Below are 53,700 nucleotides of genomic sequence, written 5' to 3'. Positions count from 1 at the left end.
CATGGGGTCGAACAGCCATTCCTCCACCGATTCCAAATATAACTCGACGCGATACGCTTCATTCGAGTATCGGTACGGACGAATCGAACATCACCGCCGCAAGTTTTTTTTTTTTCGGGTATGTGCGGACCGAATCGACACCTAATGTCTCGACACCGATATCGAGATATCATCGGGATACAGGGGAATACATACACATAGATCACAATTTCTGAGAACTGGGGCCAATTTTGGAGTTGCTACCGTGTGCTTACCCTTTCATCTCGCATTAAGGTCGCTTTCATTATCCTTTGCTAATAATAAAGAAGCGATAAGGGAATGCATAGGTGGCCACTTCTTAAATGAGCTCACAGCAAATATTTTGGATGAGCCACTAATCATGGGTCGCTTTGCTCCTACTGCAAGTAGTCTTTCTCTTCCTTCATAGGCAAAGCTTTGCTTTAATTAAACAGTCCCCATTTGGTACTTTTTTTTTTCAATCAAAGAGGACATTACTATCCCAATCTCACATCTCCTTTTTTGTTTTTTTTATTTTGAGTGTGGAGAGAGAATACAATAAGGATCTCTTTCCCATATTTTTTCACCTTTTTCTTTTTGGGTTTTCCGTTTAAAAGCCGAAATTGTTAGAAAATGAAACCTTTTGGAGAATTTGTCTATAGTAAATTGCTCGAAAAAGGGCAAAAACTCCCTTCCTGAATTTCGTATCCAATGTCTACTTACTTGGGCTTGCTTCTTCGAATGTAAGATTGATTCCTTTGGTAATTTCTCTGTCTTTTCTCCTAAAGAAGCTTGGGGGAAAGGAATCGAATGAAAGATGACCACGGAAGGAAAGGAATCAAAGCAAGCGCCGAGAACACGTCGGGATAGACTTTTGCTTCAATTTTTTTTTTTTTTGCTCAGTTTCAATTTTGCGACGTACACGCTTTGACTTTTCTTATCACGTAACACCCGAAACTTTCTCAATACACAAATTTCGACAAATAGATTTGCACATAATAGTTTTACAAATCTTTTGGGATTTCCGATAATATTTTAAGTTCTAAAATGGAAGTTTCACTTTGCGCTAAACGGGTGTGGATGGTCATTAAAAATTTCATCAACAGACCTAATAAACCACGGAAGATGAAACCGAGAGAGAGAGAGGGAGAGGACAAGTAACCCATTTGACACGTAACTTCAGTGACAAGTTACAAACTTCAGAACAATTAATGCCCTCAGACATCTTAAGTATTTACAGTTTAAGGCAAATCCACCATCGATACATGCTCGTGAGCAACTAACGGCTTCCTCCTGCAGACAATTTGAAAAGAAAAGTTTGTACGGACGGCATGGAAGAAGGAATTTCCTTTTGGACAAATTACAAGAATCATTTTTTAATTTTACTTTTTTGTGTTGAAGTACTACTACCCTCACAATTCAAAAACCTACGAGTATCGTCCTCACTTTTATCATGAATTTCAAATTGTATTTTCTATCCCACATAATTTGTCCAATACCATTATATTTGCCAAACTACCCCACCCGCAAAAACCTTTACACCCTCCCACGCTCTCTCCTCGTGTCGAAGAGGCTTGCTTGGTCCGACCCGCCATCGTCACAACTCCCCCCTCTTCAAGGACAAAAAGGTCGAATTGCGGCCACGGCAGAGCTCCGCTATAGAGCTTGCCCGGCTTGTGACCGCGTCGCTCGTGGTGGGCCTGTGCTCGAGCCAAGCTCGCACGGCCTTGCTATGGCAAGACGCAAATAACCTCGCCGCAAATGGGATTCGGGTGTTGCACGAGTGCAAATGAGGATTTTAGGTTGGGGAGGAGCAAGTTTTAGGTTGTGAAATGCGAGAAGGGCATTTGATGTGGAGGATAAAGTTGAGAATGGCTTTTCCAATTATCCCTTTCTTTATACAAAGAAAGAGAGAGCTATGTGTAAGTAGGTAAAATTCGAAGCCCACGAAGAAAAAGAGCACCGCACGCTGTTAGAACCATTTCAAGAAACCAAGCCGAAAGAATGCACGACCATAACATGGCAAGATGTTTGCCGGATTGTGAGATTAAAGCGATGCCGCATCCCCCAAGAAAAAGTGGCATTCTAGGGAGATGGGAATCCTCTCTCGACAATCACTCGATAGCATCGGTTAAGTGATCCGAGAGGCTCCGACGACAACCGCGTTCGATGGGTCTTGAGCAACGCGATTGTTTTCAAGACCAAGGTCCGGCGACCGGCGCCTGAGGGCTAGCCCGACCCCGACGACCACTGCCTAGGGGTCGCGCGACCCGGCTGACGCCTAGGGGTCGCGCGACCCGGCGACCGCGCCTAGGGTCGCCGGGACCTCGGGCGTCGCCGGGTCGCGCGACCCGGGCAACGCTTGGGCCGGGTCGCGCGACCCCGGCCGCCCGAGGTCCGGTGACCCCAGGCGGCGGTCGCCAGACCTCGGGCGTCACCCAAATCTGGCCGTCAATGGTGGCCGGCGACCAAAATTGACCGGTGGTTAAGCTCCACCAGAGTTTTTTTTTTTTTTTTAAATATTAGCAAAAGTCCTTTAGCCCAAATTGATTTTAAAAAAACACTTACCAAACACTACTTGTATTTCGGAAAATTCCTTTAGCCCAAAGGTATTTGCATTCTCCCAAAGTCGAACCAAACGGGCCCTAAATCTCTCTCTCTCTCTCTCGTTTGATTTATGAAAACTGAGATTTTCGTCAACGCTCGAGATGCATCGAGACACTAGAGCGGGGGGGGGGGGGGGGGGGGGATCGTACGGCTTGAGCAACGTTTTGGTATCATGCCATGGGCCCACTTTAAAGGCCGTTGGGCTTAATTGGGCAACTCGGCCCACCCATTTCTTTCCAGATGTTCAATTCGGCCCAGATTAGGTTTTGGGCCATGTCCAAATCCAGGCTTACTCAATCCGATTTTCGCCCGGCAAAAGCGAATCGTTCCATCCCGGCCCAAAGTGATTTTCCCTTTTTTTCGGGTCTCGGGGCGAATTCGGAGCCCCGAACCCGTTTTTCGCCTTCCTTAAATTTTCCGTTTATTTTTATGTTTCGGCACGGCGTAGGACTTTCGTTAATTTCCATTGCTTAGCACGGTCAGATCTTTAATTACTGTCCCTCTTTCATCCGTTTTCGGGTAAGCTGATTTGAGATCTACTGCTACTAGAGATTGACCCACACCACATCAGACAGTTTCTGACATCCTCTAAAGCGCGATAAAGACAGACCAAATCTAATTTTTTTTCTTGGTTAAATTTTATTTTTGAAGGCGAGAAAAGGGGAGATCTCGAATGCAATTGGCCCTCTTTTTGAGCTCCATGGACAACAGTAAAAGCCCCGTAAAATCCCTGGAAAACAAAGAGAGAGAGAGAGTGTGTGACTGTGGGAGGTCATCAGAAAGTAAAGTAAGTCTCGAAGCCAAAAAGAGATGGGAGCCATCGTCTTGCTGAGCAATTATGACGTAGAAAGTTGGGGAGATATAAAGAAAAAGAGAGAAAGTTGATTAATTGCTCAAAAAAAAAGAACAAAGAAAGAAAAGAAAGAGGGCCTGATCTCTCTTCTTTCTTCTTGTCGATGACGATTTTGCCTTTTCACCTAAAAAACGGGTTCAAGTGGGTCTTTGTTGGTCAATTAAATCATCATGTGTAACACTCCACTCTCCAGCACATGAGGAATTAGAATTTAAATCCACACAAACATATATATGTATGTGCATACATAAATTGATAAACTAGAAGTGGGTATTCTTTAAATAATTGGAACACGTTCAAATAGTCAATAAAAACATGCTATATATATGTCATATGTATCTGTTACGATATTATTTTGAGGACCGATATTCGTATCTTTAGCATCATTTCGTTGCAATCACGACTCCATGTATATTTGCCTCGTTCTTTATATGCTTTGCACCCGATATCATCTCATAACGCTATACTCACGAGCTCATACAATTAGTTGCAACGCATTCACGATGAGTCCTCGGATCCCATGACTAAGAGTATGGACATTGATAGCTTCAACTTCCCCAAAATGGTATTAGTAAATCAATTTGATACGATCATGTTGACTCTTTCTCAGACACTTCAAACCAGAGAAGGTATATGTATGGCTAGTCCATCATTTATGCCTCTGGTACAATGCATAGATGGCCAAAAACATTAGCAATTAATGTGCCCTTAACGAGAGTATTATATGCTGACATTGAACAAACACACAAACCCTAATCAGGCTTATCCTTTAAGCTATAGTGTTAACTATGATGATATTATATGTGCATGAATAACAAGACTTGTAATGAATATGAAGTTGGGACGGTGCATGCACGGTTTTTACCTCTCTCGTTATCTTGTGAAAGAAAAGGGCTTGAGCGAAACGTTTGTCTGGGAAGAGAATCTGTAAAGAGAAAAAAAGCGATCCATCAAGAGGAGAAAAAGAAGGAGAGAAGATCAAAGAGAAGGGATTTTGAATCCTTTTTATAAGTACCATGATGATGGTTGTGGTGAGAGAGAAAAGAGAACAGAGAAAGAGAGAGAGAATAAGCTGAGGTGAATGTTTTGAAGGAGAAGCCGAAAACAGAGAGAGAAACGAATGGCGCCGATAGGTTTACCGCCCGGTTTTAGGTTTCACCCGACCGACGAGGAGCTCGTTAACTACTATCTCAAGAGGAAGATCAATGGCCTAGAGATCGAGCTTGACATCATTCCTGAGGTTGATCTCTACAAATGTGAACCGTGGGAATTAGCAGGTCTCTCTCTCTTTCTCTCTAACAAAATTAATGGGGATTTCAAATGTTAGAGTGCCATTCGATATTGCTTGAAGTTGAAGACGCCATCTCTGTCAACATACACACCAGCAGACACTCTCATATCTGTACATTTTAAGCATATGTCTTGATAATTCGCCAAGCTCACAATCTAACGACAGCTTTTGTTATTGTAGAGAAATCGTTTCTTCCGAGTAGAGACCCTGAGTGGTACTTCTTCGGGCCGCGGGATCGGAAATACCCAAACGGGTTCAGGACCAACCGAGCGACGCGGGCCGGGTACTGGAAGTCGACCGGGAAAGATCGGAGGGTGATGTGCCAGAACCGAGCGATCGGGATGAAGAAGACTTTGGTTTACTACCGAGGGCGAGCTCCTCAGGGAATTCGGACTCACTGGGTGATGCACGAGTACCGGCTCGACGACAAGGAATGCGAGGATACGTCCGGAATGCAGGTACCCTGAAATCAAAAACCCCTTTACCAATAAGCTTCTGCATGCAAACTGCATTGTGTTTAAAATCGAGAACGATGGCGAATAAACATAAGCATATATCAAAACAAGTTTTTTTTTTCACAATTTATATATCGATATGAAACTTTCAAAGTTTCAAATCAACAAATTGGTCTGACCACAGTGCATCATGGTCAAGTCTTCCGATCTATCGATGTGTTTTTAAGTTGAAAGTGTCAGTTGTCTCGCTTTTGTATTCCCATGTAACTCTTTTAGCACTTTTTTCTTTATTTGCAAAACTCATTTAGCTTTAAGGAGAGGGAAAAAGAAGAAGGGTAAAATTGGGTGAATTTCCTTAATTGTTATTATCATGCGATAATCAACTTCATCATTTTGAGAAAACTTAGAATGCTTCTCTCATTTTATTTTTATTGCATTTCGAGCAATTTTCAGTTATTCAAAGAATGACAAACTATTTATTCGGCGTTTGCTTTTAAGAGAAGAATTTATATGGTGGTAAAAAAGAGAAAAATGCCAAGTGCATTATTTTCTGCCCAAGTAAAATTAATGAATTTAATTTATCATTAGTTTATTATGTGGCATGTGTAACGAAAACGGTTTCTCACATGCGTAGGGCGTGCACGAAAACTAGCTATCTATATTGCGGATACGGTACATACACCATACATTCTACTTTCTATTTAGTGAGATTTCACTTGCTAAAAGAAGAAAATCACATGTTTCTCCGAATACGAAAGAATTCCTCCACTTGGACTTTGTTCTTGATAACTCAAGAGTACAGACGTAGGTCCGGCCAGACCATTGCACCATTCGGATTAAACTTAGTGAAACCACACATCCGCAGAACTTGAACTGTGCAAAGTGCAGTCAGACGCTTCTGCTGTTATGTGCATAAACCCGATCATTCGGTGTCGCGCATCTTGAATCGCATTGTTACGTTTATGCAAAACATGACATTCTTCCAGCGATAAGTCATGCTCTTCTGTATAGTTAACAGATGGCAGAATGAACATTTCTGCGCAGTCCCGGACACTCGGACTAGGTTGGTGTACCAAACAACACGTTTGGCACGACAAACACTACGTATATCTGAATTTTGAACCCAAGAGATCATCTTCCCAATGTTGTGGATGGCCCCAATCAGAGACCCTTATCTTTTTCCTTAATTTTCTCCTGGACCATGGACTGCGCTTCACGCCTAATCTAGAAAAACAAAAGGAGGTGTTGTCACTTTTGATTAGTTCTCTTTTTCCATCAAGAACAGCGACCCAAAACAAAGCTAAAGTTGCATTTAGGGCTTGCCATTGGCGCGACGTTAGGTAACGTGGGAAGTGCATGAGATTATGCATGCCAAAGGCCCTTAGCTTAGGGTTATTAGGGCTTTTGCCATGTTTTTTCTGTCTTTGAACTAAAGATGTTAGTCACTTTATTGCCGCGTCTGTGCTTTCGATCATATTCCTTCCTTGCATTTGTCAGCATCTCTCTCAAGTGACGAAGTCTACCCCTCACTTTTGTCTTCTCCAGCAAGTGAGACAAAAGTAGGATCCTTGATATGGCCCAATCTCTTTGAGACTGGGAATTTTAATAATTCGGTCCTTTCGTCTTTTCTTACATTCTTTGATCTCAATTGTGGATTTCTTTGTCTCTATGTCTCTATATTTTTCTTTTTTTTATCATCTCTCTTTTCCCCTATGGTTAAAGTGCATGTTCACATCGCTTTTCTTGACGTAACTAGGTGTCGGTTGCTTTACACTTTATTCTTCATGGACCAAAAACAAGACTCCGCAACAGTAGATTATCATGTCATGATACATGTGTGTTAGCCATAAGATCTAGGAGCAACATACGAGAAATGAGTTGATTTCCTGCACATACTTATGGACGTGGATGAACAAAGCTACAAACCAATTTGATACGCTTGAATTTCTAAATTAGATTAGATGGTACTAGAAAACTTAGGACAGAAGTACTTCCTCAGAGCATCCGAAGATGTTGTATGGCAAGGCTTCTTAATTTTTGGACGTTTCTCTTTAACTTTTCGCTTCTCCCCATGTATATATTTCACATCTTTCTGTCCAAAAAAAACCTAACTTTTGACCTTTCATTTGTATTTTTACTAGTACTTTTTTATGAAATATTTCTGTCTTTCATATAAAAGAAACCACCCCCTTTCTTTTGACCTTTAATTTGAATTTTGGCTTGTAACTTCCATTGTGAAATGTTACTGGGTTTTTGGATGGCGTCAGGTCTTTCCTTCTCCACATTTTCTAACATTTCAATCGAATAGATCGTAAACCTGGGAACAAAGAGTTCAATAATACCCTCAGCCGATGTATGGGAGATATTTCTATTTAGTATTTAATCCTCGAGGAAAGAACAGTGTTAATGCCTTAGCGGGCACATAAAATTATTAGACGCACTTGATACATGTAAGCCAAGCTCATGTGCATTGTTAGATGAGATGGGCATGCCTACTCTTAAACTTAGTAATCTCCTTTTGTTCATGCAGGATTCTTACGCATTGTGTCGCGTGTTCAAGAAAAACGGGATGTGTGCTGAAGGGGAAGAGCCAGCCGGGCAATCCAGCTCGGCCTCGATAGAGACCTCGCGGGGGTTGATGAACGACTATGAGACGATGTCGCCCGACACGCTCCTCGGGCAGTCCTCGTGCATCGACGAGGAGGAAAAGGACGACTCGTGGATGCAGTTCATCACGGACGACGCATGGTACTCATCGAGCACTGCTCCAAAGGATGGATCAGAGGAAGTCTCTACGCTCTAACGGGAAGGCATTCACAAGTTTGAAGGCCGAGCTATCGATATCGGTACATGGTTGGCGGTGAATAACGCGATGAGCATTACTTCACTTATACATAATAAGCCACGGGATTTGTAAATCTTTCTTCTACCTTAGCTTATTACTTTTTGGGGAGTACAAGTTGTTGCTACACACTCGCTAATTGCCATTCAGTTTCGAATTCGTTTTCCCCGTAGCGAGGTCATGAGAGACTCGCACTTTGATGGCGATTGGAATTGGATAAGGCCTGACGTACTGGTCTGCCAACAATGGTTTCTTTGGGCACGCAACCACACAAATGGCCCATCTCTTACTGGGCACTATGATGAATAGGACTAATACTCGGGGAAATTCGACGCAAAGAAGGAAGAAAGAAGAGAACTACGAAGAGGCTAGGACCCTAGACAAGTGATCCCGAAACAACGTAGTCGACTCAGAGCATCGGCAAGTCATAGGTTTTGGGATGAAATCTTGCCTGAGGCTTGTAATCTACGATGAACCCAATAATCTAAATCTAACTGGTCTCACCCAATGCATGTGAAGTGGCTAAGACTTACTCGTTCTACGTCGTACCGCGTCTAGCCAATACGGATATCTCTGCTTTTGCGCCATCTCACAAGAGCTACTTAAGGTTTCAATTTCAAAATGCACGTATGTCATACCAGTTTCTTATTTGGAATAAAAGATAACAAATGGAGATCCCAAGTCACTTTGATCAAACATCTAGGGGATGGTGAAAACATGAAGCATGAAATGCCCCAGCTAAAAGCACAAAAGAACCTATAACTATTGGAACCAGCAGCCAACGACATCAGATCCAGAATTGTATAGAGAATTATAGTCAAAATAGAGTCTCCACAATCTTGAGCTGAAGCATAGCACATGACGGTTTCGAATAAACGGAGTCTTATTCCGTCAAAAAATGATAAAAGAAAATTCAGTCCAAGATTACAAAATCGCAGCGATCGTTTCTAAAACCCAAAAGAGGAGATGCTTTTTAGCAGCAAAGGTTACAATTACTTAAGCATCAATGGAAAAGGTCAGAAGACGATGGTGAGGCTCCGGTTGATACTGACGGCCAATCATTCTTTCGAAATGATCAGACATGCTTAACTTAGAAGTTAAAACAATTATGTGAACTTCGTCGCCGACCCCCTCGTACGCAGAGGAATATTACACAATTGTGGAGCAGAGGGAGCTCAAGGATCATGCTGATCAGTTATAAACAGGTTCTACGCTACCAGATAAGATTGTGTCTTACCTGAGTAGGCAGTGCTATGAACACACCTTGGTTCGTTGTGCCTGGCGTTCTTCACAAACAATTACTGGAGACTTGACATCTCTCTCAGCTAAGCATCTTTTGTAAGGCACAAAACCTTTCTTGCAGTCGCCAGGGTGAGTTCTCTGCTCCAAGTGTTTTTGGCACTTGGGAAAAACACCATCTGCATTGTTATCTACATTATTATCGCCATGTCCTTCTATGTTGTCTGCTACCGTGTTTGATTCGCTGGATCTTTCTTTGAAGATTTCCTCTACTTCCATCTTTTGATCCTTGTGAGAATCTGAAGGTCCTTGAATCAAGGTTGAGTCAAAAGGCGTGAAATAGATGAATGGTGGACCTTGGTACAGAGGCCACCACTGCAAGAAACAATCAGAAGTGAGCTGTGAAGGTTCACCATCCTCTTTCTGAAGTTTCACGGCAGGAGCAACATGGGCAGCAAAGCGCAAGGATCCATTGTTACCACAAGCTAGTCCAAGAAATAACTGCGTGTCAAATTCTTTTGAAGATAGAGATTTACCAACTCCCTCATCCTCAGTAACCGAATCTTCTTCACCAGTCTTCTGTGCAGGTGATTTTTTAATGCCCGCATCTGGATGGTCTGTTTTTTGGATTTCAGTGACCAAAACAGTCCTTCCAAAGAGCTTGATGAAGGGTGCTTCAGTTCCTCCATTTCCCTCAGGAGATGAAGTGTTTTTGGAACTTAAATCACAATTCTGGAAAAATTACGATCAAGATCACAAAAAACAAAGTCATAATCCCGCGGTCATCTAAAAAGGAAGTAAACTAGTTGAAAGCTGAGATTTTACTGTACCATTGTAGGTAAATTTCCCAAGGTCAAACCACCGGGCATCTGAGCTGAGGAGAGACAACCTTTATCTTCTTCTTTGAATGAGTCAGGTTGCTTCTCAATAGCAACTAGACCGATAGAGGGTACATCAGTGGTACATGAAGTCGGCGAAGAGCATCTGTTTTGTTGATGCAAAGCTGCAGATCCTAGCATGTCTGAACCATGAGCAGACAAAACTGAAGTAGGAGATCCAGTGTTCTCCTCTGCTACCGAAGATGTTGGAGATGGAGACCTCTCTTGTTGATAGGACAGTTTCACTTCCTTAGAATCAACAGATTTACGTGGATATGGATGCATTGGCTTCCGCTTTGGCCGTGGAGGAGGTATTTCAATTGGTTTAATTGCACCCTCGCTGCTGCTACTTACCCCGCGAGCAACCTGGAAGAAAGGAAACCAGCATAACAAAAATGTTTAAGCAACAATTACCTATTCCAAGGGAGAAAAAGAAAAAACACATACATGTATTCTCAACATAGAGTTTTCTGATTGCCAAAGCTTAAAACCTTTGCATGCACTTGCATAAACAAATTACAAACTGAAACATGAGCTTTCCACCTTAGAGAAGAACTTTTGGGCATGGCTTCGTATCTGAACCGCAGTTTTGGTTCCTACATGCTCTGCGTACATGCTATAGTAAATACACTGGAAAACTGATCTACAAAATTGCAGGTTCAGAAGATAAAAGAGGCATATAGAAATATTACCTTCTATCTGTCGCCAACCGCGGCCATACAGTTTTAAAGCTTCGAGGAACCTCTCATGCTCTTCGTCTGTCCATTTCTCTCTTTGCTTGGTGATGGTGTAAGGCTTCCTCACCTAACAGAAACAGAAAGAAACTCGGTCAAAACCAATGAACATGTCGTTCCTGGAAACACATTTTCGATATTACAACGAATGTAACTTCTGAATGGAACTACCTTAGTAGTCTGGTCATTTTCCAGGGCTTGCAGCTCTTTCAGATTATCCACAGCTTCCAATTGTGACCCAACATTGGAAGAACGATTGGGAATCGTTAACGAGGCACTTGACGCTGCACCCTCATTCTGTGCCTATATCCACTTTGAACAAATTAGGATGAAGATTCCTGATTGACGAACTGATTTATATTAGGATGCAAAGGAACAGAGAATCACAGATAAAAACACAAAGATAGAAAAGGAAATAGGGAGGGTTTCCAATTCCAACAATCTCGCTACTCAGGTCACAAAAGTGAACTTCAGGCTAACACCTACCGAAAAAGAGAACCATATAAGCTAGCCAGACTAATCGAAATCACTAACTGAAAAATTTTCACAAAAAATAAAGAGCTCGTCTCATCAATCAACTCAAGTCAACTCTTTCAAACGTCCATTCTATAATCCAACTTGCGGGCAAACAGGGTTAAAGATGCCGCAAAACCGTGAATTAAAATCGACATGACCAATAGTTCAAGGTGGGCTCTAAATTCGGAACATGCGATCGGAAATACACCATCGAATCACAACAGGGTCGCCCGAGTGAAAAATCTGATAAGCATAACCTCTACTCTCCAGAAATTAAGCTAATTTCTACTTCATTCTCTGCTTTCTGGGGGGGATAAGCAACCAACTCTTTCCCCCTAAAAGCCAAAACCAGTTTCGCCTCAAACATACAACAGAGACAAGAATGTTTCAGATTTCGACTCGTGCGCGTTGCTTACCTCGCCAGCCATTGCAGCCAAAGTCCAGAACCGTGCCCTGAGGAGAGAGAGAAGACAAAAAACAAACAAACAACACCGCACCCAGTTCAGAGCAAATTCCAGAACACCGCGCGAAATCATCAAACGGCGGGAACCAACGGAAATTCTCCGCAGATCTATCGAACTCTCTCGCGGCCACGCAATTCGAGATTCCAATCCCCGCTTATCAAAACGAAATCATCTCGCTCGCCGCATTGAGAAGAACCGAATCAGAGCCGAAGCACGCACTTACCGACCGCAGAAGGGCCCCCCGCCCCCCTCCGAATCGATCTTTCCCGAGGAAAGGAACGGAAGCCGCGTCGGCGAGCGACGGAAAGCTCCCCGCAGAACCAGATTTCGCTCCGAATCCCACGGGAACACAGAGACCGAGCCCCGCCTCTCCGCCTCCGCCTCTCTCTCTCTCTCTCGCCGAGACCGGCGGAAGTTCGCCGGAGAGTCGAAAGGGAAGAGCGCCGGGGACGAAACCCGAAGCGAGACCAATCGCGGCGCCGCGAGCGAGAGCGAGAGAAGAGGGGAGAGAAATCAGAAGAAGCTCCGCGAGGAAGAAGAAGGAGAAGGAGAAGGAGAAAATGGAGGACGAGTTCGATTTTGGAGGGACGATGTACAGAAAAGCGGAGGCGACACGTCGGATTTGGGGTTGGTTTGATTTTTTTTTCTTTCTTTCTTTTTTTTTTTTTCCCGGGGGGAAAAAAGATTTTAGGTGCCGGATGGAAAATTCCAGAAGGAGGCAGGGACCTTGTGGCTGAGAATGCACGGCCGGGGGGGACACGTGGCGACCCGTGGGGCTCTCCCACCTCCCGTCCCACCTATTTCTGCACACTTGGCCCTCGGGGGTTCCCTTTTTCTGTTTATTTCCGAAAAAGAAAATTATCCGTACTCCACCGTGAGATTAACTTTAGATAAAAATAAATAAATAATAAATTATCATGACCCTCGCACTGTTATGCTAATAAAGTTATTTTAGATGATATAATCTAAAACGAAGATAGGGCGCCAAAAATGTAAATTTATTTTTATTTTCTTTTTGGTGTTTTGTTGTTATTTTTTTTGGGGGGTTGTGGAAGATACGAGAGATATGATGAGAAGACAGTTAGGCGAGGAATGAGGATTTTGTGGGGGCGAAACAAACGCGTGGACAGGATTCGTGGCGGAGCTTTGTCGGCTTCCACGCGCGAGTAGGGGGAATCGTTTGCGTACTCGCCGTGCTGGCCACCCGCTACCGGCTGGAGCGGCGCGCGCTGGTGCTGCCGCGATGGGTGGCTCGCGTGTGAGCCGTGACCCGGAATTTCTCGGGTCCACCTAAACTTCGAAAAGCGAGAGAGGGGAGTCATCGGTTTTTTAAGGTTCGTGTCTTCGACGGTACAAAACGGAGGATGTGATGCGCCGGTACGGCCAGGAGGAAGGGCAACGGGAAGTCGGGTTCATGACTTAATCAAGGCCCTTACATGGAAGGGCATATCTTGTTAGGATCGATTCTCGATTTTTTTGAATCGGTAATCGAACCGGTACGATTTGGAATCGACTAACTTTCTTCTTCTTTTTCGCCCTTTTATTTCATTGCCCCGCCATATGCAGCGTTATTTTTGCAAAAGCTCTCACATTAGGACATCGTAATAGCTTTTGGAAAGCTCGACACTGTTTTCTTTTTAAGCAGAAGTTCTCGATTGTGAGACTTGTAGGATTTGGTTTTGAAACGGGCTCAAAACGTAACTAACCCAAGAACCGGCCTTTTAGCCAGTTTGAAACTAAGGCAAGTTCCCAGGTAGAATGGATCAGTTCAAGGTCGGAAATCGAACTAGTCCTCATGTGAATCAGCTTTGAATCGACCGGGTAAGGCCAACTTGATTCGATTTCGAGGTCGAATCGGTTTAGTCGCTCATCCCCTAACTTCGACTTTTCCTTGATTTGAAATAGGTGAGATTTTCGCAATATACATAATTTGAAATCAATCGTTCGACTGATTACGTTCACATAAGAATTGAAACTACAAGATAAATGGATTTCTCTTCCTCATGAAAGGGAATCTAGGAACCATTTTAGGATCAAAGGCCCACATGAGCGCGTGGAGTGTGCTCTCTCAAAGGGAGGGACGGTGCAATATTTAGTGCCTTACTCGAATGCCATCAAGTTATCTTACTGGTGTCGAACCTCATCAACTTTCACTCAAAATAATATCGAGATAAAGGATCTTCCATTGCAAGTGGGAGAAAGCATTTTATGCGCTTTTTGGGCGTAACATACTTAATCGATCATACCGTTGACGTGGCGTGCATCTCAATTAGTTTTATACAGTGAAAAATCCCATCTCTAACCAGTTCAACCGTTTCACGAATTGCTGCAATGAGATGTATCTGTCGGACAAAATCTATTCTCGAGTCATGGCTTTTGGTGACCCATATATTAAAGTTACACGGGCTTGAAGATTGGACAGGATAAATTTCCAAAAGTGATGGTGCTCCGCCTAAAAGAAGTTTGTCGAAAACCTAAGAAAATCCACGACACACTCTTTTACAGATGTAAGAATGCTTTGTACGGAGTTTTTGAGTGCTCACCTTGGCATGAATAGACAATTATCTCTACCCGAAACTGAGCAGCTCGACTAACGAACAGGAAGTCCGACCAATCCTCATTTGAAAAAAACACCGGCTGTAGATGTAATTGAAAAGCCGTACGTATTTGGTAGGTTAAGCGGTCAGGTCGTCGTTGATTAACGTGTTTAAATTATCTCCGGGAGATAGATCGTGCGGTCAGATGCATGATCCAAAGTAAATCTCGTTTGAATCAGCAACGTGTCTCGTCCAAAGTGTCGATGTCGAATGGTCATATGATCTCACCATAAAAAATAAAACAAAATAAAATAAAAAAGAAGAAGAAGGAAGCGGGGCAAAATATCGGAGTGGTGGATTGTTCGTTTGTGTGCGACTCCCATCGCAGCAGCGGGCGGCGGTACCCTCCTACGCTTTTTCGCCACCTCACGATCTGCCGCCGCGCCGCTTCAGCGCAGCTCGCGGCCTTTGTTTACATGCCGTATCTTCTTCTTCAAAGGTTTGGGTGGATAAAAACGCAAGTTTTATCCGTAATACGCCCGAAGAAGATCCACCTATAGATATCGACATTGATTTTTTTTTTCTTTCTAATCTATGTCTTGGACATGCATCACCATGCCAATCGGATAAATTCAATTTATCCATTCTTTTTCCCCTTTTTTTCCACATTTTATCTTTTCTGGTCCCGAGCGACGAAACAATCGAATAGGAACCGATCCATAGGACGCGGCCCTAAGGAATTCCGGGAAAAACCCATCGTTCCGCGAAATCAATTCGGGGTCAAAACTCATGGCAAACCCATCGTTCAGGTGATTCCATCGCGTCGTTCGAGGGCACGGGCGCGGAAGCCCGGCTATCGAGGCCCGCGCGGATGATATGTATACGAAGGGGCGTCCTTTGTGATGGTTACAACATCCATTACGGCGGAGGGCGAGGTCCAACCAAAATGCCAATGAAGAAGTACACACAAAAAGTCACCAGTGACTTTAAATTCGCGATCCTTCTTCTTCTTCTTCTTTTGTTTTTTTCACTTTTTTTTTTTTTCCTTCTTTAGGGGCGGTCAATGCTCAATCATAACCGTGGAGGCCACTTTTTCGAGGAGGGGGGGCGAAGGATTTTTCTGGAGGAGACAAAACTCCAGTTGCTCCGCACCACGAAAATTCGATAACGCCGACCCCCAGACACGAGAAATTCCCGAGAAAAGAAAAAATAATAAAGGGAATTTAAAAATAAGAAAATAGGAAATTTCGGCTGGGGAAAAAATGGAGGCCACAAGAAGCGACGCCCTTCTGGGTCGCTGCCACGTGTCCTCCCCCACCCGGGGGCAAGCCAGAAGGGTCATATGGAAACGTGAGGCGGAGAGGATCTTTCTCGAGATATTCGCGTTGGGAATCCGTGACCCCACGCTCGCCCCCCCCCTCCTCATCCTCTCTTGCTTCTCCTTTCATATTACTTTCATTTATAGAAAAAAAAAAAGAGATAAGGGAAGAAGCATTTTTATCGCGGGTGGTTTTTTAATGAATAACCCCATTCGAAAAATAAATATTTCGATATGTGAATTATCGATTATACATGGCACGACAATTACAGCGACGTATTGAACTTTGTAGGCTCCCTTTGTTCCGGCACTTTGAACTGGGAAAATGATACAGATGATTCACGAGCTTTCGCTCAACGTAAAATATGATCCGTAAATTTTGACTTAATGTTCAATGTGACATTGAACATCTTTCATATAGGCTAGGGACTAAACTGATCACGTACAAAAAATTTAGGGATCACGCTGAACAATTTAAAAGTTCATAGACGATATCGAACATTTAAAGTAAAGTTCAAGAATCACGTTACATATTAAGCCTATTTTATGTCATCATTCTCCATTGAATTCTCCATTGAATTCTTGTTCACAGGAGACAAAGATGGATCCATGAGAAGATTTGGTATGATGATTCGCTAGCGCTGCGCATTTTTTTTCTTTATAATTTTTGCGAAAATAAATTCTGGTTATTTACCATGTTGGCGAGTCCCAAATTTACAGGTCAGATTGCGGATTCGCGCTTTTTTGAGGGGTGGGGGGCTGATTTTTTTTTTATTTTTTGTTGGGTGAGTGCGGACTTGTCGTGTCAGGAGAGGTGCGTGAATTGGCGTGCGCCGGCTGACAATGATTTTTATGGCCAAAATGGTCAAAAAGTAAAACAAAAAAACATCAGTAAATCAAAGGGATAACGAGATAAATAGATTTCGACGTAACGCGTAAAGTAATTCATGAACTTTTAATTTATTCAATATAATTTCTGAACTTTAACTTAATATTCAATATGATAACAAAATTTTTGATTTGTTCAATATGGTCTCTGGACTTTTGGTACATGTTCAATATAATCCATGAACTATATTTAATATAGTTCTTTAATTAATTCAGAGACCACATTGAACATTTTTCATATAATTGAAGGACTTAGTTAAACATGTATCAAAAAAATTACAAATTGGGTTAAAATTCGGGGATACATCATGTCAAAATTTATGGGACTATTTACGTCATTTTTGCTAAATCAAAATGAAAATGATAAATGAAAAAGAAGGGCATAATAAATATTTTTCGTGGCTGAGAGAAATAGAGAGAGAAACGATGAAATCCCAAGAAAGTTGTAAGCCAAGAGATTTTTTTTTTTTTTTGGTCAAAAGCCAAGTGATTGATACGGGGCAAGAATCACATGCCAATCCAGCCCAATGAGCCCATCACCTCCGCGCCTCTCGTGCAACCCTCTTTCTTTGCACTATTCTATGCCCCTCCATTTCCAACATTCACACGTAACTCTACACTAGTGCTCTTGCGTTGGGTCCACAACTTCGGTACCGTTTGATTCAATTTTACAAATGAGCCTTGAGGAAATATAAATACCTTTAGATTTTCGTATCTATATCCATGATTTTCTAGGTCGATTTAATGTGCATGATAATGACAATGATGATAGCTCGAAAGGTGGGTGGATTCCACTAATTGGGAAGGTTTCGAATTCGTGGCCACTCGATTTTCGATCGAATTGAACATGCAAACGAATGCACATCGGAAGAGGGTGGTCCCGAGTCATATGATCCATAATGGCATTGAAGACATATCGGCCTGCTTTCCCACTACAAAAAACCATGTTTTTTGCGACTTATTTTGCGACGAAAAAATCGCAAAAATCCGTCGCAAATCGTTTTTGCGACGAATTTAGCGACGGAAAAAATTCCGTCGCTACTAGGTCGTCGCAAATTTTTGCGACGGAAAAAAAATTCGTCGCAAACTAGCCACGAACACTATCCGTCACAAAGTTCGTCGCAAATTTCGTCACAAAATTTGTCGCAAAATTCGTGGCAAAATTCTTGGCAAAATTCGTCGCAAAATTCGTTGCAAATTTCGTGGCAAAATTCGTGGCAAAATTCGTCGCAAAATCCGTCGCAAATAATTCGTCACAAATTAGTCACGAACTTTATTCGTCGCAAAATTCGTCGCGAAATCCGTAGCAAAATCCGTCGCAAAATTCGTCTCAAAATGTATTGGACGGAAATTAGGCACGAACTTGATTCGTCGCTATTTAGTCGTCGCAAATTAGCCACGAACTGTAATGGTCGCAAAATTCGTATATAAATATTCGTCGCAAATTTTACAGCATTTCGGCCATCAAATCTTGTCCATATCAATTTCTACGCATTAATGAACATCATGTAATACATTGAAAACAATCAAAGGACATGAGAAAACCATAGATTCCGCTTCAGAAACAGAAAACGAACAAACCAAACACAATGCCATATAATTGAAAAATGTAACTGAAGGAAAGATGCTAGTTCGCAAAAAATAATGATATATGCAAAGTTGCAAAACCTGACACGATGATATTTGATATCAAATCTTATAATACATTCAAAACATTCATAGGAGGCGGGACAACCATAGATTCTGCTTAGAAAACGAAAAATCGACAAACCAGACACAAGATTGGGCAGCTGTGGTACTCGGCAGGACACCAAAAGCAGTCACTTTTGTCGACACCTGATGAAATGTAGATACATAAATAAAGATATTCAATCAGTCAAGAATATAAAAGAAGTGCTTATGCATAGATGTGGAACTAGGTATAAAAAAATAAGTAAGAGGATTAACAAAAAAACGTTTCAGAACGAACATCAATGTTCTTACATATGAGTATGAGTCAACTTTGACATTCACTATCGTTTTTTCACCCTTGTAAACCGTATTTCTGTCACATAGGAAAAATTAGATCGTTCAACTTGTCAGTAAGAAAGTTGTGCACAAAAAGTAATTGTAGGGTAGGAACAAATTGGGTGAAACTGCACTTATGTCATATAAGATTGTGAAGCAAGCTTACCCCCGATTTTGGCAATTTTAACTAGAAATGACCGAGAAAATCATCAGCATCATCATCAATGTCAGCATCATTGTGCTCATCACCTATTGGATTGGCAGGGGGTACAGGAGGAACCTCACTGCGATTAATGTTGAGGTGTCGCACAACGATTTGCATTTGCTATTTCAAGTCATTTATTTCTTCGTCCCTCTCTACAATTATATTTTTCAGTTGGTTTACTTCTTGGGTCAATTGCTCGTCATGTTGTGTCCTCCTTCGACCAGTCGCATTGGATGATGAAGTTCCAGCTTGATTCGGCATGAACATCCTTGATAAGGATCCCATCCCAAATATTTTTCCTTTTTTCACCCTACCCGTTACCTCCACCCATAATGGCACACTGTCAACTGCTGGCTCAGACGCACTTACAGAACCATCACTACCACTAGCATTGGCCACTAAAAGTTCATCATATTTTTGCTACATTAACAATATAGATGAAAATAAAATAACTTCATATATATATCTACCATAAATATTAAAAGCATTGACGGTTTTCATTCTAGTTTCCATAAAGCCCAAAGTATAACCTTACATACATTAATAGATTTTGCTCGATCGCCAATCCACGTCTTATCTTTCTTTTGAAATGTGCGTTCAAATGTAGCTGCTAATGTCGGTTCCGTCCCCAATTCTTGTGCCTACAAAATGTAAACATGAGTGATTGAATTAAATTAACTTATAACTTATTTAACAGACTTACCAGTCGTTTACGATGCTCCCCAATATTGATACAGCCCCCAGCATATGTGGCAGACCCTTCACTAGAACTGGAAGATCGATTCTTTTTATTCTGCTGACTCTTCTCAGTTTCCCAAATTCTGTTAATTTCTGCCCAATTGTCAGCTGTAATGAAAGCCAGCTTCACTTTCCTGCTCTTCGCTCTATTCATCACATTTCGTATGTGATCACTGACTTTCTTCTGAAAAATTCTTCTCACTTCATTCTCTTGCTGGTCATCCCGCCTGAACTTCCACTGCAATCATTACAAGCAAAACTGAAAGTTATTATGATGGTCACATATCCATTACCATGCACCAGACAATTCGGCGATAGACTTTGTTAAGTTCATATCGGGAAAAATATCTGGTCCCTTTAGTACCGAAAAGTAAAGAGCTGTTCTGATCCCTTTACATCATTCTTGACCATCAATATACTACACCAAACTTAGTTGGTAAGAAAATTGAATATCTAAAACTTACCTTGAACTCATTCCACCACAAATCTTTCACCTCTTGTGGAACACTTCTGTAATTAACATACTCCCCCATCCAATAGTTTTTGACTATTTTATTCAGTTCCTTCACAACAAACGTAGCATCCGTGAATCTGCAAACATACGGATATTGTGCAACATCGACAATTCAGTTGACATCCATATCGAAAGTCATAAATATTACATATACTAAAAAAAAAATTGAAGTACTTACGAATCTCCAAATGGGCATATCAGGAATCGGTTATCTTCTTCACCTTCGTTTCCGTCATTATGCGAATGTTGCGCTGAATAATAAGGTGGAACGGAAGGAGAGGGAGCCAAAGGAGATGGAACTGGAGGAGATTGAGTTGGCATATGGCCAAATCCCATAACATATTCTTGAGCATTGGAGGAAGGACCAATGTGTCCATATTGTCCATCAGCATATTGTGGTTACAGGTTAGATGAACCGACAGGAGACAAGGAAAGGGCCGGGGACGACCCCGTTAAAGAGGTTGGTCTTCTATGCATGTGACCTTCACGTTTATACTGACAAGTAGGAAGGTTAGACAAATATGTAAAAAAATATGAACACGTATTACGGACACATAATGACGTACATGACGAAGCTTACCATTTTGGTTGACAAGCAGAAAATGTTCCCTCTTAATTAGCCAATGCAGAGTGTTTATGACGTGCAATTACCTACAAACAAATATACTATGAATCGCACTCAATTTGATATCAAACATCAATATATGAGCACGATATGGTAAGCCGACATTAGCCATAATTAACCAGACGATCCACTTTCAAACCACACAATAATTCATCAAGTACAAGAACAACCATGAAACATCCATGAAGTTTTATAATAAAATTAAATTTATTATTTTTGCAATTTTTTGGGCACCTAAAACAATTTAAATGTCACTTATGTGTGTGGCCAGGTATTCTAAGCCATTATGTAAAGTTTTGAAATATTTTTTTGTATTTTTAATTTTTTTGGCGACGTAAAAAAAATTTAAATTTCACTCAAAATGGGTGGCCACAGATATTATAAGCAATTCTGTGAAGTTTTCAAATTTTTTAAATATTTAATTTTTTTTGGCCACCTAAAAAAAATTATTTTTCACTCAAAGTCGATGGCCACATGTATTCTAAGCCATTCTGTGAAGTTTTGCAATTGTTTATTTTATTATTATTTTTAAATTTTTTGTGCACCTAAAAAATTTACAATTTCTCTCAAAATGGGTGGCCACGGGTATTTTAAGCTATTTTATAATATTTTGAAAATTTTGAATTTTTTATTATTATTCCTTTTTATTATTATTCCTTTTTCGGGCACCTAAAAAAATTAAATTTCACTCAAATTGGGTGGCCACAGTTATTTTTTGCCATTTTGTGATATTTTGAAATTTTGGTTTTTTTAATTTTAAAAAAAAATTCACCAAATTTAACATTTTCCCAAAATATGACTTTATTAAATTTTCACGAAATTTTTCGAAATTTTTCCAGAATTGTTCGATTTTAATGCATTTTCTGAATAAACGCTTAATCAATCACCCGATGATCATTAAACGCTTAATCGGCGATATAATGGACAAATTAACCAGTCGAACATCGATCAAAGCCACATGTAATCCTGAAATCGACCCCTAACTTAGCTAACTAATCAAACACTAAACAATCCGTAAACAAGTCCGATTAATACTCATTATAGTAGGTAGGATTTAGAGAGTTGCTTACTTGGTTCAAGGCCAAGAAAAACCCAACAATAATTAGATTTTGGCCTAGTTAATAGTGGCGGGCTCGACACGGGTTTCGACTGGCGGCTGGGTGGCGGCGGCAGGGCGGCGGGCGACGCGGCGGGCCGACGGCGGCAAGGCAAGGACGACAGCGAGGCCGGGCGGCCAGCGGATGGGCCGGCGAGGGGCGCGGCGAGGACCTTAGGTGGCGGGGCCGGGAGCGACGGCCCGAGCTCGCGAGGGACGGACGGCGACATTTGGCGAGCGAGCTCGCGAGGCTGGCGGCGGTGAGGCGGCACCTTTGGCGGCGAGGCGGGCGGGACGGCGAGCTCGGGGAGGCTGGGCGGATCTTTGGGTGGCGACAGGGGAGCTCGGCGAGGCGGGCGGCGACGGTTGGGTTGCGGGGCGGGCGCGACGCCAAGCTCGCGAGGCTGGCGGCAGCGGCTCAGTGCGGGCAAATTTACAAGCCGGCGAGCGGGCGAGCGAGGAGCGGCGAGCGGTTACCCCACCGCGGGCGGAGGCAGCACGACGGGGACGGCGGCGACGGCGGCTGCGGCGATGGCGGCAACGAGGGCGACGGCGGCTGCGGCGGCGGATCAGTGCACTCGGCGAGGACAACCCACAGGAAGACGAAGAAGAAGAAGAGGAGGAGGAGGAAGACAACAAAAATTGTGAGAGAAGAAAAGCTGACGGGGGCACGTGCGCGTGCAGGCGGGAAAGCAAATTTGCGACGGACGAGAGTTGTCCGTCGCAAATTTTCGAAAGAGTCACCTGAAAGGTGCGTCCGTCGCAAATTTGCGACGGATGCACATTTCCGGTTTTGTCCGTCGCAAATTTGCGATGGACAACTCCCGTTCGTCGCAAATTTGCGACGGAGTCACCGGAAAGGTACGTCCGTCGCAAATTTGCGACGGACATTTTTCGTCCGTCGCAAAGAGGAGGAAGACAACAAAAATTGTCAGAGAAGAAAAGCTGACGGGGGCACATGCGCATGCAGGTGGGAAAGCAAATTTGCGACGGACGGTAGTTGTCCGTCGCAAATTTGCGACGGACTTTTTTTCCCGTCGCAAATTTGCGACGGACTTTTTTTCCCGTCGCAAATTTCCAACGGACAAAATAGTCCGTCGCAAATTTGGGAGGGAATTTTTTTTTCCCGTCCTAAATTTACGACGAACCTTTTTTCCGTCGTAAATTTGCGACGAACGTGAAATAGTCCGTCGCAAATTTGCGACGGACATTTTTATCCGTCGCAAATTTGCGACGGACTTTTCTGTCCGTCGCAAATTTGGGAGGGAATTTTTTCCCATCCCAAATTTGCGACGGACTTTTATTGTCCGTCACAAATTTTTTAGGGAATTTTTTTTTCCTGTCCCAAATTTGCGACGGACATTATTTTGGTCCGTCGCAAATTTGCGACGCAATTTTTTTTCCCGTCGCAAATTTGCGACGGACTTTGTTGTGTCCATCGCAAATTTGCGACGGACATGATGTTGGTCCGTCGAAAATTTGCGACGGACATTTTTTGATCCGTCGCAAATTTGCGACGGACATTATGTTGGTCGCAAATTTGCGACGGACGTTTTTGTCCGTCGCAAATTTCCGTCGAAAACTTTTTCCCGTCTTAAATTTGCGACGGACATTATTTTTGGTCCATCGCAAATTTGCGACGGACTTTGTTGTGTCCGTCGCAAATTTGCGACGTATTTTTTTCCATCCATAATTTTGCGACAGACAATATTTTTCCGTCCCAAATTTCCCACAGATTTATTTCGGATTCCAAAAATAAAGGACATTTTCGAATCCATCGCAAATTTTGCGACGGATTCGAACAATTGCCATGAATTTTTTGGTCCGTCAATAATTCTTCGATCTACAGTAACCACGATTAAGTTGTTGTCGTAAAATGGGCGACGAAATTAGCGACGATCCAAATCGAATGGAAAGTATAATATTGCAAATGTCATCGCACGAATAATATTTGACTTGTCGTCATTTAGCGACAAATTTTCCGACGATCAATTAAATTAAGAAGAATAAGCGACAACAACAGTAATAACAACAACAATAATGTTAATAACAATAACAATAATAACAAGAACAATAATAATAATTATGACAACCAAAATAACACTTGTCGCAATAATAATTACACATCATTAGTGTTTTGTCACAAAAATTTTAATCTTCGTCTTCGTCTTCGTCTTCATCTTCGTCTTCCAATTCGTCTTCGTCTTGCTCTTCGTCTTCATCATCTGTCTCAAAATCAGATTCTGAACAGTCTTGTACATTTAATTCACAAATTTCTGTTGGATCCACATCTATCATAGCTCCACATGGATCTCGTAAAGTTGGAATGTTATATTCCTCAGTTTCAACCGTGTTACAAACTTCCTCTTGTTGATAGGCTCTATCCTTCCAGTGTTCCTCGATTTTTCTCCGTACTTTGATTTTACATACAGCCCACCAATCAGCTTTATCACGTTTCAAACTAGGATATGATGCATAACATACTTGAATTGCTTGTTGTGCCAAGACAAATGGTTCATATTTCATATACATTTTCTTGTGATTTATTTCAACCAAATTAAACTTCGTATGCACCTTCATTCCTTTGACGGGGTCGAACCACTTGCACTTAAATAACACAACCCGCATCATTAATGGTCCAGGGTACTCTATCTCTATGATTTCATCCAACAATCCATAAAAATCATCTTTTGAACTGCCACCATTGGATGACCGAATAGACACACCACTATTCATTGTGGCTTTTCCCATTCCATATTCTTGAGTGTGAAAATTATATCTATTTATGAAATATGTTAGCCAACTCCGCACTCTTAACTGTGGACCCCATGACAGATAATATAGCAATCCTTGCTCTCCAAGTTCATCATGGATATTGTGAACCTAAGGTTACACACGCAAAGTCAATAATATATATTTCAATAAATGATGTATAAAATTTTAATAAGGCAAGTGAACGGTCCATAGGCAACTTACATATGTTTTGAACCATGCTGCAAATTGTTCGTCGCACATACGGTCAAACTCATTTTGTGGTAGTCCATACATTGAAGTTTGGAAAATCCTAGTAATAAATACCATTTATATATTAGCAAATATTTGACACACAATATATATATTTGAAAATTTACACTTACTCGAAATATGGCTCAACTTCTGGGCAGTTCAGTAAAATATATGTATGGGCTGCATGCAATTCTTCGCCTGTTAGGTAACGAGATTGACATGCGCCGCTTGGTCGACCCAGATAATTGAAAATAGAGAATGCTTTGCAATTGGGATCAATGGGGCCCTCATCATTTCTGCCTGCTCTCCGCCTCTTGCACTGCACGTGCGGCTCAAAATAGTATGATGCAAATGTTGTCACTTCTTCCACAAGATATGCATTACAAATTGAAACTTCAACACGTACCTTATTCTTCACGTTTTTCTTCAAATGATATAAGAATCTAGTTGCAATAGAAAAAAGGTTATCGGAACATAATATATAATAAAGTAATTTGAACTTTATTTTAAAAAAAAATTTTACCTCTCAAATGGATACATCCATCGAAATTGTACGGGACCTGCAACTTTGGCCTCATAAGGCAAGTGAACTAAGAGATGCTCCATCGAATCAAAAAATGATGGAGGAAATATCCTTTCTAAGTTGCAAAGAATAATTGGAATATCTCTCTCTAGTTTGTCAATGTGCGATGCTTTTAACACTGTCGAGCAATTATCATACAGGAAATTGCTTAACTCTGTAATGGAGCCCCAAACAAAAATTCGGTAGAACTTCCTTGAAAGCTATTGGAATTAGTCTTTCCATCAATATGTGACAATCATGACTCTTCAAACCTGTCAACTTGCATTCATTCAAATCAACACATCTTCCGAGGTTCGAAGCATATCCATCAGGAAACCGCACAGATTTCAACCATTGACAAACAACTCGCCTCTGCTCCTTATTCAATGTATAAACTGCTTTTGATTTTGGTCCCCTGCTGCTTGCATCCACATCTAGTGTTGATCGATCACAAATATCTCTCATATCTTTTCTTGCGTTCAAGTTGTCTTTTGTTTTTCCGTTGACATCCATCACAGTATTTATGACATTGTTGAAAACATTCTTTTCTATGTGCATGACGTCAAGATTATGATGAATAAGATGGGCCTTCCAATATGGTAGATCCCAAAATATACTGCGTTTTGTCCACTTATGTGTACTTCCGTACACAAAAGTCGTGTCATGAGGGTTCTGAACAACAGTTGGAAAGTCCTGCACCCGCTCCCAAATTTGATCGCCGGTCAACCTCAATGGTGGACGTGTTCTTTCAGTCCTATTCTTCATGAACTCTTTTTTATTCCTTCTGAATGTATGATTTATCGGTAAAAATTGTCTGTGACAGTCAAAATAGCTGGGCTTCTTTCCATGTTTTAATCTAAATGACTTTAATCTCTCCAAACATATCGGACATCCTAAGATCCCAGCTGTACTCCATCCAGATAACATTCCGTAAGCTGGAAAGTCATTTATCGTCCAAAGAAGAGTAGCATTCATTACAAATGTTTGATCGGTAGAAACATCATATGTAAGGACACCTTCCTCCCATAGCCGTTTTAACTCTTCAATCAATGGTTACATATAAATATCTATTAACTTTTTCGGATTTTGCGGGCCAGGCACGATCAATGTTAAAAACATATAAGGTGTCTTCATGCACATACCAGGTGGAAGATTGTACGGCGTTAAGATAACTGGCCAATATGAATAACTTTTTCCTGATTTCCCAAATGGGGCAAATCCATCAGCACAGAGACCTAACCTGAGTTTCGAGGCTCTATCGCAAACTCAGGGTACGTTCTATCAAAATGCTTCCATGCCTTTACATCTGAAAGATGACACATTAGATCCTCTTCTGTTTCATGATTTGCGTGCCAAGTCATGTGTTCAGCCGTGGCTTGAGACGCATAAAGCCTTTGCAATCTGAGGATTAAGGGCAGATAAAACATTTGCTTGCATGGTCTACGCTTCGATTACGACCCCGCCTCTTGTTAATCTTGTACCTAGGTTGGCTACGAATTTGCAAGATTCTCGCATTTTCATCATCTCTCCAATATAACATACAACCCCTACTACATACATCAATCCTTACAATCGGAAGACCTAAGTTATCCACTAGCTTTTTCATATCGTAACAATCACTTGGCATGCTGTTATCACGAGGCATTGTTTCCCGCATTACTTCAACAAAAGAGTTAAAGCAATCTTGCGACACATTATGCTCTGCCTTGATATTTAACAGTCTTGCTGTCACTGATAACTTAGTATGGTTGTCACAACCTGGCCATAAAGGTTCATCTGCTGCTTTCAACACTTTCCAAAACTGATTAGATGAAAAAGCTCCATTACACACATTCTCATCAAAACCCGTTACTCTTATCTCTTCCATTTGTGATGCATGACTAGTACCCACTTGTTTATGTGTAGGAGTAAAACTAGTACTTGCATGGTTCGAATCTGAAACAAAAATCTGACCAGCTGCATCAATCATCATCCTCTCGTATGGGTTCAATTGGTCATAATAGCTACATTCTTCCCTAACTAAAAATTGGTCACTTTTTCGATATCCTTCATCAGATATAAATGGTTCACCATGGCAAGTCCAATTATAATAATTCGGAGTAAACTCAAATCTACAAAGATGTTTTCCAACTGTATCACGCACATGAAATTTACCATTACTGCACTTTCTACACGGACACCTTAACTTATTTCCATCCATGAACTCATATTTACTACTAGCAAAGTTTAAATATAGTTCCAACCCAGTACGAAACTCATCGGTCAATCCTTGACGTCCAGGTAAGTTCTTATTATACATCCAAGCCCTGTTTCTTTGCATTGTGTCTGTATTAAAATAAAAAAATCTCGTAAAATATTTAAAATATCATACCTACTGTTGTTAATTAAAAAAAATTATGAAAATTAAAATTTTGTTTTTCACGCAACAATTACTTTGAAATTTTAAAAAATAAAAAAATTACCATGTAAAGAAGACTTACCCAGATATTTGACTGAAATCTTAGTAGCAGAAAGTGGTCAATTTGAAGAGAATTGCAAAGTTCACTTGGATTGCGAGACCTTCAATTGGACACGTACCTAAATAAAAGCAAAATCACTTAACATTCATTTTTTAATAATTTTTTATTTTTTCCGAATTTTTAAAAACAAAAATTTCCTTACAATTTTCTCCGGTCGCCGGTCCGGCTGATCTGGGCGAGGCCGAGCGGCCTGGCCATTGCCGCCGGTCCGACCTCGCCATCGCCCGACCGGGCGATGGCGAGGTCGACCGGCGCAGCCGCCGGCCTCGCCCGGATCTAGGGGAGGCCGAGCAGCCTCGCCGGGGCCGCGGGTCGACCTCGCCGTCATCCAGCTGGGCAACGGCGAGGTCGATCCGCGGCCATGGCCACCCCGCGCGGCCTCGCCGGCCATGGGTCGAGGCCAGTCGACCTCGCCCAGATCTGGGGGAGGCCGTGCATGGCGAGGTCGACCGGCACCTCGCCCAGGTGTGCCCGTCGCAAATTTGCGACGGACGGTATTTGTCCCGTCGCAAATTGGTGGCCTGTCGCCGGAACAACAAAAACAGAAAAAAAATGTCAATAAAAAAAAAATCGCATCAAACGACGAATCAGAAGAATAGGACCATATTAGTTGTATGTTTAGTCATGAAATTAGCTACGATACTTACCGGTGGAAAAGCTTCACCGAGATTGATTTCTGGACGCACGGATTATTGAGAGAAATGATAGAAGGAGAAGGTGAGAGAAAAGCGGGCGACCTGACGAATAACTACTGAGAGAGAGAGAGAAATTGACGGGTGGGGTGGGGTGCATATCAAAAAATTAATTTTCCGTCACAAATTAGCGACGAACCCTTTTTCGTCGCAAAATCCGTCGCAAATTGCGACGGATAAAATATTCGTCGCGACGGAAAATAAATCCGCAGCAAATTTGCGACGGAAAATTAGTCGTCGCAAATTTGCGACGGAAAATAAATCCGTCGCAAATGAGCGACGAAAATAATCCGTCGCAGATTTCCGTCACAATAATCATGTTTTTTTGTAGTGTCCTATCGCACACAAAAACGGTACCCTTCTTTGTTATTTATATGTGGAATGGAATTACAGAAAAAAAGTACTCTCAAGAAGGAGATATTTAAACTATCGATATGCGAGGCAAATTGATAAAACTTGTGATATCGACAAGGGCCCGAACGTAAGGGCAAATTTTAAAACCTTCAATAATTTAGCCATTCCGACAAATTTATGACTTTGACTTCAACCCTCGCTGCCCTCACCATCAATTTCCAAATTTTTCCTTAAATGTTCATTTATGAAATCATTAACTTCACATTGAACTCAATAGGTACTCCATTTTGCATCCAATTTCTGTATTATAATATTAGATATTTAGACTTAGATGTTGCTCAGGCTGGTGTCACTAGAGTGACAGTCACGGAATATTTGTGAATTGAGGCTCCGTTTGTTTTATGGAAAATAAACTATTTAAAAAACATTTCTCTAAAAATGATCACTTATATTACTCACAAAAATGAAAGGAAAAGTATAAAAAAGTCATAAACCTATTACATTGGTACCATGATCAATTTAGTCATAAACTTTTTATATTGATATCAATTGAGTCAATTCGGCCAATTTACGCCTGAAATTGCTGACGTGGACGCCGGCCGTCCTACGTCGCACAACCAACAACCCTTACCAGAGCTCATGGAAAAAAAAAAGAGAGAAGGAAAAGAGAAGAAAGAAAAAAGAACAGAAAAAATAATTAAAATTTTTGAAAAGAAATTAAAAAAAGTTTAAAAAAATGTCAACGTTAGTGCTGACCATACCACATAGGATGGCCGGCATCCACGTCAGCAATTTCTGACCTAAATTGGTCGGATAAACTCAATTGGTATCAATGCGAAAATGTTTAGGACTAAATTGGTCCAATTAAAAGATTTGTAACTGAATTGGTACCAATGCAATAGATTTATGACTTTTTCAGTACGTTGCCCCTAAAAATAAATAAACGAAAAATATTTCCATTGTCCACGAGAAATTGTAGATATAAATTATTGTCGACAACAAGAACGTTTTTCATTGACTAATTATTTTAAGTGATACGAACAATCAATTTTAGGAAAATATTTTAGAATCATTTATTTTTTGCGAAACCTTACTATATACACATTATACATTGGAGTAACTAATCGTTGTGCTCTTAGCCTTGGGAAAAAGTGAAGGCTTCATCTGATCAAAGTGAATAAGTTGCGGGCGTGACATATTATTATAAATATCCATGCTCACTAAGATTACCCCTTGAAGGCATCGATGTCATCATTGTAGAACGGTTCAAAAGTAAAGTTAGATATATAATGGGTTTCATCATCAGTGATGAAACCCATTAAGAGATAAGATTAGTTTTCTTAACTTAATGAACTTTTACAAACCATGATTGATCGACTATCTACTGAATCAGTTCGTATGATTGGGGCTATACAAAATCCTAACCCCAACCAAGGGCTTGTCACTGCTTCTATTGCATGTTTAGGGATAGATCGTTACGAATGTTGGTCTTAAACAAGAAATTTCTAGTCAGCACTTGCTGATAGCTCGTGCTGATTATGTCCTTGCCCTTTATACCCACAGCCCGTCTATTACTCCTACCTATTGAATGGTCCGGTGAAATATTGGATCGCGCCGCCGACGTGGGCAGTTCGTCGTTGATGGCGCCGCAAGAAGTCCATTGAACCTTATCATTTAGAGGAAAGATAAGTTGTAACAAGGTCTTTGTAGGTGAACTCTAGGAAGGATCATTGTCGAATCTTGCATAGTAGAATGACTAAAGAACTACTAACGAACTCAATGGGAGATGGTGAGTTCTTTGCCCAATGCCCTTCGACGCTTGTATTACACCGGTGCCTAGCGTGCTGGGGCTTTCTTGGCAGCAAAACGAACCCGGGTGCGGAACGCGCTGAGTAACTTGAACAAGAGAGCGCGATGGACTAAGATTGTGCCCAACTGGTTGTCAATGAAAAGGAAATTACTTGGGACGCCCGCAAACTCTCAGGTCGTGTTCATCTAAATAAAGAAGAATCACAGCAGTCTTCACACATTTAATAAGTAAACGTCGACCACATAAGAAGAAGGACCTCCAAACACAGAATTTACAGGCAGAACCTACTTAGGTTTTCTCTTTAAGGCCGATCCAAGTTAACCAGCAATCAGTTGGTACCCAGCCTATGCCGGACACAACTTAAAAAAAGTCCGGAAAAGAAGAGAAATCAAGGACACCGCCACCGTCGCCGCCGCCCGTCACATCCTGAACGAGGTCCTGACCGACCTGTTGGGCAATGCCCTGGACCAAACATCGCTCGGCCGCCGCCACCAGAGGAGAAGCTCCGAACCCGGTAGCCGGTGGCCACATAATGGGTTGCGCTTGATGTTGAGAACTCCCTATATTCAAAGCGTTAGGGTTATATATAACTCCCTGCATGTTTCTTTGCCCTCAAACCGCGGGAGTTTGATATTGGTACTGAGGATTCGATCCCGAAGGAATGTAAACCGGCTGTGCGGCCGCCACGGATGATGCCTGTGGAGGTGCTGGTGTTACGGCCTGAACAGGCCTAGCCTTAGCACATTCTAAATGCACGTCGAAATTACGGTAACTGCAGCGGTACATCCAGTGATCACCCCCCGTGGCAGTGCAGATATCGCCGTTAAACCCTCTTATCTCGTACGGACAGTTAAAAGTAAGATGGAGCACGTGACAGTGAGACTGGTCGTGGATTCGCAAGGGCTTCGATGCACAGACAATGCGGAGATCGTAGGTGCACTCGGCGCAGTGATAGCTGAAGCCACGACCTCGTTGGCCGCACCCATCACAATCGAACCGGCCACGGGCATATGTGGGGGTGGCGAGGAGCTTGAGAGGGTACGTTTTGTGGCCTTGATGGGCGACGAGGGGCGGCATATGGGCGCATGGTGCATGGAGGGCAAAGTTGCAACGCTCGCATGAGTAGATGAGTCCTGAGGCTTGGCACCTGCAACCGGAGCACAGCAGGCGAAGGTCGGGGGCGGCATGCACCGGCAAGTTCGAGAGGTCGGAGAGCTCGAGGCAGTGAGTATGGCTCGGGTGGTGGAGGTGCGAGGCATAGGGAAGCGTAGTCATCTATCTCTATCTCTCGCACGGATGGAAATTTGATTCCGGTGGATCCAAGGAGGAGGAGAGTGGGACGACAAGCTGATCAAGGCAGAGAGGGCAACGTTGACCTGCTGGGCTTCGTTCAGTCAAGTCTTGATCCGCGTTAGATCGGAGACTCAAAGCACATTGTTTGCTCCTTTATTTATGAGTAATGGAAGGGGAAACCGGCCACGATGCTAAGGTATTCTTTGTTAAATGATGCGACATTTCTTTTGTCTAGTACTCAAAACCCATGATTGAGTTGACGAATACATTTAAATGACAACATTTAATAATAGGATTTAGTACTCTCATTCGTAGGACATTCATCATTTCTTCTTTTATGTTGTATGACGTACTAATATGATGTGCTAATATGACGACTGAACGGATGCGTGCGACGCTTCTTTTGGGCCGAAGTCGCCGATCTCTTATTGGCTTCTGTGCCTTCCGTCGTTTCAAGAACACCGACAGTTAACATACTGCAAATATAAGTATGCCGCAGCACCTCGAATTTCGTTTTATCTGTTGGTAAATAAGCAGGCCTTACGTTTTCCTTCAGAAGCTCTGCTGTAATCACACTAGGTGAAAGAACAGATGAAAACAAATCTGCATTTGTCCTTTTCAGAATGGAAAAGTCAAATAAAGGAAGGGCAACAAGAAGAAACGAAAAGGAGTCCATGAGGTAAGTTGGACCCAAAGATATAAGAGATGAACTTTGCTCGCTAAGACAATCCAAAATCCAAAGATTCACATTTCACACCATCAAAAGCCATTAATATGCTACAAACTCCATATAGACACGTCACGTCTCACTGAGTAAGTAAGGCAACGATATTCACGGTATCACTCCAACGTCCTTGAAGTACTCGTGCTCAAGAGCGACCTTGGCAGTTATTCTTCTTCTAGGATCCATGCAGAGCATTTTCTGGAATCCAGCAATTGCATCAGTAACAAGAATGCTGGATTGGCAATTTAATATCACTTCATACATTTCGTTACATTGGTTCAAGGCAACAAAGGAGACATGATCTCGACCCTCGTCTACGATTTTCAGTAGAGGATGGTCCATTAACAGTTTTTATAGGTTCACTAAAGGCAAAACATACAATAAGGTCAACAGTGCAAAGATCGCTCGCCTATCAAGGAATGCAATCAGACATACATGAAATCCTGTTTCTGCACTTATCCCGCCATTAACGCAGGGTGTAGTCCATCGTGAATAAGTTTAATGCATTAGCCATTTAATGGGGAAAAGTGCACAAACAGGACTCAACGTTTTGGTCATTGCTGAATTGGGGATTTAGGATTTATTTTGGTCAATTGAGAACCTGAGGTGTTTAAAAAGGCCCAATCAAGTCCTGTTTCTGCACTTATCCCGCCATTTAACCATGTTACAGTTGAAGTCCCTTCTGGCTTGCCTAACATTCTTTTCTACAAAGGCGGATTTCTAACAACTTGATTTCCTCCGAATGAAAAACTTGTAAATTTTATCATTCAAGTGTGTTATCTGCCTAATGGAGATTAAATACTAAAGAACTGCTTTCCTTCCTATTCCTGGGGGGGATCATTAAAAAGCTCCGGAACACATGCATGAATTTTGTCAACTTACAGAAAGAAGATCAACTCCGGCTGGATCAAGATTCGGCGTAACAGTTTTTAGGTCCTGCAAGATAAAGTGCACGATGTTAATTTGTCAAATAACCCTGGATAGTTCATAATCTCCCCTGAAAACAGCAGAGAAGACCAGCTACCTGTGGAGCCCACTTAGGGAAGGTTGATTTAAAATCAGGCAAAGAAGTCACCCCGGGCCATGAATCTTCATTTGGCGTGCCCATTATTCTTCAACCAAGAAAATATAAAAGGAATAAACGTAGCACCTATGAATAATTGATGGACTTAAAATTCTATGCAATGTTCTAGTCTGTAGGCAAAAGGAAAAGGAAAAAAGAGTTTCATGGCATTTTCTTAACGGATAACTTGATCTACCCACTTTCAAGTCAATAAGATAGTCTGCATTTTGGAGAATGTAGAACTAGAAGGAGGACAGCAGTGTCAACGCATCCTATGATTCCTCAAGACTAAGTATAGCAGCATTAATAAACCGAGCTTTTTACAAGAGGAGATATTTAGGGTGTTCTAGGCCATGACCGAGGTGTCAGAATCTAAAATAAATATACATCGATGCAAGCTAGCTGTAAGCTAACTAGGAAAAGACAAACTTTAGCAGCGTCTGGTTTACAATGGATTAACCTTTCGAATAGATCATTGAAAACAATTGTATTACGCGAATTCTAATTAGCTCAATCAATCTCTGCTTTATTTCATGACAAAAGCATGAGCAAAGCTATTTTAAGGTGCGTTATAAAAGCATGCTCTTCAGATGCATAAAAATCATACACCCATTTTCTACCTTTTCGATCAATTTCTGACCAAATAGCTACTTCCAAGCAGTGGCAGATAGAGCACAACTTGACATACTAGAGGATCCGATTAGAAAAAAAAAAGGCTAGAGAAAAAGATTCTTCAGACTTAGATAGGCAGTAGCACCTGAAAATCTTAAACAATTCATCAATCTCAGAGTCCCCAGGAAATAGTGGCCGCCGGTTCACCATCTCTGCAAATATACAACCCACAGACCACACATCAACAGGTGTTGAGTAATGGCGGGATCCAAGGAGTATCTCAGGAGCTCTATACCATAAAGTCACCACCTACAGAGAAACATTACAAAAGTGAAATAAACATAAACCGTGAACATGACATGGCCATCTAAAGAAGCTTACTCCATTCTTTGTGGGTTAACTATTTATCCAATTGCACAAAGAAGCATAGAAGAAAAGTAAAGAAAGTCGGCAAGAAAGAAAGACCTAAGAAAATATGTGGAGAGTTATTCATGAAAATGGTTAGGCTGCGAGTATAAAAATCCATAAGACTGAGTTTCCTGCTTTGACCAAGATATCATCATGTTCTCCCAAACCATCCGTGAGTTTTTCGGCAGGAATGAGAGTAGGTGGAGACATATCAGAAATTAGGATCCCTGAAACAACTTTCAAAGCAATTTCTAGCCCAGCATGAGTACGGAAAAAAGAATATCAGAACAATTACTACTTGCAAATTCTCTCTTAGCTGTGCAAGAAGAGAAAAAGTATGGATATCTTCAATGCTTCGTGATGTGAAAGACATTGCATCATACTGTTCATGCAGTGTCCTGAACTTGTGACTGAATCATGGCAGAAAAACAACTTCAATACCTCGTGGGTAAATGTCCTAACAGGAATACCAAAAGCCCTGGCCAGCCCAAAGTCCGCTAGCTTCAGTGAATTAGTACGGCGATCTAGCAGCAAATTCTGGGGCTTCAGATCTCGATGTAAAACTCTATGAGAATGGCAATAGGAAATGCCGCGCAGGATTTGATAAAGGAACATCTGCAGGGAGAAATTTGCTATATTATGAAATTGTTAAACAATCAAACTAAGAATTCAATCCAATCTACATAGACAAAAGGAATAATGAGTAGAGCCTAGACTAATGACAAAATAAGCAGATGCTTAAGAAGAGCTCAAAGATCCCAAAGTCATCTGCCTCATCTAAAGAGGACTGCTGACCGACTGCAAATGTTATCAGTATTGGAATGCTCCGGATACTACAGAGCCACATTAAGCTTTAGTGAGCTCTATTTGGCACTTAGACCTCATTTTTGCCAATCATGCCCACGTGAAATTAACATTATGGATGAATATAAAATAAAGAGCTAAAGTAAGAAGATCAGAAGAAGTAAGAACATGATTCTTTGTAGATATTTGTCCACTTATTCTGTGGGATATTTTCTTCTCCTACTAACCCATGATTCAATCCGAAAGGACAGTCCAATCATCCTAACAAGAATACGTTTTCTGAAAAGCCTCGATGAAATCACACTAAAGCATGGTATTATAGGCATGGACTTCTGCCATCCAGAAGATAGCACACCCAATCAAAAAGAACCAAGATAAGTTACTGCAATATTGTTCTGTAAATGAAAGCTCAAATAAGCTTATGACACCATCGTGAAAATTACACAAAGCATAAACCTCCATGAGGGTAAGAGAGCTCACTCACTTTTATTGTGTGGGTGTCCTTAGAAAATTCTGGACATGAATCCATGTGCTTTTTCAAATCCAAGTCCAAGTACTCAAAAACTAGATATAGACGCCTCTCACTGTGCACTACATCCTGCAACCTGCCACTCATAAGTGTATGAGCTATACTATGATTAAACCATAACAAAGAAAAACAGAACTTGCATATTATTTATAGTGAACTAAAAAAAAATTTTCATATATAAGCATTGATCAGTCTCCTTTTCTACAAAATCCAGAACTACAGAAAAGCGACCTAGTGAATCGATTTATTGGTATGGACAACATCATGCATTAACAGAAACTACTTGAAGCATCCAAATAGCATGATTTTTCCATGTCAGACATATCAGACAGGATAATCCCAGTTATATCACCAGAGGAAGTAGAGCTAATACATGCTCAGTCTAATGAAATCCTCTTTTTTGGCCTGATATCTAATGAGAAACCTCCTTCGAAACCAAGGAGAAGTTGTAAGAGACAGTGCTTGAAAAGGGTACATATTATAGAATGAAATAAAAATAGCTGAAAAAGGCTAGTTAAGTAAGTTCATGTCACCTCTTCAAACACTCCTACGAGAAAAGCACGTCTCCCATGGATTTGCTTTTTTTTATTTTTGAGTTTTAACATCACCTTTGCCAATTGTATGCATTGACTTATCTAAGAAAAGGGATTTTGGAAATATGCTCGCCTCCCAAGTTAACCGGAAGAAAGCTATAGCCACCATGAGCACCTTAAGACCAAGTCACATCCTGCTGAAATGAGATGTAGTAAGCACCCATATGGATGAATTCTATCCTTCTATCCTACGGCTCCCACAAGCCCTAAGTTTTACTCGCAGGACGGCCCTCCCACAAATGATCCAAAGGTAAGACCAGATATTGGAATTAGACATATGATTAATGGAGTCCTCGTAAAAGGCTACCACGCCCAGTGGTGAAACAAAGATATGGAGTCCATCTCATTTTCCTCGATACTGCTTGTATGTGGAATTGTTCTTTTCATGCAAATATCCATATGCTTATTTGGCTTTCAGCCACAGACATTTGTTTGATACACAAGATGTGAATCTTTAAAAAAAGTGGCTATGGGATTTAAGTTCCTGGCTAATAATGCATAGAGTCAAGCGCTTAAGGCAAAAGAATATGCTAAAAGAGCAATAGCTGCAGAATCCAATGAGGTTGATATGAGAACAACCTCAACTATGCAACTTCCCATAGACGCTGATTACCTCGGGATATAATGTTAAGGACCAGTCTTCAAGTATCAAATACATTTTAATTTGATTAAAGAGAAAATGTAAGCACGGCATATCTCCTCACTACTGCTGGAATAAACAATCAACAAATCCATATGGTCACTTAAAGAAGAGAACATCTCGGAGAACATCACATACTTGACAATGTTTCCATGCTGCATTTCTTTCAAGAGAGAGATTTCTCTGATTGCAGTACTCGGCACCCCTTCATCTTCCTGCTCCAAACGAATTTTCTTCAGAGCAATCGTCTTATTGGTGGAGCGATCGATAGCCTTATAGACCACGCCATAAGTTCCTTCCCCGATCTTCTCGATCTTCTCATACTGTCAAACAAAAAATCCAAGGAGATACCACATCCATTACTATAAAGCCAACGATTGAAGATGAAATGGCTATAAGAGCAGGAGGGAACGGCATCGGATAGACAAAATTAGAAGAATCAAACAAAATTGAGCATGCATACCTGATCCATTTAAGTCCAGTTCAAAGATGCCTCGCAATGCAACAGCAACCTAATAATGGCATACGGACAAACTTAGAAACAATAATCCAAAATCAGCTCTAAGCAGATTCTTATGCACCAGCATTACTCATGGAAGCTACACATGTCGCTCTCCTCTCTTTATCTACAAATGCAGTACTTCCGATTAACCTCTTTCCTCTCATCGCACGGCAGCATCAAAGCGACAATCAACGACCACGACGCCTCGAGAAAGTCAGTCAAATGCTAGCCTAACGGCTCCACACAGAAGTTCCGTAAGAAAATCGGTCAAACGGAAGCAACGAAAACAACGCGACACTTCCGCTGCCTGCATACAGTAAAGGAGGAAGACAGATCGGATCTCGAGCAAAGAGACAATCCGGCCGAGAGATCGATCGGAGCGCTTCCGCATCGGGAACGCCTCGGCCACGGACCGGAGGTCCGAGCGCATCGCTCGGCGTGCCGCGATGCGGCATTTCGTCGTCGGCGGGAAGAGAGAGAGAGAGAGGTGAGGGGGTGAAAAGGCGACGGCGGCGAGAGCGCGATCGTCGGAGCGGGGAAGATGAGAAACGCGTCGCCGCGAGGGGCGAAGCGGCGAGGTTTTTTCCGGGGGGAGGAGGGAGGAGGAGTACCTGAGGGGTGGCGCAGTAATGGCGGTTGGTTGCTGCTGGTGGTGGCGAGCAGTGAATTGGACTCGCTTCTACTTCTGCTTCTGTGTGTGTGCGCTTTTTGTGTGTTCTTCTTCGCCTTGTTTTTATTCGAGTCGAGAGCCCTGCAAGTCAGAGAGAGAGAGAGAGAGAGAGTGGTGATGCGGTAATTATTGGGTGGACTATGGTCAACGATGGTTCTACCGCTGCTTTTCTTTTCTTTTCTTTTCTTTTTTACTGACGCCCAACACCCGATGACCAATGGGGTGATGACACGTGAGGGCCACGCGGAATTTAATGCCGTTTCGCATAATTCATTATTAGGGCGACAGTGAATTCGAATTTCTCACGCCAATAAAAATCAATTTCGGCAAAATGGAGTGAGAGATATTATTTTCTCGCATTCCAGCCCACTTTATTAGTTTGACTTTTTTGTGCCGTTGTGCCTTATAAGCACTTCTTTTTTTTTTGGGTTAGATAGTAAGGCTAAAAGAATAATTTAGAAAATATTTTTTTTGAAAAAGGATCGCTTGAAATAGTTAGTCAATAAAAAATATTTTTCATTATCAACAGTAATTTACGTCCAAATATTTTTGTGAGCGCTAAAAATATTTTTCGTTCATTCATTTTTATAAGTAATGGAGGCGATCATTTTTAGGAAAATATTTTCCAAATCAATTATTTTTTGTGAAACAAATGGAGTCTGGAAATTAGCTCTCGAGGGTGCTCTAACTTTAAATATGGAAGAAATCGCTGATAGAATAACCTTCTAAAAATTATATCTTGTCTCATCTTGCATTTTGCATGGATAAATGGAGCAATAATCTCACCGTCGAATGACCCAAAAAAATGGAAATTAAGTCCATTAATTAATGCCTCTCGAAACGTGATTCTTTTTTCTTGTTTTTATTTTTATTTTTGTCCCGTTATATTTTGATGGTCCTAAACGAATATAAAAGAAATATATAAAATACGCCGAATGAGAACGGGGAGTTATGACGTCGCGATTTTCCAATCTCGGTTCTTCAATGGGTACGTGCTTTTTCCGTGTGTACGGTGGATCGTAGCTCCTTGATGGCATTCATGCCTTCGGTCCTCCCCATGTGTTCCACTCGTTCGTACTGTGTATCGCGTCCCATGATGCTGTAGCTGTCGAGATTCAATGCGAGCGTATCCACCTTGATTAGCTCGAATAGGACATTTCTTTGGTTTCTTGTTTTTGGTCAGAGTATATTTCTTTGATGAGAGATAGAACGTATGAAAGAAATTGGTGCTTATTCGCGATAAAGAAAAGAGCTTCTTCTTAATGCTAGAATTTCTTGGTTTCGTGCTAGGAAATACGGTGTTTCTTTCCGCCTCGGTAAGTATGAGATTGGGAGGAAATCCGGGCCTAAACGTTAAGAACTGAATAACCTAAAATCGAGTTACGACGATATGCTTATCTCATAAGGCCCCAATCGATGGAATATACGATGGGATCATCGATTACAAAGGTCATGACAATACAATTGACTTATAAAGACGTGACTCGTGACCAATTGACTTGAAGCACGCACAAAAATTAACAACCGAGTCAATGAGAGTCCACCGATCCAAGAATAATATATTGTGGCGAATGAGTCACTTAACTATAACAAATTATCTCTGGAGTAACATTCAAGTCAAGATAGTTAGGGATATTTGCGGGAGAAGATCATAAAGTATGATGGAATAACCCATTAAAGATGCACGAGGCATAAAAGAGAACCGAGACTATAACTAAGGAGCAAACAACATCAAGCACGACATTCACAAACCAAGCAAGAGATCAAGTTCTAAGGTTTGGTGTACTCGAGATCACCGATATATCATTATTTTTCACAATGTTTGTATTATCATACGTGTATAATCGTCATCCACTTTTTTCTTTAAATGTGGGGTGATTTCCCTAAATCTAAGCAAATTCCTGCAACGATTAGTTCCTTCGATGGCGTGGGAAACCAAAATTCATCACCAAGTACAAAAAAAAGAAAAAAAACCGTTTATTCTCCTGTCAAGGGCGAACCTAAACCCGTGCTCAAGGAATAGCTATCCATACACCAATAAGGGAACGCGTAAATTATCAAGGAGAAAGGAGCCGCGTCGATCTCCCCGGATAAATCGCCCGAATCCCACGAGTGAACGGAGAGCTAGATCTTACATTGGATCTCATCCGAATCGCCTCATCTGTCCTCCTCAGGAGAGGAGAGGTTCGGGTTTTGGGACCGCCATGTTTTTTTCTTCTTTTTTTTTTGGGGGGGGGGCTCGAAAGGAACCGCCTTGTTAAATAAGGCGAAATAGCGATGACCCACCCCCGCCCGCTCACGCGATCGTGCATTTACGAAAGGAAGAAAAAAAAAGGGGGGGAAAGTGTTTCGTTTTGTCCGGGGGGGGGGGGGGGGCCCGGCGGCGAGCGATCAAATTTTTCGAGCTTGGTCAAAATCTCACGTGAGGGCTAGCTAGCTAGCTGACAAAATAATTTGCCTCCGTCCTGCTTTGCTTTTGGTTTCGAGCCAAATTATTTACGGCCGTTTTAGCCACGCGATGCTAATAGTAAATAGTAATAATAATAATTCCGAAAAGTGCAAATGATCGGAAGCCGGAAGTTCGAAATTCGAAGCGCCTTCCCCCCGTCCCTCGAGATTTCAAATTCGGCGGGGGGACGCTGAATATTTCGCACGACCACGGGCACGGCATGAAAGTTCGATTCTCTGCCCGCGGGGAAAAATCGTGGTGACTTTTAGCCAGTCACGGGAAAGAAGAGACTTTCATGGGTGGGTCACGTAACCTACAGCGCTCGTATCTGGATTATTGATGGGCGAAAGAATTCGATTACGCGGTTAAGTTTGAAACGCACATGTCGCTCGTCGAATGGCGAATGTATGGGAGGTTTTTTTTTTAGTTGCACTAGTGATGGACCTAGCGAAGATAGGAATAAAGAGAGGAATGACGCATTTGGCAATCATTTTATTCCCGTAAACAATTTATGTTTAGAAATGATTCTTTTTGATTCCGTGTTCGAGAACAATTTATAAACATTTAAAGGTATTTGGTAACTGCCCAAAATTTTTATTTTCGAAATAGAAAAAGAACAGCGTTTGATAATTACACAAATTTCTTTTTATTAAAAATATATTTAATATTTTTAATATTTCTTTCTTTTTATTTTTCTTCTTCTTCCCCTTCCTTAGCCATGGCTAGGGTCGGCGAGGGCGGCTAGTGGCCTGGGCGAGGGTCCAGGCCCTCGCCCTCGCTAGCCCTGGCCTATGGCCGGCTGCCGGTGGCCGGCGACTGGCCACAGGCCAGGAAGAAGAAGAAAAAAAAATTCTTTTTCATTTATGATTCTGTTCCAAAATCGATTTTGGGAACAAATTTTTGCAAATTTGTACCTAGGAACAAAAAATTTATCAAACGAATTTCTGTTTCAAAACTTATTCTGGGAACAAAATAATAGAAATAGTTACTATTTGGCCGGTTGTTAAATGCGCCTGAAGTGGTCTCAGCAAATGATTGTGTAGTAAAATGATTTTAATGCCATTCTCGGCGCGAGGAAAGAAAAGAGCGGAAAATTCCTCATATATACAATGTAGGCATGAAGTTCGATGGTGGTAACATGCTAATAGGGGTTTAAAAAGAAGACCTCCTTTTTGAAACCCGAAATTGAATCTAGTTGGCTCAAAAAAGGTTTCGAGTCTTTTCCAATTGAGATTGTTTCAATTTGGGTGGTAAGTAAAATAACGGGTATTCGATGGTTCGGTTAAATTGTGGGCCACAAACCCAAATCGGCCCGACCTGAAAAGGCATGAAATTTTCGGTTGGGGTTAGGTCGGGCCAATTTGATTTGGATCGGGCTTTTTTGACAGTCCTAACAGCCAGTAATATAAGTAAAGTTGCCCGTCATCTCGTGAGTGCAATCCTGTCTGCCCGAAGTGGATGGAACAATTGACATGCATTCACGAGAATATGTCCATGGTTAGACTTGATAGACTCTAGCCCATTCTATTAACCAAAAAAAAATGAAAAAGAAAAAAGGAAATTGAAAAGGGGGGATACGTAGACCGGGCCTCGTACGAGCCCACGTGTCGCTCGAGCATTGGTCGTGGGCCCAAAACCATTACGAAAAATGCTGCCCAAGCCCAACGGGCTAATCCACTGGGGCTGCCCCGCTACTATAAAGGCCTCATTTTTTCCGTTTTCAGGATTTGGCGATCGGGTTCGGGCTGAGCTCGTCGGGCTCTCTCCGGAAACTGCTCGGCGACGGCGGAGCAACTGGCGGCGGTACGGTGGCGCGGCTCTCGCTCAACCAGGTATTCTTCCTCCTCCTCCTCCTCGATATGCAAGCCAACCTTCTCTTCCTCTGGTAGTCGATGGTTCGTGTAGTCCTCGTCGAGTTCACGTAGCTCTCCTTCGTCGCCGATGGAAGAACGATGGGAATGCCACTGTAGAGTTCCGCTGGTTTGAGATGAGGAGGCTCTGTAGATACGGCCGCTGCTGTCGCGATCTCGCTCGGGGGTGCAGTCTATCTCCGCCTACCGCGTCGCTCGGCGTTGTGCCTGCGATTGCGAATCCCGCGTCTTCGCATCGGATACTGCGGGGGCTGCCCGCGCCTTGCTGGAGTCTCGACGAATTCCCGCTTCCCCCGCGGCGGCGCCGGCCTGCCGCGGCCGGGGTCGCCGCGCGGTTGTTTTGCACGGATGTTGTCTCGCTGGGGCGACCCGAAGGCGGTTGCGGCGGCGTCGAGGACGGTGGTTTAGATAGCGATGCCGATAAGGTGTATAAAACCGTCATGGATCATTCTTGTGCATATCATGACATGGGGAATGCCTTGGACCAGACTGGCGTTGGCTTGACCACCGCTCTAGTCGTTGGTGTCCTTCACAGGCTTCGATACGAGGAGAAGATAGCGTTCCGATTTTTCACGTGGGCAGGGCACCGGGAAGATTACGAACACGAGCCTCAGGCTTATAACGCGATGATCGACATACTCTCCAGTACAAAGTACAAGGCGAAGCAGTTTCGAATTGTCTGCGACCTGTTGGATTACATGAAGAGGAATGAGAAAAAGAGAGTTCCTATGGAAGTTCTTCTGAGGATATTGAGGCAGTACACAGAGAAGTATTTGACCCATCTTCAGAAATTTGCTAAGAAGAAGAGGATTAGGGTGAAGACTCAGCCGGAGATAAACGCCTTTAACTTGCTATTGGATTCCTTGTGCAAGTGCAGTTTGGTTAAGGATGCTGAAGAACTGTTCGAGAGAGTGAAGTGCAAGGTTAAACCCGATTCTAATACGTACAACATACTGTTCTTTGGGTGGTGTAGAGTAAGAAATCCGACTAGAGGAATGAAGGTTCTGGAAAAGATGATCCAAATGGGTCTCACGCCTGATAATTTCACCTATAATACTGCGATCGATGCTTTTTGTAAAGCAGGGATGGTAGCCGAGGCAGCTAAGCTGTTTGAGTTTATGCGAATGAAAGGCTCCACCATGTCTTCTCCCACTGCAAAGACCTACGCTATTATGATTGCGGCTTTGGTTCAGAATGATCAACTGGACGAGTGCTTTAAACTCCTGGGACATATGATAAACAGTGGTTGCCTTCCTGATGTTTCAACCTACAAGGAGTTTATTGAAGGGATGTGTACGGCTGGGAAGGTCGAAGAAGCTTATAAGTTCCTGGAAGAGATGGGAAACAAAGGTTATCCCCCTGACATTGTCACCTATAACTGCTTCTTAAGGGTTCTTTGTGACAACAAAAAGGTGGATGAAGCGATTAGGCTTTATAGGAAAATGATTGAGGTCCAGTGCATGCCCAGCGTGCAAACCTACAATATGTTGATCTCAATGTTCTTTCGGATGGGTGATGCCGAAGGGGCATATGAGACATGGCATGAGATGGATGAGAGGGGCTGTGCACAGGATGCAGATACATACTGTGTGATGATTGAAGGGCTTTTTGACTGCAATATGGTGGAAGACGCGCGTTTTCTTCTGGACGCAGTCATAAATAAAGGTCTGAAATTGCCATATCGGAAGTTTGACTCTTTTCTGATGAACCTATCAGTAACTGGTGATCTCCAAGCCATTCATAGACTTTCAGAGCATATGAGGCATTTTTACAATCCTGCTATGGCCAGACGATTTGCACTAAACGAAAAGAGGAATAGTGTGAGGTTGAGAGGAAAGTGAGAAGATATGGACGCAGTCACCAGTTAACTCCTATGTGATCAGACCTGACTTATTGTCAAGTCGTTCCCTATCATCTGCATGCTAATTGAGGATGTTATACCACAAAAATACAAGAACATTCCGAGAGTTTCTCATTACGATGTGGATAACTTAGTGTATGAGGATAACTTAGCCTATGAGGATCTTGACCTTGAGTTTTTCCAGTACTTCTTTCTCATACATCGAGCCAGATTGTTTATCTTCTAAAACTGCTATGGTCTATACAAATGCTTTAAATTGGAGGTGATATTTGTCACGCCTTATGATATTCTTTGCTAGAATAGTTTATCTGATCAAATTGTAAGACGAAGATGCAGACAATGATGGCCTCAACGAGCCTTAAGTTCCCTACTCAAATCTGGTGTTTGTGTTGCTGATAAAAGAAAGAAAGGGATGTATATGCATCATCTTTCTCCATTTGCTGTTGGGTTCAAAATCTCTTCTGTGGTTTGAAATTTAGGTGGTGCTGTCAGCAAGGAAGGAGGATACATTCAAGAGTCCTTAGCTCTATTGCATCAGCCTTGATCTGAACTCCTGAGAATTTATCTTCAGCAATTTACATTGCCTATAAATGTATCTTTCATCGCCTTTGTATGAAGAAATTCTTTTTCATAGGACAAATTTTAAGAAAAGGGAAATAGGTTTAGACATCAGAAGATGTTCTCTTGCCAGTAAGATCTGCCATCCTTCAAGTGCTGTTTCTGCCTAACAACGAACCAAGCAGAGCTTTCTGGCCAAAATCAAGAAGTCACTTCCTACACCAACATTGAAATAACCAACAAATCCAAAATTGAAGGTTTGAAGTCCAAGAGAGAGACATAGAGGAAATGGATGCTTTCAAGTTTTGTTGACGTGATTTCCTTCAATTCTCACTATTTTACAATGCCGAAATTGATACACTCGAACTCTTCTTCCATGTTCCACTTACCTGAAGACAGATCACATATTGCAACATTTACTCAATTTGTTTTTGTTCTCCTGTAAACGTAATTGAAATTGTGGGTTCATGGTTCTATCTGCCAATACAAGTGTGAAAAACTTGCGATGCTATTCTAATAGATATTCTTTTAACAACTCAGATGTTGCCATTTGAGGTCGTGGATAGAGAGACTGGCAGATGACTTTGATTGGTAGAATTGTGTAATGGGACTATCTGTGTAGTTCGATTTCTTATACAGAGGTATCGCATATTATTTGCCCCGTTCTCACATTTGATGGGTTTATTCTTTTCTTATGGATTATTTCGTGGATGTGTACCACAAGGAGTATTGGAGAAACTATTGATGATGGATAAACAAAGTCAATTTTAGTGTAGAAGATAAATAGGGAGTCCAGTCTCCTTCTGTGGGACTTGGGGTATTATACTTTTTTTTCATTTGATTACATGCAATCGAATCGGAGCATGGCGACTTTGGCTTTCAGGTACATGCCAAACGGCATCTTAGGAACCATTTGCCAATTTATTTCTAATGCCAAGCGCGGATCATGGGGGCTATTGAATTTGAGGTAACAAAGTGTTTTCAGCTTGAAGTTCTTCAGTTTCTGGATCTCGTTGCTTGAGGTTGGCTGTAAATTGCTCTGCCCATAGTTCCATGCATGACAGAGGATTCAGACTGTTGTTTAGCTTAATAGAGTTAGTCCTTATAAGACCATTTATTGCTGGTTGAACTTGACATGCTGACAGATGCTTTTCAGACGATATCTCAGGATGTGTTTTTTTGTCATTCGTTTCCATGCCTACATATTCTGGAATTTTCAAGTTTTCTGTTCAATTGAACATTCATAGTGTCTCTGCGTATATTTTTTAATGTAACGTATCTGCACCTTTCTTGGATACAAATTTTAGTTGTGCTTATTTACTTCAAATATTGTCTCAAGTACCTAATATGAATGTCTATGTATGATACCACAGTTAGTTGTTGCCATAAAACATTAATGATCACTGTTCTATCACTCTTACTCTACAGTCCGTCGTCTATTTGTCTGCTCTCTCTCCCACTTAACATGTGTCGAGTTTGACATGTCTTTTTCTCTATTAATCTTAATAGCAGGGCACTTTGCTTTTCTGAAAAGTTTCAAGTATTTGGAACTAATAATAATGACAAGATAAGGATTTAAGGTGAAACTTTGCTGGAGATAAAAAGATGAAAAGTGATATGATCGGCTATTACTGCAGTTTCAACCCCTGTAGAAGAAACGTAGTTAGAATTAGCATTGCCACTTAACCTTATAACTTGGCATTTGCTGATGTTAGGTATGGCCATCCAGTGCTCTGCTGCTTCGTCTTGGGAAGGAGATCCATTACCTCCAGTTTAAACCACCTAGTTGGGATGGCTTTAATTTTTCCCCAATTACTTACTTTTTCAATAAGTAAAATAATAGTATATTTGATTTTCCACCTAGGGGGAGGCCTTTGGATGGTTAATGTAACATATTCTAGAGCGTGCCTCTACAAGAGTATATTTAAGTGGAGATTGGAATTGGCGGACAAAATGCTTCCACACATATAGAGTTAGGCATTGCAGAGATAATAGGCCGGGAAGGGCATGAGGAATATTTAGTGCCCTAGTTTTAATTCCAAATATTTAAAGTTATAGGAGCAGAACTTTCTTTTGTGGCGCTCATATCATGTGCTATCTCACTAAACGGGAATGGTCATGTTTGATCTGGCTCTATTGCTATTATAGCACTTTTGAGATGCCTTTGCCACAAGATGCTCTTGTATACTCTAATTTGCTTCTTTCAGTATCTCCGATCAACTTACTGCTCTAAAGCATGTTGACGAGGTCACGAGTCTCTCTCTCTCTCTCTCTCTCTCTCTCTCTTCGTATGATGAACTTCTGTTATGTATTGCAGAAGACGTTACAATCTTCTCCCGCAATGTCATCATTCTGAAGAATTGCTGTAGGACTGTCAATATGTTATGATAGTTGTATGGGTAAGTCATCTATGGGATGTTACAGTTATAAAATAAAATACGACTTATATGCAGGACAAGGCTCTCGACATGGTTCGTAGATTTCCTGTAGGTGATTTATGGAGGTATGTGATGCGTATGGTCTCTAACATGCTATAAGAAGAGTTGAGTTTCAAGATCAAGTGTTCCCATTCAAGCATCTCCAGTTGACTGCTTTCTCTGACCCCCAATCTGAACTCTTTTTACACATTTCTTCATGGTAGTCTGAAAAAATCTTTGAAAAATGCACCAATCTAAGACATATACGTGATTTAAGGAATGGACTCAACTTTCTCGCACAAACTACAGTATTCTCATAGCTCTCAGTTATCATTTCCAATCCCTTATCAGTAGCTCGTCAATGTTGGATTTACATAAAGTCATACTTGGCTCAGCTCCTTTCTACCTTTACGGCTGTGGATGAAATTCCTTTTTGACATTTTTCTTTTGACATTTCATTCTGCCCGGAACCTGTTTAACCTTGTCCAGGCACTATCAGAATCATATGCAAGAGGACAAAAGGCACCGGAGTGTAGGTTTTATTGCTTCTCGTACTCTGTGGATCATGACAGTATAGTTGAATTATTATTGTTGTTATAATTTTTTTAATGCAAAAGAGTGTCGCCAGTTTGAGCCTTGGATCAGCTATAAGAATGTTTATTATGAATTAATGTAGATATAAGCTGCAACATGGAGAAACTGAACTTCCGTGGTCTCTAAAACATGGTTTAATATGTAGATAAGCTGAAAATGTCATACTTTATATCTCGATTAGGTGCTATAAATATTTGCCTCTGTATTCTATTGAAGCATAATTGATATTTGACCGATCAACATCAAATTCCGAGATTGCGCGTAACTTTAAGGGTGACGGTATTTCTTCATTTACACGCAGACGTGGTGTAATCATTTCCAGCTTCGTGGAGTACACCATGGCAATGACGATTGCACAAGTTGGAAATTTGCATTTGGATGCTCGATGGCGTTGTCGCTTTCTTGGACTTTTATTCCGTGGATGCTGCCGACTCTTGGAGTAATATTGAAGATTCTGGACGCACTCTTTTCCACATGATGCTACTCGAGAGGTTTGTTATAAAGATACGCTCCTTTATCTGTCGAATATGAACACGACAAAATGTTGTAATCATCTTGGACTTGTGAATATGAAGTCTCAATCCACACTTGAGCCGAAAGAAATGGTCTTTTAGTGCACCTGTTCTTCGTGCTATTGATAAAAGTTCCTACATGAAAAGGATTTCTTCAACTAATACCTCCAATTTTATAGTGGGTGCTGCATTGTCAAGGGCTCCTCATTGGCTGTAGACATTCCTCTTTTGAAAATCTGGCAATCAAAAAGCACTTCTTAGATGACCGATTGCAGGCCTTTTGCAGCAAACATCCCGCTACATTTTCTTGCCCCCATTAGAAGCAAGCCTTAAGTTAAAAGAAAAAATAGTTGCAATCGAAAGAAGGAAAAGCTCTGTTGAATTTATAGGTCATACAGTTAAAGACACCAGGTTTCTATTTTATAGATACGGAAGAAGGTGTCATATTCCATCAGTTCAGTATATTATTTCATTTAAAGTGACGGCTAATAATGACTTTAAGATATCCTTATCTGCCACCTAATACCCATAGTCTCAAAAGTAATTTGCACTCAAATTCATATTTGCATTTTATCTAATTTCTTCAATTGGATTTCTATTACAGGTATCATAATCCAAGCTACAGATACTTGAAAAGAATGGTAAAACACTTATTAAGAGATGGATATTGCTATGGTAGGCAAACAGAAGGATGAGTAATATTGATTTACATACAAAAGAAGAAAAGACTATTTTGTTTTTTTTTTTTATAGGTAGAAGAAAAGACTTTCAAGAGATGCTAGTGATGTTTTAGAGAGAGGTATTTTAGCGATGGATAGTTGTGAATTGGTTATCGTGTGGATAGAAACCCAATGTGCAATGCTATTTCTTTGGAATCTGAATGGTTTATAAGTTAGCTTTCGGCTGCCCACAGTTGAGAAGTTGTGATTTCTTCTGGAATTGGAAACGCTTGATTCTGAATAAATCATAGGGGTCGTAATCAGCCGGTATGAACCGAGCGAAGAAAGGCAAGGCGTTAATCAGGTACTTGCCCATGCTTAAAGCAGAAAATAGTCTTCCTTAGAGGAACAATTTTCCATGGGTTTGTAAAACGCATTCCTCTCACATGGTCAATTGTGGTGGTGCTACAGTCAAGTGATTACTTCATTTCAGGTTTTCCTCTTTAGTTAGATGTCCATAACAACATTCCTTTGAGAAACCCATCTGCCAAAAAAAATCTGACGTCATACCTGTTAATTATGATTCTTATGGACTAACGCAGAGACAGATGGCCAATATCTGCTCAAAGGAAGCTCTTTGGTGACCAAATATATCAGTTTGGGGATGTATACAGAGCGTTGAATACTTCCAAAAGAAGCTGTCTAGACTGCATGCATAATTTGAGTTTATTCAAGATTATTACTATCTTTGTCTACATCCATACTGATGCTGTGTTGTTGTTGTTGTTATTAAGCATGCAGGTGAATTAAACATGATCTTGAAGCTCCTGCGAGAATTAAACAGCCTCTCCTGCTATATCAGGAAAAACTACATGTGGCTGAAGGGAAACACACGAAGCAAAAAAAGGAAGAAAGAAAGTAGGTGAAACTGGTGAACAGTCAGGACTCCAGATTTTTAAGCACGAAACTACTGCTGAGCCTGTCAGTTTAATCATTCTATTACTTTCAGAAGTTAGCATTTCACTTGATTCCACAGAGCTTTTCATGGTGCAGGCGATCCCTGATCACGAGCCCATCTTCACAGTTGAAGAAAATGGAGAGAGAGAGAGAGAGAGAGAGAGAGAGGTGGTGAACAGTTAAGCAGCGGTTGAATTTTCAAGTTGTTCACGGTTGAAGAAACGGGTTGAGTTCAGTAGCGACGGTGACCGATGTGTTGTGGGCGATTTTTGGTGCCTTTAAATTTAGACATTATGTTGGGTGAAAAATGGGGGACGGATACGTCGAACCCCATTAAACAATCTGTTTCTCCAACTTTGAGAGTGTTAGGCCAACGGTCAAAGGAAGAGACTCCTGTCCCTCTTTTCATTACTTTATTCCATGCCAAGATTAGACATCCTTCTCTTTGTTGGGTGTGCATTAATTTTTAGGATTCAGACATTCCCACTCTGTTTTTCTAGCACTCTTTCCATCTCGATATTCGTATTATATTGTTTCTGAGGAGGTGTGTGGGTGAGACTTTGCTCGTGTTGTTGATGTTCTTGTCTGTTTTTAACTCGAGCATTAGCTTCTCTACTCAATGAAAGTAATAATCATTTTGCATCCGAATAATGAAAGAAGTGGGTTATAACCAATCTTAGGTGTGTTTGTTTCACTAACATTGGAAATGTTTTTCGTAGGTCGATTAGTTTTCCGTCATCAAAATATCGAAAAATCAGAGAATATTTTCTCGGAAAGAGTTTTCTTTTAAACAAACGGAAACTAAATCAATATTGACATTCTCCAATCCAGATTATCAATGTTGTTTGTGCTGATATTTTGTGGACAAACGGGTCATCAGTGGAACCATTATCGTTTTACTTACATCCGGCAGACTTCGGTTAATCACATTCGATTTGCCTTCATCTATATTAATAGCAATTATGCACTTATTTTCACATCGACATAGTTAAAGAAGCTGCTGCCACTTGTTAAATTGAGTGGGCATGCATTTAGTTACCGGAGAATTGTGCGATACACGTATTACTTCTCAACTAGAATAGTTGAAGGTTTACACATGTAAAATTAACATACATAGAAAAAAAAACACGAAGAGATGGGAAGGGATAATGACACAAATAGTCCATGAACTTTAATGCAATGTGCAATATAGTCCCTGAATTTTTTATTTTACTCAATGCGGTCCTTGAACTTTACTCCAATGTGTAATGTGGTCCATGAATTTTTAATTTGTTTAGTTTAACCTTGAACTTTTGGTACATGTTCAATTTAGTTCCCGACCTATATGAAAATGTTCAATGTTGTCCTTCCGTTACTTCAAGTTCAGGGACAATATAAAACTTTTTTGTATAGTCTAATGACTAAATTGAATATGTATCAAAAGTTTAGAGACCACATTGAATAATTTAAAAGTTCGGGGATGGCATTGTGTATTGGATTAAAGTTCAGGGACTACATTGAACAAATTAAAAATTAGGGACCACATTGTACATTTAGTCAAAATTTATGAACCATTTATATCATATTTCCAGATGAAAATATAGAAGATGGAGAATCGAACATTGAACCTCCGGATTATGATACCATATTAGACTGTGTGCATATGCTAGCCAAAGTGCCTTTTAGACTTAAGTGGCAATCAAACATAGTTAATTCCAAAGTCATACGATGATATATAAAAGTGCCGAATCATTCGAAACGCGCATTGATTTTAAATTTTCCAAAAATATACTCATGGGATGTTCGGACCCCGTGTCTTTAATCCATCGATAGAAAGATTCACGGCGTTACTCCGAAATTTCGCGACGAAAGCAAGTCTTGTCGACGTCTCATCAAATAACAAAGATCCGTTTTCATCGACCCGTGAAATTTCGAACCGAATTGAATAAATAATTACTCCCCTAGATTTACCTACAAAGGTTAATTCCCAAGCTACGGGGGGTGTGGGACTATAGTTTCTGTTATTTGGTGCAACAGCAGGTTTCAAGACCAATACGAGACTCCTGTGTTTGACTAAGAGCACATCCGAGCCTCCACGTGCAGTTCTGAGGTTTCAAGCAAAATTGTCAGTTAGGTCTGAAAGGTGATCAAAACCTAAAAACCTCCTCCTTTACCATCAAGCCCGCATAAAAAAATCTAACAATAGTGTACCAACCCCTTCTTTATCAACCCGCGACCTAAAAAAAAATAAGTTGCAAAAAGCAGCAAACTTAACATAATGTATTCCAGCATTTATATGTTCAATTGCAATGTAATAGTCAGCACTTAAAATCAATATAAATTGGGTCCGTACATGAGTGCTAACCAAGAATTAACTATAGTGAGCAAATTAAGACGACCCGTTTTAATTAAAAAAGCCACCCTTTTTCGAGTTTATACATAAATTTATTATGGATTAGGATTTATAGCCAAAGCGTGGGTTATACAAGGAGTATATGTATATAGGATGGCGTTGTAGCTAGGTTAGAAAAAACACGAGGGAAGACCTTGAGAGGGGAACGAAATTCATCCCACCAAGCAACCTCCCTCTCTCTCTCTCTGTCTCTCTCAGCTATAAATATATATTTGTATAATGCTTGATATATGTAAGTTTAGAGCTATATTTATGACCAAGTATGAGAAAATAAGGATGAGATGACTTGCATATAAGCGTTTGTTAGCCTAGACGTTGCATCAATCGCTGGTGAAGGTCTGTCCAAACCCCTCCAAACTCACCGCACTCTCTAACGGAAAAAACTCTCTCTCTCTCTCTCTCTCTCTCTCTCTCTCTCTCTCTCTCTGTCTCTCTGTGGCATCATCTTCTCCTTTCGTTCCTCTCATTTCTCTCATCTTCTCCTCCAATTCCTACACATCATATTCTCACCCTCCTTCCCTCTTCCCCCTCTGTCTCTATTTCTTTTATATCTCAAAGTACACTCCTTGCTATCCTACCACCTATCGTCTCCCTCATATCTATATATATATATATAAGCCAGTACAATCAAGAAAGCTAGCAGGCATATAGTTCTTCAGATTTTTGTGGTTTCTGAAGAGATCTAACCACACCCTCTTCTCGTGCCGTGGAGGAAAGAAAAGTTGTCGCGAGTTTTTGGAATAGTGGTTTCGAGATTAGGGTTTCTGATCTGCTGTTCCTAGGTTTTTCTTGTTCGGATCATCCTCGATCCTCTCGTGTAAGAGCTTTAGCTTGAGCTGGAGAGG

At 41.4% G+C, this 53,700-nt stretch overlaps 6 protein-coding genes across 8 annotated transcripts in view; 3 read left to right on the top strand and 3 right to left on the bottom strand.

Moving 5' to 3' along the window:
- Nucleotides 1-4,479: 4,479 nt before the first annotated feature.
- Nucleotides 4,480-8,172, top strand: LOC115690223 (NAC domain-containing protein 54). Its single transcript, XM_030616497.2, has 3 exons — nucleotides 4,480-4,734; nucleotides 4,929-5,206; nucleotides 7,734-8,172. The coding sequence occupies exons 1-3, from the start codon at nucleotides 4,578-4,580 to the stop codon at nucleotides 8,004-8,006; spliced, it is 708 nt and encodes a 235-aa protein (XP_030472357.2). The 5' UTR covers nucleotides 4,480-4,577; the 3' UTR covers nucleotides 8,007-8,172.
- Nucleotides 8,173-8,828: 656 nt separating this feature from the next.
- LOC115690222 (uncharacterized) lies at nucleotides 8,829-12,376 on the bottom strand. Of its 2 annotated transcripts, XM_030616496.2 has the most exons (7): nucleotides 12,100-12,376; nucleotides 11,829-11,865; nucleotides 11,068-11,199; nucleotides 10,855-10,966; nucleotides 10,706-10,767; nucleotides 10,115-10,528; nucleotides 8,829-10,016 (listed from the first exon to the last, which is right to left on the bottom strand). In XM_030616496.2, the coding sequence occupies exons 2-7, from the start codon at nucleotides 11,838-11,840 to the stop codon at nucleotides 9,297-9,299; spliced, it is 1,452 nt and encodes a 483-aa protein (XP_030472356.2). In that variant the 5' UTR covers nucleotides 11,841-11,865; nucleotides 12,100-12,376; the 3' UTR covers nucleotides 8,829-9,296. The 2 variants fall into 2 exon arrangements, with proteins under 2 accessions (XP_030472356.2, XP_030472355.2); XM_030616495.2 differs by having other exon boundaries at nucleotides 11,829-12,251.
- An 18,585-nt stretch (nucleotides 12,377-30,961) lies between these two features.
- On the bottom strand, nucleotides 30,962-32,511 carry LOC115690251 (protein VACUOLELESS GAMETOPHYTES-like). Its single transcript, XM_030616543.2, has one exon. The coding sequence runs from the start codon at nucleotides 32,020-32,022 to the stop codon at nucleotides 31,360-31,362; it is 663 nt and encodes a 220-aa protein (XP_030472403.2). The 5' UTR covers nucleotides 32,023-32,511; the 3' UTR covers nucleotides 30,962-31,359.
- Nucleotides 32,512-32,630: 119 nt separating this feature from the next.
- Nucleotides 32,631-38,620, bottom strand: LOC115690247 (cell division control protein 2 homolog). 2 transcript variants are annotated; one of them, XM_030616536.2, is made up of 9 exons: nucleotides 38,527-38,620; nucleotides 37,877-37,925; nucleotides 37,552-37,736; nucleotides 36,136-36,256; nucleotides 35,289-35,462; nucleotides 34,585-34,748; nucleotides 33,789-33,876; nucleotides 33,647-33,700; nucleotides 32,631-32,962 (listed from the first exon to the last, which is right to left on the bottom strand). In XM_030616536.2, exons 2-9 carry the CDS (start codon nucleotides 37,883-37,885, stop codon nucleotides 32,873-32,875), a joined length of 885 nt encoding a protein of 294 aa, XP_030472396.1. In that variant the 5' UTR covers nucleotides 37,886-37,925; nucleotides 38,527-38,620; the 3' UTR covers nucleotides 32,631-32,872. The 2 variants fall into 2 exon arrangements, with proteins under 2 accessions (XP_030472396.1, XP_056170941.1); XM_056314966.1 differs by lacking the exon at nucleotides 38,527-38,620 and adding an exon at nucleotides 38,066-38,204.
- A 4,154-nt stretch (nucleotides 38,621-42,774) lies between these two features.
- Nucleotides 42,775-45,995, top strand: LOC115690246 (pentatricopeptide repeat-containing protein At1g73400, mitochondrial). Its single transcript, XM_030616530.2, has one exon. It carries the CDS (start codon nucleotides 43,022-43,024, stop codon nucleotides 44,744-44,746), a length of 1,725 nt encoding a protein of 574 aa, XP_030472390.2. The 5' UTR covers nucleotides 42,775-43,021; the 3' UTR covers nucleotides 44,747-45,995.
- A 7,256-nt stretch (nucleotides 45,996-53,251) lies between these two features.
- LOC115690248 (transcription factor MYB54-like) overlaps nucleotides 53,252-53,700 on the top strand; it is a 2,607-nt gene continuing 2,158 nt past the window's right edge. Inside the window, exon 1 of the mRNA XM_030616537.2 lies at nucleotides 53,252-53,700. This exon is cut by the window's right edge and continues 126 nt beyond it. The gene's annotated coding sequence lies outside the window, so the exon portion shown is untranslated.

This window comes from Syzygium oleosum, unplaced genomic scaffold (genome assembly GCF_021117445.2).
Source record: "Syzygium oleosum isolate NSW1041296 unplaced genomic scaffold, Sole_v2.1 Sole_v2.09, whole genome shotgun sequence".
In the NCBI taxonomy this organism is placed as follows: Eukaryota; Viridiplantae; Streptophyta; class Magnoliopsida; order Myrtales; family Myrtaceae; genus Syzygium; species Syzygium oleosum.
This window is presented reverse-complemented; position numbering and strand designations above follow the sequence as displayed.

What these genes read in the sequence shown, in the direction of transcription:
- LOC115690246 (XM_030616530.2), top strand. Translation starts at nt 43,022, where the DNA reads ATGAGGAGGCTCTGTAGATACGGCCGCTGCTGTCGCGATCTCGCTCGG.
- LOC115690251 (XM_030616543.2), bottom strand. Translation starts at nt 32,022, where the DNA reads ATGACTACGCTTCCCTATGCCTCGCACCTCCACCACCCGAGCCATACT.
- LOC115690247 (XM_030616536.2), bottom strand. An exon ending in TCCCTAAGTGGGCTCCACAG is followed by an intron (nt 33,701 to 33,788) that starts GTAGCTGGTCTT and finishes TTTATCTTGCAG; the next exon opens with GACCTAAAAACTGTTACGCC. An exon ending in CCGGAGTTGATCTTCTTTCT is followed by an intron (nt 32,963 to 33,646) that starts GTAAGTTGACAA and finishes GCTGGATTCCAG; the next exon opens with AAAATGCTCTGCATGGATCC.
- LOC115690223 (XM_030616497.2), top strand. Translation starts at nt 4,578, where the DNA reads ATGGCGCCGATAGGTTTACCGCCCGGTTTTAGGTTTCACCCGACCGAC. An exon ending in TGAACCGTGGGAATTAGCAG is followed by an intron (nt 4,735 to 4,928) that starts GTCTCTCTCTCT and finishes TTGTTATTGTAG; the next exon opens with AGAAATCGTTTCTTCCGAGT. An exon ending in AGGATACGTCCGGAATGCAG is followed by an intron (nt 5,207 to 7,733) that starts GTACCCTGAAAT and finishes TTGTTCATGCAG; the next exon opens with GATTCTTACGCATTGTGTCG.
- LOC115690222 (XM_030616495.2), bottom strand. Translation starts at nt 11,948, where the DNA reads ATGATTTCGCGCGGTGTTCTGGAATTTGCTCTGAACTGGGTGCGGTGT. An exon ending in AAAATGACCAGACTACTAAG is followed by an intron (nt 10,967 to 11,067) that starts GTAGTTCCATTC and finishes TGTTTCTGTTAG; the next exon opens with GTGAGGAAGCCTTACACCAT. An exon ending in CGGTTGGCGACAGATAGAAG is followed by an intron (nt 10,768 to 10,854) that starts GTAATATTTCTA and finishes GCATGTACGCAG; the next exon opens with AGCATGTAGGAACCAAAACT.